The sequence below is a fragment of the Haliotis cracherodii genome, unplaced genomic scaffold (genome assembly GCF_022045235.1).
Source record: "Haliotis cracherodii isolate W230 unplaced genomic scaffold, xgHalCrac1.p SCAF_1, whole genome shotgun sequence".
NCBI lineage: Eukaryota > Metazoa > Mollusca > Gastropoda > Lepetellida > Haliotidae > Haliotis > Haliotis cracherodii.
Genome location: NW_027266264.1, coordinates 31,388,733 through 31,439,894, shown reverse-complemented (window position 1 = coordinate 31,439,894; position 51,162 = coordinate 31,388,733). Strand labels below are relative to the sequence as shown.

General features: G+C 40.3%; 4 protein-coding genes across 4 annotated transcripts in view; 3 read left to right on the top strand and 1 right to left on the bottom strand.

Moving 5' to 3' along the window:
• Positions 1-976, top strand: part of LOC139463502 (uncharacterized) — a 4,521-nt gene extending 3,545 nt beyond the window's left edge. Inside the window, exon 3 of the mRNA XM_071244775.1 lies at positions 813-976. Within this exon, the coding sequence (XP_071100876.1) occupies positions 813-976 (164 nt within the window). The remainder of the gene's footprint in view (positions 1-812) is intronic.
• A 13,834-nt stretch (positions 977-14,810) lies between these two features.
• Positions 14,811-18,275, top strand: LOC139475851 (bile salt-activated lipase-like). Its single transcript, XM_071259058.1, has 2 exons — positions 14,811-16,414; positions 18,003-18,275. The coding sequence occupies exons 1-2, from the start codon at positions 14,871-14,873 to the stop codon at positions 18,220-18,222; spliced, it is 1,764 nt and encodes a 587-aa protein (XP_071115159.1). The 5' UTR covers positions 14,811-14,870; the 3' UTR covers positions 18,223-18,275.
• Positions 18,276-28,682: 10,407 nt separating this feature from the next.
• LOC139455301 (uncharacterized) lies at positions 28,683-29,414 on the bottom strand. The gene is made up of 2 exons (XM_071236856.1): positions 29,297-29,414; positions 28,683-29,029 (listed from the first exon to the last, which is right to left on the bottom strand). The coding sequence occupies exons 1-2, from the start codon at positions 29,412-29,414 to the stop codon at positions 28,683-28,685; spliced, it is 465 nt and encodes a 154-aa protein (XP_071092957.1).
• A 565-nt stretch (positions 29,415-29,979) lies between these two features.
• Positions 29,980-50,766, top strand: LOC139463490 (uncharacterized). The gene is made up of 10 exons (XM_071244765.1): positions 29,980-30,107; positions 33,796-34,699; positions 37,497-37,803; positions 41,220-41,330; positions 44,610-44,804; positions 44,936-45,211; positions 46,241-46,473; positions 47,936-48,060; positions 49,893-49,953; positions 50,560-50,766. Exons 2-10 carry the CDS (start codon positions 33,830-33,832, stop codon positions 50,659-50,661), a joined length of 2,280 nt encoding a protein of 759 aa, XP_071100866.1. The 5' UTR covers positions 29,980-30,107; positions 33,796-33,829; the 3' UTR covers positions 50,662-50,766.
• The last annotated feature ends 396 nt before the right edge of the window (positions 50,767-51,162 follow it).

Sequence of the window (51,162 nt, the reverse complement as noted above, 5' to 3'; positions counted from 1 at the left end):
ATCGGCACGGTCTCCTCCCATTAGTAAGACAGCCCAGTTGTGAGACACCTTAAAACAACAAGGTCATACCTGGTTGCACATGTTAATCAGGTAATTAACCCCTATCATGAAAATGGACTTGTCTTATTATAGACAAAAGAAATGACTCAAGATGTTTGATACCCTCTTTTACTTTATTTTAATTCAACATTTTAATTCATCCATCCCTTAAGATCCATTAAAATCCAGTTAAAATTAATATCACAGTTCACATCGAGGTTGTCACACACACAACCTTAGTCCATCTTCAGAAGTTTGCCAACAGCATCCAAGAACTGGAGTGGTGTCTTGACACCCTGGGATAGCTGATCCTTCAGTCTGGAAAGTCGATTGTCAATCTCGATGAACCTGTAGAGATTAGGATGACGATGATTCAGTGATGAATTGAGGCGACTGTGGAAACACTCCAGGTTGTTGTCGGCACTAAGTCATCCTGATGGAGGCTATTTACAAGTGTGGGTCCAATGTTTCGATTAAAATATAAAATGCGACAAAAGTGGACCCACAATTTCGGAAATTATTATCAGCACAAAACCAACATATGGATGAGCATACCCGAACTCAAAATACTTCAACTACTGACGAAATCGTTGGCCCACCTGCAGCTATCCCTATTAAGAAAACAGAAAATAATTTCAGGTAAATTTCAGGTAGACAGGTATATTGACAATGTATTTTAGTGGAATATGAAACAATCCAAATTATGAAAGAAACCTCAATTTTGATCTTGAGTATTTCTTTGGTAAACTAATTGTTCACCACGTTGTTTTCAGGCCAGGAACTGTGCACGACGTACGGCAACTACGAAATCTACTGTTCGACATTGACAACCAGTATCCACTGTCAGAAAGTAGGGTTCTGCAGTGGTGCCAGGTTGGCGCCTGGCCTGGTCCTCATTTCTGTCGTCCTCGCTTTTGTAATGAAGATCATGCACTGATAAACTGCTTTTGTCGCATGAAATGAAACTTCAAGATGTTTTTTTTTTAATTTATACTTGATATTATTGTATTATTTACATATTGTACCGTGATTATGTTACCAAACAGTTACTAAACATTTATACAGCTGTGTATTGCTGAGTGTGGCGTGAGGTAGGTAGGTTTAATTGTTAATTTCGATTTTCAACCGTTCCAATCTACACACTAATGAGTTCCTGTGGTATTTTAACAGTTCGCTGCCTCGGCACACAACTATAGTGTGAACACTCGGCTCTTTTGTGATTACGGGTTCGTAGTTTTTCAATCGATTGATTGAGTGATTGTTTGTTGTGTAACGCCGCCATCAGCAATATTCCAGCTATATGACGGCGGTCTGTAAATAATCGAGTCTGGACCAGACAATCCAGTGATTGACATCATGAGCATCGATCCACGCAATTGGGATACGATGACATGCATCAACCAAGTCAGCGAGCCTGTCCAGCTGATCCCGTTAGTCGCCTCTTACGACAAGCATGGTCGCCTTTTATTTAGTAAATGTAACTAGTTTCATAAACTCTTCACACCATATAGGATAAATTATTGAAGACAAGCAATGCGATACATAAGGGTACACTTTGGCCGCGTGGGTTGCTATGTATTATCTTACGAGGTATATCATGGCAATCAAGATGTTGTGAAATATTGTGATACTGATTATCACGTTCGGTGGTCGTTAAGTTGCAGGGAACACGTGACATACAATTAGGCGTGAGTTAGATACATGCGTGAGTACCTTGTAGGATTGGACTGCCTACTGCATCTCGGCCATGATATAGTGTACTCAAAGTTTTGGTTTGGGAATTCGGACATTATCCTTCGTACTGTTGTAGGGGGTTGTCGACTTTAGCAGCCCTTTAAACAACGATATATCTCAGGAGTTGTGTTCTATTCTGCAGACACTGTTTCAGGTGTATCACACACCCAGTCACTATAGTGTCACCCTGGACACATGGAAGCTGTTGGGCCAATAGCTTTTGAGATATATAATGTAGCTTTTATGCTGTTTTTATGAATTAATGCAGTCTTCAATCCAATATTGCCGCCAAACAACTTGACTTTTGACAAGCAACTAAGAACACGAAATGTCCAGCGTCTACTGATGATGCGTCCTGACAATTAGCAGTGGTTTGGGCAGATACCTCTTTTGCATCGTAGTCAAATCTGAAACTATTAGAATTCAAAATGTTCGCTAAGCAACGCACATACTGACATGCATCTACGAACTAAAAATGTCCATCGAATGATGTTTCTGCATACTGCCAATTTGCAATCTTTTTCGTGCAAACCCAACAAAGCCATCGGCTGGCTCTGAAGTGGAATGTACCAATACAAAGACTGCCATCACTGCTTTACAGAGAATTAAACCACAACAATTTGTCGAAAGTCACAAAGGCGATAACAAATAACACATATAATATGCAAATGCAAGCTATAGTAATGCTATCTGATGATCTGCTGTAATGTAATGCTTCTTCGTGGACTCAAAAACCTCCTCCGTGGTCAGGTGGTAGAGCTTCGAATTCCGCCCGGAGAGCGGAAGATTTGGGGTTCGATTGCCGACCGCGTCATACCAAACAACGTTAAATAATGGTACTTGTTGTTACACTGCCTGACGTTCGGCATTAAGGGGCTAAAACAAGGACTGGTCGGCTCGGAGTCAGTATGATGTGTCTGAGTGTGGGGTATTCATGTTAAACTGCGGCATTGTATCTCATTGGGCTAGCACTATAAAATCGGCATTAGTCCGGACTAGTACACGCAGCCGCACACCCACCCACCCACCCACGCACGCATCTGTAGTTTAACAAAACACCGTTCTGACAGACAAGTAAAAGCGACACGAGATCTGCATTGTTGAGAACAATGTGAAATGACGTCATCCTTTGTTTATGACTTCATAAATTGAAAGCATTATGTTAACTGAACAAAAGCTTAAATTTAGTGAAGTATCCCTATATGGATGGCACTTTAAACGATTTCCACAGTTTATTTCACAAATTACAATGTGCAGCATAGCTAAGAAATTATCAAAATTATGAATGACGGATTATCTGTCCTTCCTGGTTGAACTGAATGTGTTGTTTTCCTGTTAAAGTTGGTACATTTCCAAATATTCTTAAGTGCACCTCAAACCAATAACAAACTGATGAGGTATTCAAATTTGAATTAATCCAAATCATTGGGACTGAGTAAAGATTCCTGACATTGATTGGAAATAAGACAAATCTTCTCTACTAATGTTTGACAAGAAGATTTGAAAATAAGTCAGTGTTCCACAATTTGTTTTCATTGGATAAAAAGGAGCAATCAATACCGTCTTATCGCTGGAATATTGCTTAGTGAGGCGTTAAATAATAAAAAGAAACCCACAGGTAATCACTAGCAGACTGTCTATTCGTTTTGGTAGACCGGGGGTTAGTCGCTTCTGTGCGTTTGTATTTGTTTTGAAATACCAATTTATATTAGCCACGAACGTTCGACAACTTGAACTGTGTCGTTAGAACAGGGCGAAGGCAGCGACGATTGCAGAACTGTTACCAACACATGGGACACATATGTCGTGAGTTTCACGTAACACTGTCTATGACAGAAATGATAAAGGCTTGTCATAAAAAGTATATGATACAACAGTAGTATAAACAAATCTCCGAACAGATTTATGATCCCCAACTACTTTTGTTCAGTATTTGAATTATCTGTGAATATATTATGACATAAAACAGTTGAAAACTATACCTTTTGTCTTGTTCATATCCCCGTGAAACCTGGTCGGAGGTGATGTTTAGGTTCACAGTGAGTGTTCGGGGCTGCTGAGCAGCAGGAAAAGAAGATCTACAGTTGCTGATGATTCCAGCTGCACAAACACGAATACTTCATCATTATTGTTTGCAAGAAAAAAAAAATTCGAAGTCGTAGCAAATCCTTGGATCAAATATTAATATACATATATAGTTTTGCTCTCTGATTGGTCAATCTCACTTTGAGGCATAATAATAGTATATATCCCAATCATCTATACTATATCGTGCTTGACAATGGCGTTAGAACATAAACAGAAACGTTGCTCCTAATTGTAATATAGGTGTTCATCCATGTATCGTATCCTTAATTAGTACTCAAACTTCTAAATGTCTCTCAAGGAAAGTATAGCATGTTAAGAACCAATTAACAGTCTCATATATAATCTATATTTATGCACGCACGCGTAAGTTTGTTAGTACGAGTGAGTGAGTTGGGTTTAACGCCGCTTGTAACAGTATTCCAGTTATATCGCGGCGTGTCAGCTTAATGTGGGAGGAAAGCCCGAAGTGATGCAGGTCTCAGACGTTTACCACTTCTGTGAAACCCAAGAGCACGAGTATGGTGCTGATAAACCTAGAAACATAATCGGAGTGAACCAGGATTCGAACCCACAATCATAGGTTTCTGGTGAGTCCAAGGGGCGCAACTCTGCACAGCGAATCGCGGCGCCTTAGACGACTGGGCCAGCCGTGACCCCTTGTTAGTACGCATACGAATACCTACTGCTCTAAGTTGGATAAGAACAAGGGGCGGTCGGGTAACCTAGTGGTTAAAGCGTTCGCTCGTCACGCCGAAGACCCGGGTTCGATTCCCGACATGGGTACAATGTGTGAAGCCCATTTCTGGCGTCCCCCGCCGTGATATTGCTGGAATATTGCTAAAAGCGGCGTAAAGCCATACTCACTCACTCACTGGATAAGAACACAGCAAATTGCTTTGATGAACATATATGAGGTCATACCTCGTTAAGAGGACACTGTGTACTTACAATTATATGCCTGTGTTTACATACTGAGTGGGTATGGTTTTACGCCGCTTTTAGCAATATTCCAGAAATATCACGGCAGGGGGCACCAGAAAATTGGCTTCACTCATTGTAACCATGTGAAGGCTCGAACCCGAGTCTCCGGCGTGACAAGACAACGCAATACCGAATACTAAATGTATTTGTATGACATTACCTAGAAATCAGTCACAATCAGTTTCCCCAGGGACACTCACAATATTCCTACCCAACATTGAGCAGTAAATATTCTGGGGTTTCTACTTTGACCCGGAATCTCCACAGTAACACGTGGGCATATGTAGCCCAGTCGCCTATGGCACCGCGTCACGAGAGAGTGAGAGAGAAATATTGAATATTGATTCATACCCATCCTGCCTGAAGATGTCAGCCGACCAGAGAATGGATGTAGCTGCTGATGCCCGGAACGTGGTATTGCACTGGTAAACTGAAGGGAGAGATGGATACAGCATTAAAAGTAAACACGTCACTGACACACACAGAAGAAAAATAGATTGAATATGTATATTTATGTTTTACACATAGATTGCGTTGTACGTTCCAAGTTATGAATATCGATAGTCTCTTTTCTTGACAAAATTGGCAAAGTTTGAAACACTCAAATATATATTGCAATGAAGAACATATTTAAACATTCCATCTTACGTGCACGTCTTAATATGTAGGATATACGTCCTGCGACTTGGTAACGACGGAAGTGACAACTCTTCCACGACTTTCATAGACTCCGTCACCACAGAGAAACTGGCCTGTTGCATCGGTGGCTGAAGATGCAAAAGTAAAAGTCAACATTCATCTTCACTAAGAAAATTGAACCCATCTAGGTTTATACAAAAACTCTAAACTTCAAAGGAACACATATTCTAGTTCTGTCTAACTGTGACGAGCTTCAGATTGAGTGAACAAAATGAGGCGATTCTATGATATAAGCTTAATCACGCTGGCCCTAAAAATGCGAATCAATGCCAAGCTCATCGCCATACACATCATTTATCTAATAATGCCATACAAAGACTAAAGATGGTATCAAACCAAATACCTTCACTGATTGTTATGAAAGCGTTCTTGTATGAACAGTTGCCCGTATATTGGAGCTCAGTAGTGATTGTCAAGACAATATGGCCGTCATCATAACTAGACGTAAAACGCAATGCAGCGTTCTGACCTGAAATGTGCAGAGATCAGACAAAGAAAGTGCACAGTTTAATACAGATTGTAATGCATAAAGATGAATGAATTACCGTTTCATGTTGGGTAAAAAAAATCTTGGTGTTTGTTTGTGTGTTGTTTAACGCTGCACTCTTATATAATCTGAACGTCAACTGAAATACACACATTCCCAGGAGTAATCGCCCTGAAGGCTGGTTTCCTAACATGGTTTAACTGTTCGTAGTTCTTTTGTGCGTTTTGTTTGTTTGTTTGTTCGTTTGTTTATAATGGGCTCCCTGCGGTGTTTCGTTTCAGCAGGATGACGGCGCCCTGTAAATAATCGAGTAAAATTAGATGGTAAAATTAAGTGGTCGATATTTTGAGCAACGATTCATGCCGTCGGGTACGAGCACAGGCTATCAGCCAAGTCACTGAGTCTGACCACCCATCCATTTGGTAGCCTCTTAGCATAGCGAATCGCGGCGCCTTAGACGACTGGGCCACCCGTGTCCCCTAGCTTCTCACGACCATCATGTGTATGGTCAAGGTACAATGCGTACTCAAGGTAAATGATGATTATGTTGCTGTATTCACTGTATCAGGGAGTGTCAGTTGTGAGAGGAAAGCCTAAAGTAACCCAATCAACATTTTTCAAGCTATATGACGACGGTCTGTAAATAATGGAGTCTGGACCTGACGATCCAGTGATTGACGTCACGAGCATTGATCCAATTGGGATACGATGACATCTATCAAACAATTGCAAGTCAGCGAGCCTGACCACCCGATCCCGTTTGTCACATCTTACAACAATCATATTCGCCTTTTACGGCAAGCATGGGTTGCTGAAGATATATTCTACTCCGGGTTAATGGGAATTTGGATAAAATAGAAAGAAACACTTCAAAAGATCCTTCCCTTTCAAACTGTTAACAAATGAAATGATTATCTCTAATGATAAAGAAATACCTTTTTCATCCACAACGTGGGTAGAATACAAGAGACAGTATTTCATTTCGAAAGTTTGAATTTTGAATCTTTAGAAAACCATCACACATGTACTTTAATCAAAGAATAATAGGACATTTGTTGGATGATATTTATACAATATGACAATATGATCAGGGTTACTGTCTCCTTTGGGTATTCGTATTGGATGTCACATCAAATGCTGTGGAAAGAAATCTTACCCCCAAGTGTGGTTATCATATGCCGACAAAAAACCCTCTGTCCATACGTTGAAACTTGTCCTGAAAAGAACACACAAGAATGCATGGTCATGGCCAGACAGGATCATAGCCCTTACATTGTTTTAGGCCGTGTAAGACAGAACATTAGGTCATTCATACATGTAAAAACATCACTTTGACAAATGTAAGTATGAATTCCCGGTCATTTAATTAAAGTGAGTGAGTATGGTTTTACGCCGCTTTCAGCAATATTCCAGCAATATTACGGCGGGGGACACCAGAAATGGGCTTCACACATTGTACCCATGTCGGGAATCGAACCCGGGTCATCGGCGCGACGAGCGAAGGCTTTAACCACTAGGCAACCCGAACGCCCCTGGGGAGATGGTAATACTTTCCAGCCTTGTTGGTAGATTTAATTCGTACCATTGCAATTTTACTCGCTAACTCTTTGTATAATCTCCCCACAGGCCTGTCAGTAAAATGTGTTGTTAAGCAGTCAGAAAGCTAAAAGCGTCTCGGTAGACAACAGCTCATTGTACACGGTATAAAGAATCATATTATGTATTGTTGCATATAATGACTGAGTGAGTACGGCAGTATATGGGCGAAATATACTTAGTCTACTAGTGTTAATAATCATGTACAGAGAAACAAATTATACCCCTGTTTAATTCCTTAAACTCATGCGAAGGTTAGGAACTCCCGAGACAAACGTAGCTTTAAGGGGAAACTATCAAGTGAACACATTTTGATCTTTCTTATCGCTGTCGTAACTCACGTAAGCGTTTTGAAATGTTGATTCAACGTCCTATATTATCTGTTCAATCGTTGAGTTGTATATCTTGCCTAGAGGGTGTTGAAATTCTATTCCATAAATCAAGACACGATTTTCGACCCAAGGTCAATTGCCAGTCATTTATTTTCTCTGATTCGAAAAACTGGTATATGGTGGTCACGAATACGAAACGTGAATTTTCATAGCCTTTGTACTTCAATAATTCATTTTCCTGTACGCCCAAATGCTGCTTCCGCCTCCGTGGTTAAGTTGGCACAGCGTCTACCTGGAGAGCGGAAGTTCGGGGTTTGGATCCCCGGCACGGTATAACCAAAAGACTTATGAAGATGGTACTTGTTGTTATCTTGCCTGGCGCTCGGCATTATGGTGATGACACAAGCACTGGTCGGAGTCAGTATTTATGTTTATAACCCCATTTCACTTCACCTCACCTAGTGCGGCTATGAATATACATGCTTACTCGCTAAGTCGTACTTGAAGGGGCACGGATGGAACAGTTGTCTAAGGACTTCCTATTCGTTGTTGTGCATCCCTTAGAATCCGAAGATTGTGGGTTCAAACCCAAGATTCATCCTCATTATGATCCTTTGTTTGTTGGCGTCATACCATTGCCCGTTGGCTACTGATGATGATGGTGATATTTATTCTATCTCAGATGATGGGAGGGAACCTGGAAACAAGTGACCTCCCTTCACAGGAGTTTATGCAATTATGAAATACTTCCTACAATTTAACTTGAGCCAAAAGGAAACTTTACAATTTACTGTATAGAGGGAAGCACATGGTTTAAACCACGAGCACAATAAATATAACAAAAATGTGTAGACTCGCAAATATTTAGAATGTTATTACACGGAAGCCACAGTCTATATTTCTGTTGATAGATTTATATATTGATGAAAGTTCCTCCTATGTTCATTCAATACATAACTTTCAATATAAATCATCAACAAATGCTATCAATTCATATCATAGCGTTTTTCAATCTCATTAAAATCAGCTCTTAGTTCTCGCTACCGCTAAACAAAGATCTTTGTTTGGCGGTAGCGATTTTAATGACTGCAGAGTTTCCATGCTAGATTCCTTGTTTTTGGTTGTTACAAATGATAACTTTGATCATCCTTTTACGTTGACATAAACGTTCACATTGCAACATATACACACAGTGCAAATGTACATTTACATTTCCACCTGCCCCAGACATGATGCAAATTTGCTCCTGGTGTAAATATACATACATGAGTAAACGCGTTCACATGACTAGTATACGCACGTATGTATTTCTACACACGTATCCACATACACACACATACTCGTATGTATAGAGGCGCATGTGAACGGGGCATCGGACGACTGGGCCACCCTCACCATGGACCTAAAATGGGCTTGCTTTGGGGACGAGGGTTATAAAAAGTACAAAGAACAATCTCTTCTGTTTGTGGAGGTTACTTTGATTTATGGCCACCGATTGCGTTGGTTATCGGATAACCAATCCTAGGCTCGACATATTTTAACTCTGTATATAACTGTAGCTGCCACGGATCGCACCAGCATCAAGATGAAGAACTGGACGATCCACCATGAATACCCTTCTCATTCTCCTTTGTGTTGCTGTACTGAGTCACGCCGGTATGACGATACTTGTTTTATGAAACCGTCAGTGTAAGTGTCAAGTAATTGTTATCTTGCGTCAAATGTGGCTGAAAATCTAATTATTAATATAGCGTGGCTTGTTTTAGTACATAAGGCAGTCTTTGACCGGTTGGTCCAGATGCTTTGTCCTTCCATCTATGTTACCTACCTATAACCTGTCACAAAATATACACTTGTATCACACTGTTACCACGTGAAGCTAGGTCACCGTATCTCGACTTGATAAGACGCGTCCTATTGCTCGGAGGCTGATAAGACGGACTGTAGGTGCATTAAAAGTATGCACTTACCAGGTATGTCACTCCCACACTCGCTATATGGCTGAAATAACGCCGGTGCGACGTAGAATTTTAACTCACTCCCACACATCTGATTACACTTCAAATTTCGCAATTATTGTTGTCACTGTTTGAATAGAATGCGCAAGCACTTTCAAGGGACCCACGTAGAATATATGTACATGTAGTGTTACACTGGGCCACAGCTGACCACAGAAAAATAATTATCATTATCACAATCGCTGTCTACTTTGGAATAGATATGCATATATACGGCTCCAGTGTTTTTGAGTTGTATATACGCCTTCTCTTGTGTGTTTGGGGAGCACTATACACTATGTGCAAAACAGTGTGGTTCTTCCATGTTCAGGGTATGTGGACTCACTCCTATTTTTTGTTTATCTGCCACAGGTACAATTTGTAATTGAGCACACAAGATTGATCGTTTGTAAAGATACTGATCCAACGGGCCTGTTACTCATTGGCAGGTATTACAATAAAGGCCCCAATCAGTAGGCTTGTTGACTTGGTTGATACCGTGGCGTCGTGCTCGACAGCGTGGATCATTCATCATGAATACCAACCATTGGATGTTAACAGGCCGCCGTCGTAAGACAGGAGTATCGCTGGGTGCGGCGTTAGGTTACACACAAATGCTTAGTTTTCATGTAGTGCATGCTCACCCTTCTCCCGAGCGCCAGGTGTCATCACTGATTTTCAGTGAGCCTTTCAGTGAGCCATTATCTGATGAATAATAATAAATACCAAGTACAGTATTTGATAAATACAAAATCCTTTGGAATAGGCCCGTAGACAGCCTCAGACGCCCCAAGTACCAAGTTGTCAGACTGTCCATTGTTCTCGGTGCCTTAGGTTTGGTACCTCCCAATCTGTTAACTGTCAATGGGAGAGTACCCGGGTTTGCTACCAGAAATGCAACCCTTCTGACAAACTGGGTAATGCAGAAGGCTGCAGTGTTGGGGAGTCTTCACATTCTCCGATAGGTTCTGGGTGGGTTCGACAAGGCAGCGCTTTCTGGGAGAAGTTTCATTCGCTGTCTGGGCTGCGTGTTGAGGGGGGGGGGGGGCAAGGGCCCTGAGGTGATGATGAGACTAGCAGGCTTGACTCTGCTAGGATCACCCAAACCCTCTTTGCTGCATTTTTTAATTTTAATCTGTACATCAATAATAATAATAATAATAATAATAATAATAATTAATAATTTAGGTACCAAAAAAACAAAACCATCACTGCACAAGTGCCAATATATCCTGATTGAAATGAAATGAAATAATCTGAAATTTCCCATATATTTCATCAAATTGGCCGACCAGACTTTTTTATACCATGTAACACACACGTCTACACACCGAAAACAATCAACAAAGCTTCATTTATGGACCTGTAAATTAATTCCCTATTTGCATTCTGTGTCAAGTGTCAAATAACGTCTTTTCTTCTGTAATGCCTTGAACATAAAACCCATGCCTGCTCGACCCCTACTAAATACATAACGTGAACATTATTCCTTTATTGGCATTCAATTAAAAATGTTTCAAAAAATAGATTTATGGTTATTATCCAGAAGGATGCAGGTGATGCTTACATTGATGATCAGATGTGAGAGAATGCGTAAGTACACACAGTCGTATCTGAGGAGTATTTACAGAACAGTCACACTGGAGAAGTATTTGCACCACACACACACACACACACACACACACACACACACACACACACACACATACAACGATAATACCCACACCCTCCCCTCCATCCCCAAGACCCACCCCCTCATCCCCACCCTATTAATGACAGGCTGTCTGTCTGTCTGTCTATCTATCTATATTGTTACTAACCACCATCTTTCATTTATCAGATGTTTCGGACGCTGTGTGCTATGCCTGCAAAAAAGGTGCTCCAGTTTGTAACACAACATTTTCGCCATCGGGACCAGAGTTGCAAGCCTGCGGCACTTTTCGTAAGTTGTTAATGGCTTAGATGGAGGACAATGACAATTGCACACGAAAGTGAAGCTACTTTTCTGGTTTACTCTCATAACGTATGGTATACAATACTTACGGTCTCGTCGCATGTGGTATATAACGTGGCGTTACAAGCAACCACATGTTTTAGCCGTTTCCTCCATGATCTCATAGGCCATGCTGCTGTATGTGTTAAACAGACACAGTGAAAGTTTTATTAAGAAGAATGGTCCTCACCTTTTATTCTCTTCGGTTCGAGGGCAATATATTGGATCTGACGATTTAAACAGTTTGAACTTTTCGTTTCAGATTTGGATCTGTGCAGGAAATAAGGTGATTACAAACTCAGCTGTGGCTATGAAACCATTTTAAATAGCGGTTATGTCCAATGCACCGTGTCGTGCGACAGCCCCACAAGGTCAACCCCTTCCATGACAACACTGTTGCTGACATCTGCTGTTCTTACTCTGTTTATGAAGTCGGTGTAGTAACTGGCTGCCATTGGTTTGTGGTGAGATATACTCCAAAATAATTGGACAAGAAGTCATTGCAACCCGTACAGAGGCCAACTGCGTACAGAGGCCAACTGCTTTCTTCAAAGTAGAATATTCACTAATAGTATACTTTGCGTCCAACGTTTAGATGGTGGCTGTAGCAGTGTAGGCATCCACAGCATCAGGCTTCAGAAGCTGCACACAGACAGGGTGTTTGAATGATCTTAACTGATTCTGCATGTTCTCGTTTCCATGTCAAGAGGAGTAAAATACATTTATTTATTTCATTTCAGTTTCAGCTGATTTCTGAAATAATTCCAAATTGTTTTTTTATTTTTTAAATCTTATTAAACACCCACCGAGACGAAAACGATCAAGAGTGAGTGATCACCTATCAGCGCCAATCATCTGTTGGCTTCCCTTGTTGGTTTTTACCCTTTGTTATTTTCCGCCTTTTGTTATCTTATTGTTGTCCTTACATGTACTTATATATGCCCTCTGCCTCATGGCATTCATTGACATGGTGAAGGAGTATACTCCGAAACCTTGTGTTCCTCATAATAAAAAAGTTGACATCCATATGTTCTCTTCCTCAAGTTGAAATAGATTTAAATTTAATAAACGAATATTGTACTTGCCTGTGCACAAGCGGTTCCAAATGATAGGATATTGCACAGACAACACAAACTTGTTTGACTATTTTGAGTTGTTGTAGACTGGTGAATAGGAAGTGCTTTTCATGCTATGCACAAATTCAGATACACCACCTGTGTGAGGCATTATGGAGCTGAGAACTGAGATGCCATGGATTACCTGCCTTCAAACACGGAAACAATATAATTCTTGTGTGTATGCCCTTACCTCTGGAAAATGTAACACTAAAGTATTTTGAATTGTAGGAAATATATCTCAGAATGCAGAACTAATAACATTCAAACATATAATGAGTACACAGAGAATTGTAAAATACCATTTCCTGTACATTCCTGCTTGAACAAAGAGCCTATATGCACGCTGTAATTGGTGCAACTGAGTGTTCACATGTACAGTCTCAGCTGGCTAACGGCACATCTCCCATCAAGTCAGCTCTATTTTTCAAGCATGTTTTAAGCTCCGAAGAAAATCGTATTATAATTATATTTAACAAATCTACGTGTAATTTGCCAAATTCAAAAACTTATACACCCGTTCTACATCTCGTTCTAATGGGCATGGACCATTCAACTCGCCTGCGAAAGTCGAAGGTCGTATACGTTAAAGTGTATATATATAAACAAGTGATTTCATCAGGTGTATAAGTATTAAATATACAAAAAAGTCCAGATATTCGTGCTTGTCAACACTCCTTTATCCACATAAAATCTTTCACCGTTCAACGGCTCTTCAGGTGTAATGAAAACTTTAACTTACATTGTAGTCTTAGGCGACGAACAACAGTTACTGTATTTGTGGCGTCACAATGCCTATGCTGTAACAGTGACAATTAGGTTTTTGGAACCTAAACTTAATTCAAAAGTATAATTTTCAAAACTTCTCCATGTGTATTTGTGCACTAACACCACTATTGTCACTAGCTATGACGTCAACTCTTAGCTGCATAATACATATTCATGATAATCAATTAGTCTAAATCTGCAAGATGACAGACACAATCCTTCTTTGTACAATGCATTATCATTTCTTCTCATTCAGTCTACTGTACTTAACATTTGAAGGTATTGTAAAGCTTCAAGCATCGAACCCGGGTCTTCGGCGTGACGAGCGAACGCTTTAACCACTAGGCTACCCGACCGCCCCTGATGAGGTATTATGAATGAAATTAGAATATGAATAGTGTTTTGTTTTGTTTGTTTGTTTGTTTGTTGTTTTACGCCACACTCAGCAATATTCCAGCTGTATGACGGCGGTCTGTAAATAATCGTGTCTGGACCAGACAATCCAGTGATTGACATCATGAGCATCGATCCCCGCAATTGGGATACTATGAATGTAGATGTATAACTTGTCATCTAACATCACGCTTCTGCCGAAGCCCGGGGGTCATAAAACGAATTGGTCCCATAAAAGGGGCAATTAGTTTAGCCAATACTCCGCAGTCATTCCGCGGGGTGCATGCGTAGCTGCGCAGAAATTTTACAAACATTCTGCGCAGTCCCCGCGTAACCTCGCAAAAGTATTACGAAAGTCCTGCGGATATTTTGCAAATAAGGTGAAATACTTTTGCGTTGTAGTGTATGTAGGTCTGAATCTAGAAAGTTAAGATAAACAGGGAAAGCTTTAATCCCAACTCACTATCATTTGTGAACATGTGAAGTGTACAAAGTGTCTGGCACATTCTGCAGTGCAGGTAAGGTAGAGGTTATAAGGGTATCGTGGACAACAGCTATTTATACCAACACAGCGATTGCGTAACCCATGTTACTGACACATAAAGTAACCCGAACTTCCAGAGCGTGGTCGTTCTTTGAAGCAAGACAATGGCAGTCACCGTGGTGTTCGGCTTATTGTTCACCTTACAACTCCTCAACGCCGAACCAATCGTCGACGCCCCGTGGGGCGTAATTGAGGGGACCACGAACGTCACAGAAGACTGGACACCTTACCATGCATTCCTAGGAATCCCCTACGCAGTCCCGCCGATAGGGGCCAAGAGGTTCAAACGACCACTGCCACATCCAGGATTTAAACACACCTTTAAAGCCTACTCATATGGTCCAGCGTGCCTTCAGACTCACAAGCTGAATGGCGTTGGTGGTGTTACTGGAGACGAGGATTGCTTAACATTGAATGTTTTCACTCCAGCGGCGTCACTTACGGAAATCAAGAACAATCCTGTAATAGTTTGGATACATGGAGGGGGATTCGTTGCTGGGGATGCTTTCACCTATGACCCTTCATCGATCGTTGGCACTGGACAGGTAATAGTGGTGACCATCCAATATCGCCTGGGACCGCTCGGGTTCCTCAGTACAAACGACGACGTGTCAAGGGGAAACTATGGCCTCTGGGACCAACATCTTGCACTGGAATGGGTCAAGAAAAACATTGCATCTTTTGGCGGGGATATCAACAATATTACCCTGATGGGAGAATCAGCAGGGTCCGCTAGCGTGGCATTCCAGGCGTTGTACTCAGGGTCCAAGGGTTTGTTCCACAGGACAATCATGCAGAGTGGGTCTGCCTCGTCCGCATGGGCTTATACACGGAACTCCCTGATATATGCAAAAGGGTTGGCCCATAAGGTAAAATGTTCCTCCCAGAACGGTACCGCATCAATGATCACCTGTCTGAGGACTATCCCTGCCAGGAAGTTGACTGCAGCATCGTGGCCAATGGGAAATGAACCTGTTACAGCTTCAGCCGAATTTTATTTTGTACCTACTATTGACGGGACATTTGTCAAAAACGATCCACGGGTTCTAATAGATTCTCCAAGTTACCTGAAACAGGTAGGACTTCAAAATCTTGACTGCATGGTGTCGGTTGTAACCAATGAAGGGGGAATCTTTAATGACCTTGCAACAGCAGCTGATAAACAGTTCCACTCGTCATTATCCTCGTCGGTTCAGAACAGGGGGTTCTACATTAACACCTTCATCCCAGAGATTCTGGAGCTTTATTTCGGTGCATCCTCTCCTGACATGACACAGGCCGTATCTAAGGTGTATCTCCCGTCAAACAGCCATACCGTTGATCTCCAGGCAGTAATGAACACTCTTGGTGATGCTGGGATGGTCGTCCCCATGACGCTTTTTGCTAGGGCTCACGCAAAGCTGACCAACAACTTGAAGACGGGGAAGAAGACATACATGTATGTGTTTGACCACATCCCATCTTTTATTCCTGGTCATGGGAAGGAGGTGGACCATGGCGATGACATCTATTACACTTTCGGTCTCAGCAAAGCCATGTTGGATGCCAATGCAAAAGCGTACGGAATCAGTATATCTGTGCCAGACCAATCAGAAAAGGAGCTCTCACATAAAATGATGGGACTGCTAACAGATTTCGCAAGATATGGGTAGGTTTGTCCAATATTCTTTATAAGAATGGTTTTTGGGAATGCGTTGAGGGAATTGAGTTCGAATGTGTCACTGGGGTGGGAAGTGAGTGAGAAATATCTTGTTGTTTAACACCACACGCAGCAACATTCCAGCCTGTTCATACACTAGTCTGGACCAGAACTGACTAATCACCAGGGGTCCTCTATAAAAGAAGCCTTTGCCCGGGTTAATTGGTAATCACAGCGACTTTGAAATCATGTGAGCCCAATTTTGCATTTTCTGCTGTCGTAAATCTTCTGCTGACCAATTTCGAAGTTAAATGTCAGCCTTATTCCACAAGAAACTCCATTCCCCTCGTGGTAGTACTTACAACGTCTAAACTTTAAATTGAAAGGGGACACCTTATTTCACAAGGCGATCTTAGTGCTGAGATGATCATAATGCCCACACTTTAACACAGGCCTGTGGCAGTCGTAGTGCTTTGTGGAGCGTGAGATATTTTGTGTGGTTGTTGTTCAACGCCACAGTAAACAATATCCCAGCTATGTGACGGCGTCCTGTAATCTGTAACAATCGAGTCTGGGCCAGACAATCCTGTGCTCGATACTGTCAGCAACCAGTATCTCTTATTGTGCTAGTCCTGAATTATGTCGGAAGGGCATCAACAATTTGATCCTTGGAATGGTTAAGATATTGGAACGTGGGCCGTTCGTTTGTAGCATTCCCTTATTTATCATTGTACAAAATTTCTCATTTCACCCAATCAATAAAGTGTCACATGTAACGTGATTAAATATTTGTACATCTTTATCTATTTTTCCCACGGTAATAAATACAATCAACCAAGTCACTTAGCCTGACCACCCTATACAATAAGTCGCACGTTTGTTGGCAGTGAATTGTCCTTGACTACTGACTAAACAAGTCTGCCTGCTTTGCAATAAATGGGTGAATTGTAAAGATGGTTGGTTGGTTGGTTTGTTGTTTAACGCCGCATTCAGCAATATTCCAGTTATATGACGGCGGTCTGTAAATAATCGGGTCTGGACCAGACAATCCAGGGATTGACATCATAAGCATCGATCAACGCAATTGGGATACGATGACATGCGTCAACCAAGTCAGAGAGCCTGACCACCCGATGCCGTTAGTCGCCTCTTAAGACAAACAGAGTCGCCTTTTACGGCAAGCATGGGTTGCTGAAGACCTATTCTGTAAAGATAGTAGACATCCTACATTTAAAGAATAGTCTAAACCATCCAGAACACGCAATGTATTATTATTGCTTTGTTTTTATTTCAAGCATATGTGGTCCATAGTCAAGTTATCACAAACAATAACATTAAAAAGAAATATATATCTATATCTATCTATCTATCTATCTATCTATCTATCTATATATATTTATATATTTTATTTCACTTTTTAATAATGAAGATCAAGGTCTTCTGCAAAACAAGAAACAGAAGTGGCATTATACGAGGTTATGTAGCTCACCTTCATGTTGTGAAATATTTACATAAATTCAGATCAGATCTTCCATGAATCTCATTACTTTAGGTGACCCGAAAATTGTTGAGGTCTAAAAATGTATCTACATTTCAGTGACCCAAACAACGCCGTACGGTTTGGCCTGAAGCAGACTTGGCCTGCGTTCACAGAGCCAGGGGAACAGTATCTACTGGTGAACACCACCATGTCCGTGAAGTCCCACCCCTTCAAGGACAGGGTCAGCTTGTGGGCACTACAGCTTCCGCGTCTTCTACATGCCTTGCAGAACCAGCATCACACCACGAAGAACCCCAAACTTAGCATTATCGGGTAGCTACGCAACGACTGCAAGAATCTGAGTTTGGGAATAAAAAATAATTGGGATTTGTTTTGTGTTCAAATGTGTAAGTGAGTGAGTGAGTAAGTGGATGAGAGCTAGTCAGCAATATTCCAGCGGCCTTAAAATGGGTGACACGGCTGAAAGATTTAGTCTGGGGTTAAAGTGTTTGCTCGTCACACAGAACTCCATCATTGGGTCCTCCGCTGTGATAATGCTGGAATATTGCTTAAATCCCAACTCACTCAATCATCGTCAGCTGCGAAAGAATACATTGATGCGGTCATGCATGCCTCGTTGAAAGCGTGAGTGCGGGAACAACATAATGAACAAACGCATCCTTTATTTTGATTGGGCGGTCAAAGTTCTCTCAGGGTTGACCTAAAACCTTGAAGCAGACAGGTATCATATCGGAGTAACAGATCTGATTTTAATGCTCTCAAAATTGCCACCTCCTACACCAAGCGACCCATCTGGTCTTCGTGAGAGTTTCCCATCCCGTTGTCTGGTTTGTCGGAAGAGCAATCGGAGGTCCAATTTGAGAGTTTTGCCGCGTCCAGGGCAGAAACACATGCCCTTGTGTCGTTGCTCAGTTATTTCTAGATAAATTAACATCACGAGTGTCAGAAATGCACTATTCTATTGTATCTTTACACAAGACCAGACACTCCTACATCACGGCTCGTCTTGTATCGCTGTTTCTAAAATGAAATTGCAAATGAGGCACAAACACGTCATATCCGCCTTGTCTTGGGCGATTATTCTATCGATTCTAACACATGACACCACCCAATTCTTAATTGCTATGAAATAATATTGTCTGAAAGCCGTCGACTCGCCACTTTGAAGCAAATTGTGCAAATGGCCGACAACAGAGACCCGCACAGAATGGGTGTGATCGGAAAGCAGCTTTCTGATTGGTCGATATTTCTAATCGGGGTGGGATTGGGGTATATATATTTGATTTCCCTGACCTAAGAATACACTCAATCAGCTTTATTCATTCAGTATTGTAGGCCACGATATAATGTCAATACAGGGAGTCGGAGATTCAGGGTGCCAGTTTGTTTTTTGGACACATTGCTTTTTATATGTACATCGATGGGTCGTAAGTGGACGACATTAATACATTAAACTTGTGTCTAGTAGCACAGGTATAATATGTTGGCGCTCTAATTTTGGCTCTAAGATCATCATATGTTTTATACACACAAACATAATGATATTCGTTTTCTATGTAGTTCTCTTAACAAATAATAAAAATTCAATTTTCTCTCTTTTCTCTGGTAAACCGTCCTGATTCAATTCTTAGGCGATGGGAACAGCATCTACAGTGTGTCATTGCGTTTCTAAGTTTTAAACATGTTAGGGCTAAGATATAGAATTCGGTATTGAAGCTAAATTTAAACAATGAGTAATCTTATGGTTTTGTGCTATCCTGACTGTGTGGTAGTTACAATCTTTGAAAGAATTTTGATAAGACGCGTGACAGTCGACTGTTGAGCCCATAGATAGCCAAAACCTGAACATAATAATACCAACTTCTATCTTTAGAGGTCCAGATTAGTTTACCGTTGTGCGCGGCATAAGGTAACAAAATATAGGATTTTCTGAAAAACCTTGAGTCAGCCATATATAAAATTTTACACCAATATTGTGAAACGCGTTTAAAGGCATAACTAAGTAGTGGGTATCTTCCACATTCACCTCTAACAACATGATTTGAAGTTGTAGACTTTTCACTCAGGAAGCGCTTACAGGCCAAGTACAGTTTTGATTTGTTCACACAATTCACAATTTACACCCAATATTTCTGTTCCATAAAGGAAAATTGGACTTTTCTTTGTGTCAAATAGTTTGAAAAATATATGAAATAGTAATGCTTGAAGTGTTGAGAAACATTTAAAAACACCATATAGAATCTTCTTAGCTTGCAAGGTAGTGAGACCGCCTCATTTGTTTCATTTTTAGATCTATGCATAAAGATTCAAAGTGACAATACACTCTCTACTAGACTGTATAACAAGAGGGATGACATCAACTTTCCTTTCATGTCGAGCAATATTCTAGCAGCTGCGGCCTTTTGAGATACAACCGAGCATTCTCTTTCTACGTAGGTTTCAAAGAGCGTCATACGACTCTTTTGATCAAGGTTTACACCATCCAAGGCCTCATTAAAGCTTTCAGTAAGTTTTATGGTAGACATGTGGAGGCCATTTCCAAACTTGAGGCATCAGTGACAAAATTGATGTCCGATGCAATTACCTATTTTGACTTGTACCATATGTTCCCGTGTTTTGTTTCAGGTGAACTATTGACTTTCCTTTGTATTTGTTTGTGACGGGTGCTCACCTTGTCGCGAACACCTAGTAGATAGTTTCTTAAACACATGCTCATGATATAGTCGGAATCGTACATTCGACCCTGCTTTATGCAGAGATTTCTATTGGATATAGAAAGGGTTTTGTCGCTTTATTTACATGTTTGGACCATGATAGAGACTTAGAGACGTTCAGTCTAGACCCGCGAATATCTGGGATCGAATAGGTCTTGCCGTAAAAGGCGACTATGCTTGTCGCAAGAGGCGACTAACGGGATCGGCTGGTCAGGCTCGCTGACTTGGTTGATTCATGTCATCATATCCCAATTGCGTGGATCGATGTTCATGATGTCAATCACTGGAATGTCTGATCCAGACTCGATTATTTACAGAGCGTCGTCATATAGCTGGACTATTGCTGTGTGCGGCGTTAAACAACAAACCAACCAACCAAACTTGGAAAGTTCATCAAAGTGCATCTACTATCAACAGTATAAATCACTACTCAAAACTGAATCCTATCTCACAAGCTTCCTTTTCATAAAGGCAGTTACTCCCGTGGACAGGCCGTTGGATTGCCGCGAAAGGCCAGTAGAAACTATTTGTGTAGGCAATTGTTGTTTTGCCTCGCCAAGGCTCGCTTTATACAATGTTTATTCCTAATACGGGATATTTACAAACCCCAAACACACTCGCGTGATAACCACTCTATATATTCCAAAGTAGACCGCGATCGTGATAATGATTTTTTTCTGTGGTCAGCTCTGGGAGTTCCGAAGCCCAGTGTAATACTACATGTACATATACTCCACCATGCGCATTCTATTTCACTACAAATCGGCATCAGTCCGGACTAGTACAAGCAGCCACACACACACAGGCATGAACGTCGCTATATAAGTGCAATAATCTTGGACGCGACGTTAAACCCAATTTCACCTCACCTCAAATGAGAGGTGAATTTATAATGATTTTGTCACCAAATTTGTGTATCGTTTGGGGCGATGACGGTCATATTTTAAGTCAAAGTACATTGAGATCACACCGAGAATAGCTTCAACGGGTTTCAACAATATTGTTCAAAGCGGCGCTAAACTGAGCCTACTCACTCATCTGTGTGGACGAAAAGTAATTGAAATACCAAGCAAGCTTTGAGCGCAAACATTGATATCCCGACAGACAATATAGTGAATCTTAACGTTTTTTTCAGTGCAGGCAACTAGTATGGCATTGGTCTTTGTGATAGTTTACATCTTGTGCTATGACTTGATTTCAGAGCCAGGTTCCTGTGCGGCCTGCAAGTATAGTACATTGGGACTCATTGACACCACAGGACCAGAACTTGATATATGTAACACATATATCAGACACCATATTTGTATTAAGAGACATGAGCGAATTATCTTACTTTATTCCGCTTTTATCATTCAGCGATATCATACTTCCGGGAACGTCAATCACTGGATTGTCTGGTCCAGACTCGATTATATACTGACCGCCATCATATAGCTGGAATATTGGTGAGTGCGGCGTTAAACAACAACAAACAAAACATTGCACCCATATTGGAAGTGGAACCCTGGAACCCAACGCTTTAACCTCTATGCTATTCCCCAGAATTAACGTTGTTTTCTTTATATTCTAGATCTGGTCGCAAAGGTAATCATCAAACAAGATTGATACAATATGTAGATAATGGAAAGGTGCCAGATACGGGTTTCAAGCTTTTGTTGTCATAGTTATTTTAAACTGTACCACCTCTCAATTATCAGATTTTATGACTTTTTTTAAAAAGTTTAACGCATTTTTCATTAAATCCCGTTGTTACGGCTTGCTTAAGGTTATTCCTTTCAGAACTGTGACAAGTTTTTGTTCTGCCTTAATACAACACAAATCTTGCATTCGTTTAAGAATTGATTTTGATTTAAGAAATTGGTTTGGTCAGATCTAACTGATGGGGTGAACATTTGTTTCCCGAAGTTAATTCAACCGCTTTTTTCCTTTTCACGAAATCCAGAAACGTATGTTTGCTGTATACTTCTACTGTTTGGTTTTACGTTACTGCCGTACGCACACGGGTGCAGATTGTATATAGATATAACAGGGAGTCAGGCATAAATTATTTTACAGTTACATAAATACACTCGTTGTTATGATGTGTTCGTTTCTGTGGTTGTCTGTTTTACGCCACAGTAAGGTACATGTGTATTTCGGCTATATCGTTACCTGTAAATAAGTGAGCCATTCACAGACAAACCAGCGATAGATGATATGAGCAATGTCCTACGCCCTCGGGGTAGGACGACATGATGTCACAAAGTCTGACCATCCGAATCACTTGGTCGCCTCTTACAACAAGGTTACTGGATATCTTACCGCAAATCTCCTTCGGGTTTTGTTTAGATCAACAAAATTAACGAAACTTTTATAAATCCTTCTCAAACAACGGCACTAACGATATCATTGGAAATAGTTCTTTAAAATGTTTGTTACGTGTGGTTCTACATAGTGGCTACAGTTTTAACCATAAAGCAAGACCGCCTCCGTGGTCTAATGGTAGAGCGTCCGCCCGGGGAGCGGAAGGTCCGGAGTTCGATCCCATGCCGTGTCATACCAAAAGACGTTAAAAGATGGTACTTGTTGTTACCCTGCCAGGCGCTCGGCATTAAGGGGCTAAAACAATGACTGGTCGGTCCGTAGTCAGTATACTGTGTCTGAGAGGGGGATTCATGTTAAACTGCGGCATGGTATCTCAGTGAGCTAGAACTATAAATCGGCATCAATCCGGACTAGTACAAGCAGGCACACACACACATACACGTGCATGCACACGTTATATACGTGCAATAATCTTGGACGCGAGGTTAAACCCAGTTCACCTCACCTAACCATAAAGCACGAACTCTGAAACAGCTAGTACCTAAAAAAGGAACGATAGTAGCCTTTATTTCCGAGAATGTACTGTTCAACAAAATTTCAACAAAATATAATACGGCGACTATCAAGTTATTGCCAAATTGGTTCCATTGGTTATTGCTGCAATTGTCAAAAACAAAGAGGATGTGTAAGTTGAAGGTCGAGGTCAGCTACATGCAGACAGAAGTCAAGATCAATACAATTGACCCCCAGTCTCGGTCTAACATCTGTTCTTCTCGCTTTAGGAATCTCAATTATCCAGTAAATTATATCCTGCTGTTTAGTTATTGTTTTCTGGAACTAACCTTCTGAAACTAGCAGTGTGACAATTTTTTCGTGTCACTTGTTCAAATGAACAAGCATATTTGTATTCATGTTATGTTAGAGAATCCATGGGCGATTTCCAAGAGCGCGCGAATGGTGCTAACAGTCTAAGGACCATTCATGTAATCAAGGTGAACTGGGATTCGAACCCTAGATCATAGCATCATGACACGGCCAAGGGACGCAACTCTGCACATGGAATTGCGATTGGGCTAACCATGCCCCATGAAGCAACTAATGTATTAGTCTTTGAAGCATGTATCAAATCAGGAGATAAACCAAGTTTGTTTTCAATTTAGCGGGGTGTTTTGAGTTCGAAATTTACAGGTATCGAATCTAAGTTCGAAACTTAAAAAATTATAAAGTTTAACACACTAGGTGTGTCTCCATTCTACCGTGACACAATCAGAAAACAAATTCGAGCTCGTTGGTTATGTCGGAAATGGTTAGTGATATGGCATCGGTTGAGCCTAATTTGTTTAGTAGTTTGAAAGAGGGGATTCAGGGATCAGTGAAGATATTAATCTGCATATGTGTTTGCTTTACACACCCCAAGTCGTAATTTACACCATAATACTTAAACCACTTCAATGAGCCACAATAAAATCACGTAGGCGGATATCATGTGAGCATTACCGACTTTTGACGTCATAAAGTTCTAAAGATGGAGCGTCTATTGAGTAAGCACTGTACGCGGTAGATATGACCCCATTGAATTGAGAGATAGACGATAATTTTGACTGAATCAGTCGTACAGCCCATAACTGTCGTTTGGAATCCCCTGTGTTGACCTTTTTGAGGTTGTTTGATTAGAAGACACATTCCGACTGTCACTTTCCTGGTCTGGCAAGCGACGCTTCGATTGGTTGGATGAAAGGTCGTCTTGACGTGACCCGTAATGAGATTTCCACAGATCTTTCATCAGCGATAGCAAGAACTTAGATCTGGTTTATATGTGAATGATCTGGTGACGACTCAAAGATGTTTGAATGACTTTCGTTTATTCAGTTCACTGTCATGTGCGTGCGCACACACCAGCACTCGGATCAAGACTAACGCCCAACACGGGAACATATGGTACAAGTCAAAATAGGGAATTGCATCGGACATTATTTTTGTCACTGGGGCGTCAAACTTGGAAATGCCCTTCATGTGTCTACCATAAATTAAAGAAAATCTAGACCGTAGAACAATGTATATAAATTGCAAGACAAAAAGATATTCACTTGAAAATAGGATTGGACCGAAGACATTATCAAAATGTTACTAGGCTGAAAACAGTCACCGAGACTTAAGGTCCAAAACGTAGCTAAGGTACCCGTATCAGATATATCACCATCGAATAACCATTCCGCGCTTGTTTCCTTTCTAGCCTCTATTAAACATGGGTGCACGTGTATATCTGGTTTCTCGGCAGCTTAGTTCAACATGCCCCGGACAGCTCAGGTGACAAATACATTATTTACAACCAATTAAACAAAAAACGTATTTTGACCTGTTTCGACTAAGTAGAGACCTCACTTTTTACTAGTATCCTGAGTGTAGAAGGAATGATAGTGCAACCCCTGTGATTTCGCAACACAATGCTAGTATCAACAGGGCAATATTTTATTGCATGAGTACTTTCAAATGTCTGTACTCTTGTAGCCATTGTAATCTGTATGTATGTCTGTCCTTCTGCAAGAATTGTTTCCTCTTTAAATGCTGTTCAAAAAGATGCACACAACTGATTAACGATTTACCATTACCACCTTACTCTAATTATTCATTTTTAATTAAAACCACGCGACATGTACTCGTTTTTCACTTGGAAATAGTTTTTTTTAAACATCATAATTATACGTTATGCATATTTATTTTCCTTTTGTGGCATTGTCAGGTTGTCGCCCTGTTCGTTGACAGGCGTGCATATGGTTAAAACTGAGGAAACGCAGAAATGGTTCCTTTTTCAAATCCCTTGCAACTGGTCGTTACGCGTGCCGAAAATCGTGTATTGGTTCATGTCTATTGAATATCCACATCCTTGAACCAAATAAAGGCGGCTTTAAGAATAACGCACGCTCTGATATATAAACATTTGTCATACTATATCGACAGAGAATATTACAACATAAAAGTCTTTCTACGTCACATTTCTTTAGTAAGTGATATATTTCAAAATGACTTGTGTAACAAGTGTCTTATATAAAAAACCGCATTGCCTTGTGTTGGGGCTGTTTAATGATGTGACTGATACCTCATATCGGATGTTTGCACACGTGTTGAAGCTGCGCAGTTGGTCTTTTTGTTTTATTGTAATTGTTTTATTCACAAAAAGTGTTAGGCCGTAGGCCTATTACACAGAACTATTTACAGAGAGAGAGGGAGAGAAAAGAATTACCACAATTTTACATATATATCCATATCCATACACATTCATATACATACACATGCATATATACAAATAAATATTTAGACTGTATTTATGACCGAAGTTGAAAAGCTTTGTAAACGTAGACTGCTAGATTTCGTATGATTTTAAAGTTTAGTGGATGACATAAGAACATTAAATTTATTTTTAGAAGGGGTTGTAAAATATTTAGGAGGAATGTATTCAGCTCTTAAATCACTAAAAGCATTGCATATAAGCACAAAATGATATTCGTCCTCAATAAAATTCTGGTTACAAATCAAACACAGTCTCTGTTCTATTGATTTATTGTAATGCAGATAAGAGGATTGTGCAATGCACGTCGTAGACTTTATATTAAACCACTGCCCTCATAGTAGAGAATATCAGGATAGCCATTACTTGTTAAGGTTTAACAAGTCACAGTAAAAGTAGGTGATACGATGTTTTACCAGGATGCAGATAATATTGCGGAGGACACAAAGAATTACTTTCATGTATTGTACCCCGTTTTACAGGGTATCTTGGTCTGCGGCATAAACCACACTTAAGTAGCTACCCGGGTTTCCATAGCAGCTTATCAGCAATATTGTAATATAAAAATAAATGTAGGTAAATAATAATGTTTTGTTGCTGTGCTTAAATTTATAGCTCTTGCATACGGAACCAGGCGTGCTACGAGCCGTAGTGTTATTTCTAAATGAGGCAGTATTGAAAAGTTGTGAGTATGAAACTTATTCATGGATTAAATATTTCAACAACGTTCATATCAGAATGATTCACATTTCAGTGCACAGCAGATTCTGCACAGCATGTACTCGTAAGTATGGTACTGACAAGGCGTCCTGTTTTGACCAATTTTATCCTCCGGGGCCTGCGTCTAAAATTTGTGACACAGTATACGGTGGCCCATAAGGGACATGGCGTCTGTTTTTCCATATTTTAATATTTCACTTACTTTTATCGTTACCTTTTGCAAATTAACACGTTTTGTCTTACAAATATGTGATAAATCATGTGTAAAGAAGATATTGAATCGCTGAAAAGTGAAACGAAAATGTCAAAAACTAAAATAAAAATGTCAAAAAACAAAAAACGAAAATGTCAAAAACTAAAATGAAAATACAGAAAACTATTTCCACCGCGGTGATAATATTTACACCGCGGTGATAATATTTCTACCGCGGTGTTAATATTTCTACCGCGGTGATAATATTTAAAACTAAAATGAAAATGTCAAAAACAAAAGCGAAAATACAGAAAACTATTTTAACCGTGGTGAAAACTATTTCCACCTCGATGATGATATTTACACCGCGGTGGAAATAATTGACATTTTCATTTTAGCCGTATAACGGCGGTCTGTATATAATCGAGTCTGGACCAGACAATCCAGTGATTGACATCATGAGCATCAAACTAAGCAGTTATGATGACATGCATCAACCAAGTCAGCGAGCTTGACCACCCGATACCGTTAGTCGCCTCTTATGGCAAGCATGGGTTGCTGAAGACTTACTCTACCCCGGACATTCTCGGGTCTAAACAATACGTAATGCCATAGACTGGTGACAAAAAAAGAGGAAAAAAAGTCGTTCATTGTGTTCAAGTTATGAAGCAAACCTGGGTTAAAGATACATCTGAAAAATGTTCGGCTTAAACCTGTCCTCGATATGTTGCTCCGTGTACTGCAAGGGATCAGCACTGTTTTCAGAGAAGGACCTTTGCGCGAAGTACAGCGACTACGCCATCGACTGTCAGAGTGGTGTGAGTAATTTCACCTGCAAGAAAAGAGGTCATTGCCCCAGTGATGCCTGGTCATTGATCCCCAGCCTCGTCCTGATATCAGATCTGTCGTCCACGCTTTCATAATCAAAATGGCGTATTGATAAATTCCTTTGTTTTTCGTGGATAATAAGCTGGCATCGAGTCGATTTTAAGGTCTTTATTGTGAATTGCATTTTGTACGATGGAAATTGTGTACGTTGTCGAAACATTTACTGAACACGATTTGGTACACCTTCTAAGTGTACTGTATGCAATAAAATATATTGGTAACTGTTGACACTTTCTTTTGATACATATCTCATAGGCCTACATAAAAAGGAAGCACGGATGACTCGGCCGTTTACAGCATGTGTGACTACAATTTGATGTAGTACGTGTGTGAGCTGGGTCAAATGCCACGTTGAACGGTAGTTCACAAGTTTACTGTGGAATGAAAGCCCGAAGTGACCCTGGTACACGTTCACGACTTTACAAAATCCACAACGAACCAAGACTGATAATGAAGGCGAAACCATAATAATCAGATTCTAGGACGCAACTCCGCACAGCAAAATGCTCACAATGCAGTAGTTCTAGCAACAGTAAAGCTTTCAAAACGTTTGTGGCAGATATGTTGAGAACAGTTCCAAATTTGACATTCATCGTTGACCGAAATGATGTCCGGTACAGTTCCCTATTTTGACTTGTAACCATGTTTCCGCACTTCCCTACCTGAACAAGTCACGTGTATGATGTTGATGTCGAAGTAGGGAATGATGATGTCGAAGTAGGGCATGATGTTGATGTCGAAATAGGGGATGGTGTTGATGTCGAAGTAGGGTATGATGTTGATGTCGAAGTAGGGTATGATGTTGATGTCGAAGTAGGGGATGATGTTGATGTCGAAGTAGGGTTTGATGTTGATGTCGAAGTAAGGAATGATGATGTCGAAGTAGGGGATGATGTTGATGTCGAAGTAGGGGATGATGTTGATGTCGAAATAGGGGATGATGTTGATGTCGAAGTAAGGAATGATGATGTCGAAGTAGGGGATGGTTTTGATGTCGAAGTAGGGGATGATGTTGATGTCGAAGTAGGGTATGATGTTGATGTCGAAATAGGGTATGATGTTTATGTGAAAGTAGGGAATGATTATGCCGAAGTAGGGGATGGTTTTGATGTCGAAGTAGGGGATGGTGTTGATGTCGAAATAGGGAATGATGTTGATGTCGAAATAGGGGATGGTGTTGATGTCGAAATAGGGAATGATGTTGATGTCGAAGTAGGGGATTATGTTGATGTCGAAGTAGGGTATGATGTTGATGTCGAAATAGGGGATGGTGTTGATGTCGAAGTAGGGGATGATGTTGATGTCAAAGTAGGGTATGATGTTGATGTTGAAATAGGGGATGATGTTGATGTCGAAGAAGGGTATGATGCTATTTTCCTTACGCCCAATCCAAAGTTAAACATTTGCTTCTTTATAACTGATGTCAAATGTTTCGTCCCCTACCCAGTTATACTTTTGGGGGGAAAGATGTTTTCTTACTACAATGTTTATTCATAATTCTTCATTAACACCCCTGTCCCCGACTGCGAAATTACCAATGGCAGAAGCGGTCGGTCGTTAAACTCCTCAAAGCTCGTTGTCGCACTGTATTTTTTTTAATAACAATAATCCACATAGATCTACCAGCCTTCCAAAGAACTAGCATTCAATATAAAAATGTGTCTTCGAGAAGAGTAGGGGGCTACGATCTACGACCTAACCAGTAACAAATACTCGTGGCTTTCATCTGACATTGATTTGGTATGAACTTATGTTGACAAGGTAAGGCACCGAATGTGAAAAAGAAAATTATCATTAGAGTTATCTCCCTTTGGTTCGCCAAGCTCCTTCCCAGCGCGTGACACCTTCGTTTCATTCTCACAGAGCTCCGCGAACTGGATATCGCTGTGAGGAGCTTGCACTTCCGCATGGTTTCCAGTGTAAACAATAATAAACAGTGTTGATATTCACGGAGTTTCGGAGTTACAGATTCGTTTACATTAAATAAAGAAAAACACACATCCAAGTTTTAACTGGGTATGCAACAGACTGAGGCGATATTTGGCTACAAGAATAATTGATGTCGAGGTCACGTATCTGGTTTCATGTTTGACTAGGTGAGCTGTGCTTCGATCACTATCTAAATGTACTCGTGTTTAAATATCAGCAACATATACTTATTTCCTATCTGATTGTCTTGTTGGGACTCCTATGTAAAGTTTCCGTTATTCGCGTCATATTAATCACGGTACAGTGACAATTACACACCTACCAGCTGCGTGACAATGAGGCTTCAGGCGAGGTGAGGTGAGGTGAAATGGGTTTAACGTCGCGTCCAAGATTATTGCACTTATATAAGAGTCTAGCGACGTGCATGCACGTGTGTGTGTGTGTTTGCCTCTTTGTACTAGTCCGGACTGATCCCGATTTATAGTGCTAGCTCTCTGAGATACCATGCCGCAGTTTAACATGATTACCCCACTCAGACACAGTAGGGCCTTTTACTGACTCCGAGCTGACCAGTCCTTGTTTAAGCCCCTTAATGCCGTTCGCCAGAGAGGGTAACAAGAAGTACTATCGTTTAACATCTTTTTGTATGACGCGGCCGGTGATCAAACCCAAGACCTTCTCTTCTCCAGGCAGATGCTCTACCACTGGACTAAGAGGCATTAGATCTGATTGTTTGCCACAAAAAAAGTACATTGTTGCAAGATGTTTATAAAAGGAAAATATATTTAGGCTTATATATAGTTATATTTAAAAAAAGGCCTGGTTTCGCATCTTGGTTAAGAAATATCCAGTCTCCAGACAAAACCCCAGTAGGATACCGGTAAGCTAAACTAACATTATTGTAATTGAAAAGTTTTGTAACCAAAAATGCTTGCTGACTTCAGACAATGTTTTTTAAACTGTTATAGACTTCATATAGATCTACCTATTTCTATAATGTTTCAAATTGCCCTGTGCTATCAAATGACATCAGTGATTAAGACCTTGAAATGCAATATGTAACACCAATTGTATTTTTGTCATAATTTTAATTCTTACTTATTTGCCCTTTGCACGTTCACTCCTCTCATAAGAATATCAAGCATGCACATTATTTTGTCTACTTAAACAATGACTGCCTCTGTGGCCTAGTGGGTAGAGCGTCTGCCCGGAGAGCAGGATGGTGGTTCACTCCCCAGCTGCATCATACCAAGAGTTTTAAAAAAATGCTACTTGTTGTTATCCTGCCTGATGCATTAAGGGGATAAAACAAGAACTGGTCGACTTGGGGTCAGTATATTGTTTCTGAGTAGGGTATCCAAGTTAGACTTGTGCATAGCTTGCACTACAGAACCAACCTTGAGCGGGGACTATTACAAGCAGCCACACAGACACACTCACACCCACGTATGTAGCTACATAAGTGGAATAATCTGTCAACCCAATTTCACCTCACCTCACACCGTGTTGGAAATACCTGTCTGGTTGTCGCCCTGTAATATATATCAGATTGACTAGTGCTCTTTTTAGTCTCCTGTCCAAACAATCTAGTTCCGGTAATGAATTTCAAAGCTTTTCACTTTGTCCTTCATGATCATAGTTTGAACCTCTTTAATTAATGTTCTTATTACCTATTAAAGGAAATCTAATCTGCCACCAGGATTCTAATCAATTTAGAATTCCTAGTAGTTGAACAATATATTGGTATTCTCGTTTAGTCATAACTGGTGTCACAGGCAAATGTTTGCATCCTTGAGACCAGTTCAGTTGCCTCTACAAAGCGCTCTCATATCTGCAGACATGAATAAGTACATCAAATATCTTTTAGTTAAATCAAAAAGATAGCTGGTGAAAAACTGGAAAGTAAATATTTTCACTGCACATTTTGGATGAAAACATTCTATTACTCTTGGTGGGTTAGCATGGTAAACTAATTCCATGGGTTGAAAGAATGACAAAATCTGAAATGTTGAAAACATAATAACACAGACCTTTTGATCATAAATAGTAAATGTTTTTGGTAGATGTTATACCAATTGTGAAGTTTCCTTGTTACCTTTGATTGTTTTAATGCAATTTTAACTTTTTTTGCCCCAGCAATCTGGCAGTCATACATTTGTAATCCTTGAGAGAAGTCCTTCTTCTTATGGAAATAATATCTTGTATCATTTTAGGATACATATTGCAATGTCCGGACACAAGGCTGCTTTTAGGGCTGCGATGATACTCCAACTGTGCGATCCAATATGTTTCACGATACCTTACACTTCCGATTTATATCATGATACTTGCATGTGCTCTTATCCGTCTGTTAGCCAACTTATTTATGGGGTGGGTGGGGGTGGGTGCACGGGTGGCCCAGTCATCTAAGGTGCCGTGATTCACTGTGCAGAGTTGCGTCCCTTTGGCATGCCAGAAACCTATGATTGTGGGTTCGAATCCTGATTCGCCCCGATCATGTTTCTAGGTTTGTCAGCACCATACCACACGCAGTGATATAACTGGAATACTGTTAAAAAAGCGGAGTTAAACCCAACTCACACACACACACACACACACACACACACACACACACATAGATAGGATGGCCAAATACGTGGCACACTGACGATTTACTGCTGGCAGTGTGAAGTATGGCTCAAAAGATGAAAATATTTACGTTTTCAGTCTTAACTTTCACTATAAACTTTCACTACTGATTAGTGTTTAGTGTAACAGTTATTAAGGTAAGAATCAATATTTTTTACTTGTGTAATTGTGATTGGTACTTGTATCGATAAGTAAAAAATCATGATCCACTGATGCATTGGCATTTCATCCCACCACAAACTGATATGCACTTATTAATTGTATCAGTAAAGTTGACATTTGCAGCATTATATAAAACTACTCTCTTGTTGCACATTTGAGACAACAAAATGTTATACCACAGTAAATAAGTTAAGCTTTTAATCCAAATCATCCAAAAATGTGAGTTGGGATCCATTTAAAAAAATCTCATCTTCCTGAGGCAAAGGAGTTAAATGACTTTAAAAGTCCAGTTTCCACCCTTGCCGAACTAGGCTGGAATTCCTGGGCTCAACCGTAGCGCCACCAGTGGCTATTACTTGTTATGTCCCTTCTAAGCCTTTCCTATGGACCAATCAGATTCCACCTCTTGTATCACATGCTTTTGCTTCAAACAAATGGCGGCGCCAGTCAGGACCATATGATCGATAATCAAGATCTCTGTGGTGATAAAACGGGTTTAACATCGCGAAATGCATTAAATCATGTGAGCACCTTGATTAAAAACATGCAAAGATTTGGAAAATATCTGTTGACAACGAGTTGGCGGTGCACATTCTTTGCAAATCCTGCAATCGACTGAAATCTGCATTGTAGGAACCGGATTTTGATTTTGTTTTACGAATTTGATTGGACTATGCATAGACTTGTTAGTCCAGCCAAAATGTAACTCCATAATACCTGACTAGTTCGACAAGGGTGGAAACTGGACTTATATAGTCAGTTAACTCTCTTGCCTCGGGAAGATGAAAAAGTAAGAAAACTGTTTGCGGCGCACATCTCTTGATATTGGCTGTGTTTGGATGTGACATGAAACATGATTGTTAGATGGGACTATGCTGATGGTAAACACACAGAGTTTTCACTCATCTGTTAGTACTTGAGGACAACAAAATTATGTGAGGTGGGGTGCTTTGAAATGAGGCGAACAGGGATAGAAATCTTATGGTTAATTTAAAACATCCATGTTATAGTAGACTGATAAATGATGCAATGTTACTATAGAAAACCCATTTGTTGTATTTGCAGATGATCACGAAAAGCCTGCAGAAAGTATTTTGGCATGGGATGTGGGACTTCAAAAACGTCCATTCATCAATTCTCAAGGCAAATGTCGACCATTTCTTCTGACAAACAAGTCCAGAGCATTAACGGAAATGAGAATTTAACTAAAGACTGTGTGAATAAGAAGGTCGAACAACAAGAATCAAGAGAGAACACCAGAGAAAGGGATCAAGTTTCAAATTCTCAGGAGAAACCTTTCATCATGGATGCTAAAACTGAGATGTCCGGAAAAGAGTCAGTAGAAGAAACCAAACCTGTAGATCAAGGTCAAAATGGTGCAGGTCAAGGTCAAAATGGTGCAGGTCAAGGTCAAAATGGTGCAGGTCAAGATGGAAACGATCAAGGTCCAAATACTGCAGATAATGTGCCTAAGAATCCCCCAAAAATGACACCAGAAGAGTTAAGATCGCTATATGAAAAACAGATTGCAAAGACAAGAGAATTGATCTCCAACATTATGGACAAAGAAATATATACTGAAGAAAACATTCCCACAGGAAGTTTTAGAAGTAACTTACTGTCAGTTGGAAAGATATACTATTCAATGAAAGTTGCACCAAAACAAGATATCGCTAAGTTTAGACAAGAAGTTGCACAAATATTTCTTGACACAAATTTTTTGAATTGTTTGTGCAGGTTTATGTTGTTGACTCTGAAAGAAAAGAAATATAAAGACTCTGAAGGCAATGTTGTCCCTGCTGTCAATAATCCCTTGAAAACAGGCCTCAGTACTGTGCTTAACTTCACGGATGCTGTGCCCTCCCTCTGTGAGGAGTTTTGTAGAGTGGAAGGCTTTCTGGATGTGTTCCGCTCAAGTCTGGAAGACATGTATCCTGCTCATCGTGAACGAGATCAAGGCATTGAATTGGTGATCTGAATATAGATTTATATCATTTGTGTTAAAATGGTCATGTTTCTGGATTAATCTTAGTAATGTATTTTTGAAGTGCTTAATCAGATGTTTGAAAGTTCAAATTGATATGGGGAACATTTGACATATATTACTTTGATCATTGCACAAATAGTATTATTTGATGAACAGAAGGGCAATCTCAGCAGGGTTATGGGGAACATTTGACATATATTACTTTGATCATATCAGAAATATTATTATTTGATGAACAGAAGGGCAATCTCAGCAGGGTTACGGGGAACATTTGACATATATTACTTTGATCATATCACAAATATTATTTTTTGATGAACAGAAGGGCAATCTCAACAGGGCTATGTGCTTAATATAGAAAACAAATGGAAATCTGAAATTGCACATGCACTATCAGATTTCATTTTGTTTTCTATGGCCATAAGATTTGGTGTAATCTAATAAACCCACTCTTCAAAGTTGTTGCATGAATTCAAATGTGTTTAGTTTGATGTTCCATACACCGCCTCATTCAGTGATGGGGCATGCGTCGGTTTGCAGTGATTTAATGTTTCAATGTTTCAATGTTTGACAGCACCATACCCATGCTCATCTGCATCACTTTGGGCTTTCCTCCCACATTAAGCTGACACGCCATGATATGACCGGAATACTGTACTAAATGGCGTTAAACTTACTCACTCACTCAATGATGTGAACTACTGAGTTTGACCCGTCTTGTGAAAACCCAGAGCACTGTCTGTACAGCATGATCTCACTCATTGCCAGAGAATCACACATGTTCCTTGAGTCGACCTGTTTTGTATGTAGCCAGGGCTCTGTACAGCGTGATCTCACTCATTGCCAGAGCATCACACATGTTCCCCGAGTACGACCTGTTTGTGTATACCCAGAGCTCTGTACAGTGTGATCTCACTCATTGCAGGAGCATCACACATGTTCCCCGAGTACGACCTGTTTGTGTATACCCAGAGCTCTGTACAGCGTGATCTCACTCATTGCAGGAGCATCACACATGTTCCCCGAGTACGACCTGTTTGTGTATACCCAGAGCTCTGTACAGTGTGATCTCACTCATTGCAAGAGCATCACACATGTTCCCCGAGTACGACCTGTTTGTGTATACCCAGAGCTCTGTACAGCGTGATCTCACTCATTGCAGGAGCATCACACATGTTCCCCGAGTACGACCTGTTTGTGTATACCCAGAGCTCTGTACAGCGTGATCTCACTCATTGCCAGAGCATCACACATGTTCCCCGAGTACGACCTGTTTGTGTATACCCAGAGCTCTGTACAGTGTGATCTCACTCATTGCAGGAGCATCACACATGTTCCCCGAGTACGACCTGTTTGTGTATACCCAGAGCTCTATACAGCGTGATCTCACTCATTGCAGGAGCATCACACATGTTCCTTGAGTATGACCTGTTTCGTGTATACCCGGAGCACTGTCTGTTCAGCATGATTTCACTAATTGCCAGAGCATCACACATGTTCCCTGAGTACAACCTGTCTTGTGAAAACCCGGAGCACTGTCTGTACAGCGTGATCACACTCATTGCAAGAGCATCACACATGTTCCCCGAGTATGGCCTGTTTTGTATGTAGCCAGGGCTCTGTCTATACAGTGTGATCTCACTCATTGCAAGAGCATCACACAATATTGTTCCCTGAGTACGACCTGTTTTGTGCGTACCAAGAGCTCTGTCTATGCAGCGTGATCTCACTCATTGCCAGAGCATCACACATGTTCCCCGAGTATGACCTGTTTTGTGTGTAGCCAGATCTCTGTACAGCATGATCTCACTCATTGCAGGAGCATCACACATGTTCCCCGAGTATGACCTGTTTTGTGTGTACCCAGAGCTCTGTACAGCATGATCTCACTCATTGCAAGAGCATCACACATGTTCCCCGAGTATGACCTGTTTTGTGTGTAGCCAGATCTCTGTACAGCGTGATCTCACTCATTGCAGGAGCATCACACATGTTCCCCGAGTACGACCTGTTTTGTGTGTAGCCAGATCTCTGTACAGCATGATCTCACTCATTGCAGGAGCATCACACATGTTCCCCAAGTACGACCTGTTTGTGTATACCCAGAGCTCTGTACAGCATGATCTCACTCATTGCAGGAGCATCACACATGTTCCTTGAGTCGACCTGTTTTGTGTGTACCCAGAGCACTGTCTGTACAGTGTGATCTCACTCATTGCAAGAGCATCACACTCTTAATTCTTACACAGACTGGTTTCTATTAATATATGTTTTGTGTCAACTTTATGATATCCAGATATATGTAATTCCATTGTCAGGGTGGTGGGGTGGGCTGGTGGTTAAAGCGATCACTCATCACGCCGAGCCCCGGGTTCGATTCCCCACATGGGTACCATGTGTGAGCCCATTTCTGGTGTTCCCGGCTGGAATATTGCTGGAATATTGCTAAAGGCGGCTAAAACCATACTCACTCTATTCTAGTGAATCTGTTCGTTGTAGGTGGGGTGGTAGGCTTGGAATTGTTTTGAAAATAATAACCTGTCCCTGGAAAAAAATAGTTTGTCCACATGTTTCATGAATGAGATTTTCTGTAAAATATATAAAAAGAATGGTTCTTCATTTGAGCAAAGGAAATGTTTTGTCTTAAAGCTCAAACTGGTGAATTTTCTGTTCTAAAACAAATGTTCCAGGCTCTCTCACCCCACCCACAAATATTAAGTGGTTGGTTCCTTGAATGTGATATTTGAAGCCACCTGCTCACAAACTTCATTGGTTTCAGACAAATGATGATCGCATGCTAAAATCCATCCTGGGTATTGTACATAATATCGGTATGTACGATCCCTGCGTGCCACACCTGCAGAGTCACAACTACACCCCAGTGCTTTTATTCTACATGGACTCCAAACTAGACATGTGTAGGCTGGCGGCCATAGCTGCTCTTGCTGACATCCTGGATGAGAAGGAGAGTGACCTGCTGCAGTCTCACAAAGAGGGAATCAAGTTCCTGATCAAGATTTTTGGAAAGTCTTTGAAGAATAGCCAACACAAAGAAAAAGGCTGGTCCTCTAAAGAGTTGGGAAGAAGTAAGATCATATTTGTTTAGTTACGACCTCAATTACTGAATGTCCTTTTCTTCTAATTTTTTGTTAGCGTTAGAGCTAGAGGATATATTTTAAGCTCACCTGAATGGAAATTTTATGTTAGGTTATCGTCGTCGCCTGAGAACCATAATGTCCTATCTCCACTTTTACAAGTTCTGAATAAATGATATTTTATACATGTAATTTGAAGTGCTGTATAATATTAACTTAATAAACAATATGCATTTATTTCACATAAAACAAACAAATACAAATTAATGGATATGTTTTTGAAGCAAGAGTAATTATTTATCTCATTTACAGGTAAATGTTATTTTTATTTAGAGTACTAAAGAAGTGGGACATTTGTTTTCAGATCCATACTGTTCTATCTCCATTAGTAAATTCAGTTGGCATATTCATATTATTCCAAAGTTTTCACCCAAGGGAGAGATTAGATACTTGAGACAGCTTATTGTAATGAAGTCATCACATTTAATTCAGCATTCCAGCTGACAGATCACAAAATTCACTCCCAATGTTCACATTCTACTTTTGGTAAATGATAACTAAATGGTTCTATATCCAAATGATTTGGAATAAAGTGATCCTATCTCCTTGTCACATGATCTGTTTCAAGAATTTGATTGGACGTGGACCATAGAAATGGACATAGAACATTCTGGTTTTAAGCCACTCATGAGTTTTTGGCCATTGAATCACTGAAAAACTACTTTCCAGCACCAAGGCTTTTACATCAACGTTAGAAAAGCACACATTGGTTGGTTGGTTTGTTGTTTAACGCCACACTCAGCAATATTCCAGCTATATGACGGAGGTCAGTAAATAATCGAGTCTGGACCAGACAATCCAGTGATTAATATCATGAGCATCGATCCACGCAATTGGGATACAATGACATGCTTCAACCAAGTCAGTGAGCCTGACCATCTGGTCCTGCTAGTCGCCTCTTAGGACAAGCATAGTCGCCCTTTACGGTAAGCATGGGTTGCTGAAGACCTATTCTACCCCGGGTCAGCACACATTGGAAAGAAATTGGAAAAACATCAGTTTTGGTCAAAAGTGGACCATCTGGTTCTCAGACAACGTTAAGGTCACTGTTCTGCCAATGACTTATCTATCAACCATTTATTGACCATTGTAAGGATTATAGTATATATAGAACATTGGGGGCGGTCGGGTAGCCTAGTGGTTAAAGTGTTCGCTCGTCACGCCGAAGACCCGGGTTCGATTCCCGACATGGGTACAATGTGTGAAGCCCATTTCTGGTGTCCCCCGCCGTGATATTGCTGGAATATTGCTAAAAGCGGCGTAAAACCATACTCACTCACTCACTCATATAGAACATTGAGTAAAAGGTAGGGGTTTATCGATTCAACGATGTATGACAAATTTGCACCTGAAGATGTGACTCCAGATGGACTCATGATTACATCAGTATTTGTTTTCAAAAGTAACACATTGTATGTACGAACCACAACAACTGTGGCTAGCATCGCCATTGTGCTTGATCTGATAATACAAAACTAGTAGAAAGTGTCTAAATGGAAACACAAACTGATTCATGAATAACAACCTCTTGTTACACAGCCGACATGAAACATGGTTTGTTGGTTGGTTTGTTGTTTTACACCACACTCATCGATATTCCAGCTATATGACGGCGGTCTGTAAATAATAGAATCAGGACCAGACAATCCAGTGATTTATATCATGAGCATCGATGCACGCAATTGTGATTGATGGCATGCATCAACCAAGTCAGCGAGCCTGACCACCCGATCCCGTTAGTCGCCTCTTAAGACAAGCATAGTCGCCTTTTACGTCAAGCATGGGTTGCTGAAGACCTATTCTACCCCGGATCTTCACAGGTCTCATGAAACATGGAGCATGCTAATGTCAGCTGCCAATATGTATCGTATCATGCATCAAGTGTTTCGATTTAAATCATCTTGTTCATCAAGTATCGTGCTATGTGTTGATCTGTTAGGTAGGCATATCAGGACCTTCCTTGTTAAAGGAGTTCTAGTAAACAAATCTGTGAAATACATTTACGTCAGATGTGAGGACAATGGCAGTAATGGGGCTTGGAGGAGGTTCAGATTGTTCGGATCCCAGGGTTTAATTAGATGTCTGGTTACACAATTTGTTTATTTGTTTTCAAACCATAGTCAACAGCAACGACCATATTTTATTTAAGAAATAAGCAATTCATGATCGTTGTTTATCGTACAATAAAACACTGAAGGGAGAATAAATCATTAGTGGTGCAGCCTTAAGTGGTTTATTCTCCCTGCAGTGTAAACGACCATGAGCATTGATGAGTCGTTGATTTCTGACATGAGATATCAACATCATGTACAGCCTCTTTAAGGATTATGATTAAATTTACAAGTTTTGAAAATATTTACCCGTATTTAAATAATGATGACTCCCTCAATAGAATCCGACCTCTGCAACTTCAGATAAGTCCATTTTATGTACAGGTGGGTATTTCCCTCATATTTCCCAGAGCTCCAGATAAGCTTTTGGTGTTGTGGGTATTTTACCCATGCATTTTAAAATCATTGGGTATCAGTAATTCTATCTGGGTATTCAAATTTCTGTTACCCACTAGTTTTTACACATGTGGGTATTTAAGTTAAATATTTAAAAACACTATTCACCTAGTCCCTGCAAACTGGTGTCGTGTGGGTTCGAGAGCTTTATAGGACTCAGAAATACCACGATACTTCCACAAGAAAGTGTGATGGCAAATGATCATGATGTAACTGTCATCATGGAGTTTGGCAAGATTGACGGAATGTCCGTTTATAATTTCAAAAAAAGTTGTTGATTTGCTAATCGAATACGCAGGGTTACTTCACAATATTTTGATGATACGCAAGTTTTATTTTTGTAGCGTATCTGTAATGTTCGTTGCGTGTTTGATATGCTTGGACGTTTTTTTTACTGCGTATTTCTGCATTTCTGATGCGTTATTTACGCAGATACGCAGCTTATCTGGAGCTCTGTTTCCACAATCCTCACGTCGATTATCTGTACCTTTTCTCCCAATACCGATTGTCATATCTCTCCTGGTTTTAGGCTTTTAGATGCGATTGTTCGGCCATCGCATTTATCTGCGTTGCCCAGCTACATCTATATGGAACAACTCTCTGGACACTTCCGTCCAAAAAATAACGTAGTCCAATATACGAAGTCATCAAGTTTCGAGTGCATGTTCGAATCTCCAGAAATGACGTTGTGATAGAACAACGTTTCATCGTGAAATAAACCACACTTCATTCTTCATTTTTCTTTTCGATTTATCACGTAACTGTCCTATATTTACCCATATATCTGTCATGCTTTCATTGTAGGTATCTTACTATAGCTGCAGGTTTGGTTAATTTCAGCTGTGGGAAGACTGGCCAGAAATGATGCCAACAAAAAGATGTTGGTCGAAGAGGGAGCTCTCCCTCTCTTGTTGGAACTATTCAAATCAGATGATACAGAGGAAGAGAAAGGTGTGTATATTCGTGAACACATGGCACTCATTAATATGACATTTGATAGCACAGTACTGATGTTGTCATTGTTGTGTTATGTTTGTTTACATATTGTGACCGCCAATGTGCACGCTCTACTATGTCATAAGTCACATGCCCCAGCATTGGGAGTGACGTCATCACTATGTGCCTATCGTCAGTTACGAATAAATCATCGTTCAGTTCAGATGTCTTATTGCTTGATGTTCCTCCCAGTCTAGGTGCGGGTCGTACAAGTACCTGAGCATGATGTGCAGTCTTACAAATACATTACAGTCATCACTGCACATGTAGAACTGTGGCAGTGTTCTAACGAATAAAGTCAGTCTATTGCTGAGTATCACTGACTTAAAGCCCAACATATGGCATATTATATATCAAACAAAAAGGTTTTTAATGACATGTCACAATTGCCTACACAAATTGTTTCTCCTTGCCCTTCCTGGCAATACATGGGTCTGTCCACTAGAGTAACTACCCTTTAAAAGGGAAGCTACTCTAACCCTCATCTACAAGACGTCACAGCCGCAGTCAGACATTGTTGACAGTCGGCCTGTCCTGTCATAAGGTTACTAAGTGTAGTCAGATGTACACACAGTGACAATATGAAACAAGGTAACAATTCAGACATATATCAGCCAAATCCAACTGTTTTCATTTGTGGAAAAGGTTCCAAGCTGCAGTGATCTACAAGCACAGATATGGCTACTGATCCCACTTGGGTAGCCTAATGCCCTCGCAAAATTGTTTTGTTATATTTCCAAAACTTATAAAATGCCTTAGGTACGTGACAGTTAGACACTGATTTTCAGTATATTAAATTACACTATTTTTATGATAATGATAGCAATTATTCCTGTAGTTTCTCCAGATTGCTGATGATTAATTCTGACTTGATCGCCAAATGACAAGGGAGAAGCCATGTTTGTTTATGAACACTGAAAGTCGTTCCTACTTGACCTTTGATATTTGCATCTCTATCCAACGGATATGACACCCAACGGATATAGTTTTTATCAGTTTTTATCCTGCTGAGAAACCTACCCATTTTATGATAAATGTTTAATATGCACATCAATTTTATACATTTGGCAAACAAAATACCACATCAGCACATTGATATTATGAGGTTTTCTTATAGTGGTTAAAATTTAAAAAAAAAATTAAGCACCTTTAATTATACTTTTATGATCACATTGAATGATTTCTCTGTATGCCTCTATATTAAAGTTTAAATGTACATTTGTATTAATATTGAGCACAAGAAAGGAACACTAATCATACAGAAAAAAATGAACACTCTTGTCCAGATCAGAGGACATTTTACTGTGGGGCCCATCACAGGTACCATGTCATCCATTGTAAACATCTTCTGTGATGAAACTGGACATGTGGGGGAGTTTAACGTACATTCCATATTAAGCGATATTTTACATTTTGACCTTGATTTAACCTTTGCACTTAAACCATGCTGAAAGCTGCAATTTTATTGTGACAATCACTCAGCCATTTTCCTTCAAAATGCAATGAAATGTGGTACCGATGTGAAGTTAGCAGTGGGGCTCAACACATATAATGCATTTTTTTCACAATGAGTTATATCTTTACCTTTATTTGCCCCTTGCACTTTGACCTAAATGCTCAACATGTCTTTCTTCTAACTGGAAACCCTCAGAGTTCACTGAACCATTAAACTTCAGTGTAACTTTACTTACATGTTCCAACCAGTGTTTACAACTAAATTTTTCAAGAGGTTTGAATCCCCATTGCTACAGCTATGGTGGTCATATCGAGAAGGCTATTTCAGCCATTATTCAGTCAATTTAATTAGTCGGGTTGAACATGTTTGTTTCATCTCTTGCAATATATTTAGACATTTTTTAAAAATAAATTTCCTCATAAACCTCATAAATTCCCTCAATGTGCATATTGCATGTATGTTTCTCCTTATCATGTCAATATATTAGTTCAAGTCATTAGAGTTCTGTATTTATGCAGGAAATATTTGATTATCAAGCATCTTTTGTAAAGTAGCTGTCTTTGTTGACAGTTTATACAGTTGACTCAAGGTGAGCTACAGTGGCTTGGCACTATTTTGATGTGAGGAGGCATCTTTCTTATCTAGACTACCATGTCGGCATTCTAGTATGACAATACCCTGGACCTGCTTAGGCACGAAAGCTTCATATCAGAATTTACATTACCATCCCCATCTATCTCATTGCTCAGTGAGTGAATATGGTTTTACGCCGCTTTTAGCAATATTCCAGCAATATCACGGCAGGGCACACCAGAAAGGGGCTTCACACACTGTACCCATGTCGGATATCGTGCCCGGGTTTTCGGGGTGACGAACGAACGCTTTAACCACAAGGCTACCCAACCGCACCTTCTTATTGCTCAGGTTGTTGTAGGAGGGGACCTTTTTAATATTTTCTTATTAAAAACAAAGCTGTGGTGTGAATGAATCCAGTGTATTAATCATAATCGAATGATGATGAGGAGGGTAAATGTGATATTGGCAGTTGGATTCAGAAAATGATTCTTTTGTCCATTTTTGTGAATGTTATTAGATAATGAATTCAACAATATTACAGCTTTTTCCAATCTTCCCAAGCCAAGAGAGTTAACTGACTTTAAAAGCTCAGTTACCACCCTTGCCGAACTAGGCTGGAATTCCTGGGCTCTATAGTAGCACCACCAGTGGCTATTACCAGGTATATCCCCTATAAGCCTCTCCTATGGACAAATCAGATTCCACCTCTCGTATCAGTTGCATTTGTTTCTAACAAAATGGCAGTGCCCAGTCAAGACGATCTTATCAATAATCAAGATCTATATTGGGATAAAACAGGTCTCTCATTGTGAAGTGCATCAAATCACGTAAACACCTTAACCAAAAACATGAAAAGACTTGGAAAATATCTGTTGACAACGAGTTGGCGGTGCACATGCTTTGCAAATCCTGAAATCGACTGAAATGTGCACGACAGTTACGAACTGGATTTCCATTTTGTTTCGCGATTGTTATTGGACTATGCATAGACTCGTTAGTTCAGCTAAAATGTAACTCCATCATACCAGCCTAGTTCGGCAAGGATGGAAACTGGACTTTCATATTCAGTTAACTCCCTTGCCTCGGGAAGATGGCTATATCCCTGTGACCTATAAACAACCTAGTCTGAGCCAGACAAAACCAGTGACTAGATAGCAAATCACTATTGCAACTTATTGATGTTCCTCCGTGTATCTCATCAGAGGCGATCGAGTCCATGTGGGTCCTGGCGTTTGATGAAGACAACAAACAGAGGATGATGGAGGAGCCGGGTCTGATGGAGGCTGTGGTGGACAAATATCACAGCTCTGCCGACCAGGACATCCGCAAGCCTTGTCAGGGGCTGCTGTGGAACCTGCGTGACATCCTCCTCCAGTCCCAGAAGTATGCAGACATAGGTGAGGGGGTCCCTGATGATCAGTTCCATGCAACAATGAACGGTTGTGTTCAAACAAATTTCATTCATTTGGTGCACATGTAGAGATTGTATGTTTGCTAGTAATGAGCATTTCATATCTGATTGAATTAGGCAAAGAATTGTCTGGATCTTCCACAAAAAGCAACAAAGGTCAAAGTGAAGGTCAGAAGTCCAAAGGTCATGTGATGATCAGCTACCAGTGGGCCAATCAGGAGGTGCTGATAAAGGTGAAGGACTGTCTGAAACAGAATGGCTACGATGTGTGGATGGACATTGACAACATGGGAGGCTCCACACTACAAGCTATGGCAGAGGCCATTGAGAATGCATCTGTGGTATTGATGGCCATGTCTCGGAGGTACAAGGACAGCCCCAACTGTCGAGCAGGTGACTACTTTTAAAAAAATACTGTTTTGCAAAGTTATTTTGAATTATCATCAAATTTCATTTTTTGAGGTAACAATCTGACTTTCAAGTTATAAAATTAAACTGCCTAAATATGTACCATTGTTGGCACAGTGTAGACCAATTGAGGGTCAACACCTGGGGTCATGGTTCCAACACCTGGGGTCATGGTTCCAACACCTGGGGTCATGGTTCCAACACCTTGGGTCATGGTTCCAACACCTGGGGTCATGGTTCCAACACCTGGGGTCATGGTTCCAACACCAGGGGTCATGGTTCCAACACCTGGGGTCATGGTTCCAACACCTGGGGTCATGGTTCCAACACCTGGGGTCATGATTCCAACACCTGGGGTCATGGTTCCAACACCAGGGGTCATGGTTCCAACACCTGGGGTCATAGTTCCAACACATGGGGTCATGGTTCCAACACCTGGGGTCATGGTTCCAACACCTGGGGTCATGGTTCAAACACCAGGGGTCATGGTTCCCAAGGGCAATTACCAAATTCCATTGACAGATCGGGCCAAGAGAATCTTGATGATTGTGATGCCAGATGGACTCGGCCAGTATCGTGTCATGCTGTTTGGTTTGAAAACAGCACCAGCTGATTTTCTAAGACTGATAAACTTTGTCCTTGCTGATATTCCTGCTGAAAGTCAACATGGCAAAATGTGAGTTTACCCAAGCCTGAGTCATGTGGTGGACCTTGAAAGATGGCACCAGTGACGGCCAAGGTTGACAGCCCATAATGGGATGTCCTTAGATCTATGTTTATTGGTAGCAAGAACTAAGACCTGATTTTAATGAGATTGGTAAGAGAAATGGCTCACTGGAAACATTTTGACTTAGATGATGCTAATATATGTGGCATAATGCCATTGAAACCGTGTACATATGTTGAGGTCAGTTTTGAGACAAGGGTACCCGTGTCCATATGTTGCTACACTCAGAGACCTACATTTATAGAGTTTGACTGCTATATGACTTCTGTTTACTACCATTATTACAGAGGCAGAGTATGCGTTTTCCAAGAGGAAGCCCATCGTGCCCCTTGTCATGGAATTGGGGTACCGCCCCGATGGCTGGCTGGGGATGATCCTGGGGGCCAAGTTATTCTTTGACTTCAGCGGCAAATACAGCTTTGATTCCAAGGTGGACGGCCTGAAGAAGGAGCTGGGAAGGAGCCTGTCGGATGCGGAACCTGGTTTGTCGGAGGACGTTGTGGATGCTGGAGTTGTGAAGGTACAAGATGTCCATGATTGTGAATATCTTCTTAGCTCTATTTAGGGATTCATTACACACTTGCAAGCTTGGATGATCTTAATCTCATTCCTTACATTTTCAAATACAAAGGTTAAGATAAGGATTTTGAAAATTTGTATTCTGGTTTAAGTAAATTATTGAATACTGTAAAACTTTTGGGTGCTGCTCGCCTGGAGAATGGTAGATATTGTTTGAGACGTGTAGTTAACTGATAGACTGGGTCCCGTTCCACAAAGTGATCATAACACCCTTACTTTAACATAGATTTACGATCATCATAGCGCTAAGATCGCTTTGTGGAATGGCGCCCATGTCCTTAAAAACATGAAAATAGATTGGACTTGTCTAATAGTTGAATTAGTGTTCAAGTAACAAACGATTTACATAGATTATGTCGTGAAGTCATCCTAAGAGAAGCACACAATGCCCTTGTCCATACAATCTCATTAGATTCAAACTTTAGTGTTCGCCAATGAAATGGCATATAATGGAATATCCTCCGATCTTTGCGGTAGCAAGCAGTAAGATCTGATTTAAATGCGATTTTTGTCCATTTATACAAATGTATATAATATCATTATCTTCCATCCATTATTAAATGAGTAGTACATCATGGTTACTAGTAGTAGCTATCTATGTATAACCCAGATACCGCATTCTAAGTAATAAGCTCCCTGCTCTAATAAGCACCCACTGCAATATTTGCTAATATATTGGCTAGTGAATAATCCCAGTTAGCACCCCTTCCGATTGATCAATGTACACTTATTTATTTGCGTAAGATACGCACTCGTGTGTTATATGCACCCTTAATTATGGGCAATTAAATTCTGGAAAATATATCTGTTGTGTCTAATACGCAGAGACTTTTTTTGTATCATTTCAAGCTGTCAGCATAAACCACCAAATTTAAAATGTTTCAACTCTGGTTTATTTCTCACCAAAATTATATTCTAATAAGAGCTGCCCTATTTCTAATTTTAAGGGCGCCCTTGGTGCTTATTACGTCGAATACGGTATGTGCATTCACTCCATGGTGGAGTGGGGTTTATAACCATGAGTTGTGACACGAGCCAGCTTTGTCCAGCTGTATCACTGGACCCCATAAATGAATGGAATATGGACAAGGCAAACAAGTGACTGTAATCACTGAAATTTGTTTGACCAGCTGTTAAGGCGTTATTCTTTTTTTTGAGACCCCTGAATATTTATTTTATAAAACATTCCTCCCCATTCCACTCTCATGCCCCTCTCAGCTCTAGTAGTCTGTAGTCATCCCGTACCCAGCTGTAGTAAGGGACTAGAAGTTTCTATAAAACACAAGAGTTATTTTATTTACCGGCAATTTTGGCTTGTCTATTGTGTTGCCTGAATTCTGTATTGGTACAGCCAGTTACACACTCACTCACTCACTTTGTTCTGTATTGGTACTTTGGTACAGCCAGTAACAGTTGCCAAGACGACCGCTGCCTTCCGCTCCCCAGCAGTCAAACCAGATGCAGACCCCATCAAACTGTGGACAAGTGCTGATGTGGCCAAATGGCTGACTAAGCACAATCTACATGGGTAGGTGTCTCTCCATTGTATGCCATGTTTCTCCACTGTATGCAGTGTTTCTCCATTGTATGCCATGTTTCTCCATTGTATGTAGTGTTTCTCCACGGTATGCAGTGTTTCTCCACTGTATGTAGTGTTTCTCCACGGTATGCAGTGTTTCTCCACTGAATGTAGTGTTTCTCCACAGTATGTAGTGTTATTCCAATGTATGTAGTGTTTCTCCATTGTATGCAGTGTTTCTCCACTGTATGCAGTGTTTCTCCACTGAATGTAGTGTTTCTCCACAGTATGCAGTGTTTCTCCACTGTATGCAGTGTTTCTCCACTGAATGTAGTGTTTCTCCACGGTATGCAGTGTTTCTCCACTGTATGCAGTGTTTCTCCACTGTACGCAGTGTTTCTCCACTGTATGTAGTGTTTCTCCACAGTATGCAGTGTTTCTCCACTGTATGCAGTGTTTCTCCACTGTATGTAGTGTTTCTCCACAGTATGCAGTGTTTCTCCACTGTATGTAGTGTTTCTCCACTGTATGTAGTTTCTCCACTGTATGCAGTGTTTCTCCACTGTATGTAGTGTTTCTCCACCGTATGCAGTGTTTCTCCACTGTATGCAGTGTTTCTCCACTGTATGTAGTGTTTCTCCACTGTATGTAGTGTTTCTCCAATGTATGTAGTGTTTCTCCTTGGTATGCAGTGTTTCTCCTTGGTATGCAGTGTTTCTCCACTGAATGTAGTGTTTCTCCACAGTATGCAGTGTTTCTTCAATGTATGTAGTGTTTCTCCATTGTATGCACTGTTTCTCCACTGTATGCAGTGTTTCTCCACTGAATGTAGTGTTTCTCCACAGTATGTAGTGTTTCTCCAATGTATGTAGTGTTTCTCCATTGTATGCAGTGTTTCTCCAATGTATGTAGTGTTTATTCAGTGTTTCTCCAATGTATGTAGTGTTCCTCCAATGTATGTAGTGTTTCTCCAATTTATGTAGTGTTTCTCCACTGTATGCAGTGTTTTTCCACTGTATGTAGTGTTTCTCCATGGTATGCAGTGTTTCTCCATTGTATGTAGTGTTTCTCCAATGTATGTAGTGTTTCTCCACTGTATGCAGTGTTTCTCCACTGTATGTAGTGTTTCTCCATGGTATGCAGTGTTTCTCCACTGTATGTAGTGTTTCTCCATGGTATTTAGTGTTTCTCCACTGTATGCAGTGTTTCTCCATTGTATTTAGTGTTTCTCCATTGTATTTAGTGTTTCTCCACGGTATGCAGTGTTTCTCCATTGTATTTAGTGTTTCTCCATTGTATTTAGTGTTTCTCTACTGTATGTAGTGTTTCTCCACTGTAAACAGTAGCAATTAAAATAGCACAATATATGTGAGACTAAGGCTTAAAAAAAGAATTGGTTCTCAGGCAATGTTTTTTGAAAATATAGTGCAGGCGGGCAGTGTCCCTTTTTTGGGGGGGGGACGGTTGTTCAAACTAGTATGTAACCAATAAACAGTTGTTGAATCAATAAACAATTGTGTACAATCAACCTGGGAAAGGGCCTCCCTACATAAATGTATTCCTTGATGAGTAAAATACTGGAATACAGTATTTGACTACCAATGGACTTGGAATATTTAAAGATTTTTTTGTTTGTTTTTTAAAAATGGAAATAAAAACGAAACGTGCAGCAAACTTTATAACGATGCGGACGGTGCCTGAGAACCAAGACTATTATTTTTTAGCCCAATATATGATGACTAAGTACACCAGAAATTAACTTATTGATTCTAATTGTATTGAATGAATTCAATCCGTATTTTCCATACATATTTTTAACCCAGGTTCAAACTTGCTTTCAGTGAAAAACTGAAGAAGTTAACAGGCCGTGAAATTGCATTTCTCCAAAACTTGAGATATGAAGTGAGTACACAGGAACTTTGAATGGTTTCAAGAAGATGTAACAGATTCAGAAAGTATTTATGCAGCTTAACCATGGTACAGCGTCATCATTGCCATCATTGGCTTTTTTTTCCCTCCTCCAACCCTGGACTTGGGGCTGAAAAATCTGTAATCTCTTAAAATAAAAAAAAGCCTGGCCTTGTGTAGCCTTTAGCCTGCAGGTATTGATGGGGATTTCAATGTTAGATTGAAAATATCAACCACCGAGTGTATGTTTCACAGGAGTAGAAATGGCCGCAGTATAACATTCAGTCTACAATTCTATATTTAATGAATCTTGTGTCCCCCAGGACTCGGATGTAAATCATTAGAATCCATTCTCACTTTGTATGTGTGTAGGAAGCCATATTATGTGTCTCGTAAAACCATGATGAAATGAGGACAAACTCCTGTGTTGTGATGTCAAAATATGGGGGACACATAGCAGTCTGCCAAAGCCCAGTAGAGTAAATGATTCCTAATTTTTACCCCCCAAGTAAATTTGATAGTAACTTTTTCAAAGGGTTGATTTTTTGGATGAAATCATTTCAAGACAAAGACGTCATGGCGATTAAAATATGTTACTAGGCACCCGAGTTTTTCTACCACACGGTGGAGACCAAACTGGCTGTCACAGATCTCCTGGGTCTCGTCAACTTCACAGAAGCAATGGATGATCTCACGTCTTGACTCAAAGGAGAAATGGCTGGAGATGACTCATACCACAACTAGGGGTGAAACGATGCAGCGGTGCATTGCGAGTTATCATACCACAATACGATACATGTATCAATACAAGACTATACACCAGCTAAAATCAATTATTTTGCTTGTCTTCTTGATAGCGAGGAAGAACCTGCAGTACATGATGCATGAAGAAAAGAAAACATACAACTTTATGGATAACTTCTTTTATATTGCATTTAGAAACTTTTTTTTTGTAGATTCTGACACAGTTATTCTCACATCTTAACGGTGTAAGAATCTCGTATAAATGTTGCTGAAAAAGTAAACCAGAAGTTGTTATCTATATAGTTGTATGTTTTCTTATTTAATCACCAACTTATAGAATGCCAATCAAACAGTTGCATGACAATCTATAAACCTGCTCTGAAATATTTATATTCAAGAAGTTGATTTGACATGAATATGCATATCGTGATACATATCGTATCATGACCTATGTCATGA

Bases quoted from the DNA above. Each gene is read 5' to 3' on its own strand.
- LOC139475851 (XM_071259058.1), top strand. From the start codon at position 14,871: ATGGCAGTCACCGTGGTGTTCGGCTTATTGTTCACCTTACAACTCCTC. The intron at 16,415-18,002 runs GTAGGTTTGTCC...TCTACATTTCAG, and splicing joins ACAGATTTCGCAAGATATGG to TGACCCAAACAACGCCGTAC.
- LOC139455301 (XM_071236856.1), bottom strand. From the start codon at position 29,414: ATGTTTAACTTTGGATTGGGCGTAAGGAAAATAGCATCATACCCTTCT. The intron at 29,030-29,296 runs CTTCGACATCAA...ACCCTACTTCGA, and splicing joins GACATCAACATCATCCCCTA to CATCAACATCATCCCCTACT.
- LOC139463490 (XM_071244765.1), top strand. From the start codon at position 33,830: ATGGGATGTGGGACTTCAAAAACGTCCATTCATCAATTCTCAAGGCAA. The intron at 34,700-37,496 runs GTGATCTGAATA...CATTGGTTTCAG, and splicing joins GAGATCAAGGCATTGAATTG to ACAAATGATGATCGCATGCT. The intron at 49,954-50,559 runs GTGAGTACACAG...ATATGTTACTAG, and splicing joins TCCAAAACTTGAGATATGAA to GCACCCGAGTTTTTCTACCA.